At 47.8% G+C, this 71241-nt stretch overlaps 5 protein-coding genes across 5 annotated transcripts; 3 read left to right on the top strand and 2 right to left on the bottom strand.

The window, feature by feature from the left end:
• Positions 1-3433: 3433 nt before the first annotated feature.
• Positions 3434-4381, bottom strand: LOC102456696 (olfactory receptor 52R1-like). The gene has a single exon (XM_025181699.2). It carries the CDS (start codon positions 4379-4381, stop codon positions 3434-3436), a length of 948 nt encoding a protein of 315 aa, XP_025037484.2.
• Positions 4382-15342: 10961 nt separating this feature from the next.
• On the bottom strand, positions 15343-16290 carry LOC102456448 (olfactory receptor 52M1-like). Its single transcript, XM_006117166.4, has one exon. It carries the CDS (start codon positions 16288-16290, stop codon positions 15343-15345), a length of 948 nt encoding a protein of 315 aa, XP_006117228.4.
• Positions 16291-35772: 19482 nt separating this feature from the next.
• LOC102456192 (olfactory receptor 52E2-like) lies at positions 35773-36720 on the top strand. Its single transcript, XM_014570510.1, has one exon. It carries the CDS (start codon positions 35773-35775, stop codon positions 36718-36720), a length of 948 nt encoding a protein of 315 aa, XP_014425996.1.
• Positions 36721-44130: 7410 nt separating this feature from the next.
• LOC142827760 (olfactory receptor 52E4-like) lies at positions 44131-45078 on the top strand. Its single transcript, XM_075923426.1, has one exon. The coding sequence runs from the start codon at positions 44131-44133 to the stop codon at positions 45076-45078; it is 948 nt and encodes a 315-aa protein (XP_075779541.1).
• A 12902-nt stretch (positions 45079-57980) lies between these two features.
• Positions 57981-58928, top strand: LOC102455946 (olfactory receptor 52M1-like). The gene has a single exon (XM_006117164.1). It carries the CDS (start codon positions 57981-57983, stop codon positions 58926-58928), a length of 948 nt encoding a protein of 315 aa, XP_006117226.1.
• Positions 58929-71241: the final 12313 nt, after the last annotated feature.

Here is a 71241-nt window from a genome sequence, read left to right as displayed (position 1 = left end):
TGCCCTGGTCAGGGCCCTCTGCCTCAGGGTCGATGACCACCTGGGGAGCCTGGACCATCTGCCCCCCCAGGATGTGGTCCAGGGCATCATAATGGGGCAGCTCCTGTTTGGGAGCTGTCCCCTGTGGCCCTGGCATAGGCCTGCTGTGGCTCCTTTATCTTCATGCGCACCTGCTCCTTGGTGCGCATGTGGTCTTTGGTGGCCAGGCTGGCAGCCATCCGCCTGTAGACGGGCGCGTTCCTGCATCTAGTGCAGAGATCATGGACATTGGAGGCTTCCCCCCAAACCTCCATCAGGTCCATGATCTCTGCACTGGACCAGGAAGGTGCCTGCCTTTTGCAGCCCTTGGCCGGCTCCTGGGAGCTGCCAGCCTGCTCCTGGGAAGCAGTGGAAGTCTGGGTGCCAGTGGGTTGCTGGCTCATGGTGGACCAGGGGCAGCGACTGCTGGCTCAGTTCTGGCAGCCTTGCAGCTGGCACAGGCACTGTGGCCAGAGTCTACCCCTTTAAGGGCTCCAGAACTGGGGGGGAGCAGAAGAGTTTTCCTGGTTTGGCCCACTAGGGCACCCTGGGAAGGGCTGGAGGCCCCCTATTTCGAAATAAGCATTTACACAGCACTTAATTCAATTTAGCTATTTTGAATTTGGCGTTATTCCTCGTGGAATGAGGTTTACCAAATTTGAAATAAGCCCTCCACTATTTCAAATTAGTTTCAAAATAGCGGTTTGGCTGTGTAGACTCTGGTAAAGTTATTTCGAAATAACTTTGCTGTGTAGACAAACCCATAGGCTACGTCTAAACTGGCATGATTTTCCGGAAATGCTTTTAACAGAAAAGTTTTCCATTAAAAGCATTTTCAGAACAGAGCGTCTAGATTAGCATGGATACTTTTCCGCAAAACCACTTTTTGCGGAAAAGCATCTGTGCCAATCTAGACGCGCTTTTCCGCAAAAAAGCCCCGATCGCCATTTTCGCGATCGGAGCTTTTTTGCGGAAAACAAATCTGAGCTGTCTACACTGGCCCTTTTGCGCAAAACTTTTGCGCAAAAGGATTTTTGCCTGAACGGGAGTAGCATAGTATTTCCGCAAGAACACTGACAATCTTACATGAGATCGTCAGTGCTTTTCCGGAAATTCAAGCGGCCAGTGTAGATAGCTGGCAAGTTTTTCCAGAAAAGTGGCTGATTTTCCGGAAAAACTGGCCAGTCTAGACACAGCCATAGAGTTTATGTTCCTTTCTATATTTCTCACTGGGATTTGCCTTCCACTTTTTAAACAGTGCCTTTTTATCTGCCACTGCTTCTTTAATTGGTTGTTAAGCCACGGTGACATTTTTTGGTTTCCTTACAGTGTGTTCTTTAATGTGGGGTGCACATTTAAGTGGGGCTTCTATTATGATGTCTTTGGGAAGTTTTCTTGCAGCTTGCAGAGATTTTACTTTTGTCACTGTTCCTTTTAATTTCTGTTTAACTAATCTCGTTTTTGTGTAGTTCCCCTTTCTGAAATGAAATGCCAGAGTGAAAGTTGTGAGTCAGACAATGGACTCTTCTCTGATGGCTGAGAAATGGGGCCTATGAGCCGCACAATGCACATCCTCACCAGCCTACCTGACACCCTCCTTCCCACCCTCAGCTTCATGGATGTGGCTTCTTAACATCCTCCTGGGGAGTCCACTGCTGGCTCCATTCTCCCCCAGCACTTTCACCTCTGACGTGCAGTAACAGCCCAGGGGCTGTTGTTACCCTTCAAAGGTGGAAGCATCCTTATCAATTAATCAAATAGTCAATGCAAACTATTCGATTAATCAACTAATTGAAATTTTACATCCCTAGTTTAGATGTCTCTCTTAGGGTGTGTCTTCACCACCGCACTATTTCGAACTGGCTTAATTCGAAATAGTTCATTCGAATTAAGCTAATTCGAAATAACACATCTATAACAAAAATTATTTCAAAATAGCATTTTGCTATTTTGAAATAGCGTGTCCACACTGAGTGGACCCTGAACCAAAGTTAAGGCTGGCCGGAACCAGTGCTGGCAGGGCATCAGGTTAGGACTTAGTGTGTGGGTCTGCTGCCTGAGACTAACTGAGCTCTGTGCTTAAAGGGACCCGACTCCCACCCCAGACAGACAGTTCTCAGGGTTCCCCGCTTGCTTGTCTACCTCAATGCGGGACAACAAAGCAGTCCTGGCTTGGAGTGCCCTGAGTGCTCACACTCAGGACACCACAGCACTCATCCACATGGAGCCAGAGCTGCCCCTGGGCTCACCGGTGCATCTCGTGGGGTGGTTGCCATCAGCTCAGCTGCACTTGCTGCAGGCTGCCATCCAGGGGGTCCATCGGGGGGCTGTCAGGATCCAGGAGGCCCTGAGGGAGAGCGTCCACCACGAGGAGCCCTCAAAGTCTCCCCGGTCCTCCCCACTGGGGGCTCATACCCCATTCCTCCCTCACGTCCTTCCACTTACCCCTCCCTAGCCCCCCTTCTTGATGTCAAATAAAGGACACGTATGTTCAAAAATAGAAACTGGGTTGATTGAACAAAACTGGGGGGAATGGACCTCTGGAGAGACTGGGAATAGGAGGTGGGAGAGGGGAAGAGAGGGGAGGGGGAAACCTGGGAGGAGGGAACTGGAAGGGGGAAGCAAGTGGAAGAAGGGGGAGGGGAAGCTCAGGGCTCAGGGTTGGGGGTCTCGCTGGACCAACCTGACTTTCATGCAAACCCACTCCTGGGTTCTCATGTGGCCTTTGGTGGCCAGGCTGGCAGCTATCCTACCATAGACGGCCGTGTTCCTCCGTCTAGGGCTCAGATCATGGAAGTTGGGGGCATCCCCCCCAAACCTGAATAAGGTCCATGATCTCCAACCGGGACCAGGAAGGCGTCCACCTTCTCCAGCCCCTGTCATGCTCCTGGGAGCTGGCAGACTGCTCCGGGGGAGCGGTGGAGGGCTGGCTGCCAGTGGCTTGCTGGCTCACGTTTTGGGGCCACTGGGTCAGGGGCCTCAGTGGCCACTGCTGGCTCTGGGCTGGCAGGCTTGGAGCTGGCACATGCACTGTGGCCAGGGTCTACCCCTTTAATGGCTCTGGGGCTAGGGGAGAGGAGAGTAAGTTTTTCTGGTTGTGCCCAGAGTGGCCACCAGGGCTCCCTGGGAAGGGCTGTCAGCCTCCTATTTTGACTTAAGTGTCTACACAACACTTAATTCGAAATAACTATTTCCAATTTGGCATTACTCCTCATAGAATGAGGTTTACCAATTCAAAATAAGGGCTCCACTATTTCTAATTTATTTCGAAATAGCGGTTTGGCTGTGTAGACGCTATTAAAGGTAATTCAGAATAAATGCTGTTATTTCGAATTAACTTTGTAGTGTAGACATACTTTTACTGTCCAGTAAATGACTCAAGCTCCTTATCCCCAGCCATCACTGGAAGAAAACCTTAGGTTCTTTTAGGAATAAGGAGTCGGAACAGCCTGCCCTGGATTTGCTTGCTCCTCACCCCATAGATGATGGGGTTTAGCATGGGGGGCACTAGGAGATACATGTTGGCAAAGAGAATGTGGAAAGACAAAGCCACATTGTGGCCAAACCGATGCATGAGGGAGGTGAAAATCATTGGGATGTAAAATGTTAGGATGGCGCAGAGATGGGAGCTGCAGGTCCCAAAAGTCTTGAGTCGGGCGTCCTTTGTGGGGAGTCTGAAGATGGCTTTGAGGATCTGGGTATAGGACATGGCGATCAAAATCACATCCAGACCATGGACACTGAATAACACAGAGAGGCCGTAGTAATTACTGATAGTGATGTCAGCGCAGGCCAACTTCACCACGGCCATGTGCTCACAGTATACATGGGAGATGATGTTGGTTCTGCAATAAGGCCGCAGACTTGCGAGGATGGGATAGGGCATTACGAGCACGCTTCCACGAAGCATCATGGCCAGGCCAGTCTTGACCACAAAGGAGTTTGTCAGGATGGTGGAATGTCTCAGGGGATCGCAGATGGCCACGTAGAGATCATAAGCCATGGCCACGAAGATCCCAGACTCCATGACTTTGAAGGAGTCAATGAAGTACATCTGGGTGAGGCAGGCTCTGAAATTGATCTGCCTGGAATTGAACCAGAAGATGCTCAACATTTTGGGCAGGGTGGAGGTGGACAGGACCAGGTCAGTGACCGCCAGCATGCAGAGGAAATAGTACATGGGCTCATGGAGGCTCGGCTCCGTCTTCACGATGAAGAGGATGGCGAAGTTTCCCAAGAGGGCTATGGCGTAGATGGCAGAGAAGGGGATGGAGATCCATATATGGGCCGCCTCCAGTCCAGGAATGCCCTGCAGGATGAAGGTGGAGGGGTTGGTGAAGATGGTTGTGTTGGATTCTGACATAGAGGTGAGATTGGATCTAACCCTGAAGCAGAGTGATGTCTCTTGCATGTACAGTATGCGCCTGTATCTTCCTGTATTTGACTAGTGTCTTGGCTGATGGTCCCAGTAGAATATGCCTGCATGGAAAGACAATGTTAATAGCAGACACTACATGCTGTTCTCATTGGTGAAGCAGATTGATTACGCCTCACACCCTTAAAACTGAAATTTTCACTATTCACAAAAAATGAATCATGAAAAAATGGAGCCTACTAATATCATATTTGATAGTGCTCCATCAGCAAAGAACTCCTGTATTTCTTAGTGTGGGAAATAGGCATAGGTACCAGTAGGAAAAATTAACGTGGATACCGGTTATGCCTCGTTGTTCCTTTATACCATGTAAGTCAGGCATTCTCTAGAGAGTTCCCCACTTGCTTGGTGGCTTAAAATGAAAGGGTGTGTCTAAACTACATGGCTCTGTCGACGGATCCATGTAAACTAATTTACCCGACATAGTCAAAGAAGTGGGGATTTAAATTATCCCCACTTCATTAAAATAAAAATGGCCACCACGCGGTGCCGACAATCAGCTGATCCGGCACAGCGCGGCAGTCTAGACGCAGCACGGTCGACAAGGGAAGCCTTTATCGACCACTCCTGTAAACCCCGCTTCTTTGACTCTGTTGGGTAAACTAGTTTATATGGCTCTGTTGATGGAGCCATGTAGTCTAGACACACCCAAAGTGAGAGAAGATACCAAACCTTTATCAAGACAAGAGCTGGGGGAAAACATCCCACCTAGAACAGACCTCAGCAGAAAAATCGGGGCATCATTGTAAACAGCTCCCAGGAAATACCTGGTCATTGAACACCAAGACACATAAAGAGACGGAGAACAACCCCATCTGGATAAAGGATACAGGAAATAGAAAATGGAGCTGTGGGAGAGCCCATGACTAGAGTATTGGGGCTACCATAGGTGAAGAGGCTGCAAAGACTGGGAAGAGACAAATAAGGGGGCCCATGATAGAGGAGAGTCAAACAAAGAATGAAGCGGATGACACACAAATTGTCAATGAGAGAACAGTCACCAACGAGGAATATCTACAGTCACTAGGTGTTCAAAAGGCTAATTCCCAAAGGCCAAAACAAATTGTCAGCAAAATGAATTGGGAGGATAAATTCAAGTGCAATCAACTTTGTTATCTCTGTTTTTATATACGTCTTCCGTTACCAAACCAAATGTCTCAAACCATTCTCCATCCAATGGACTAAACATTGTCCATCTGATAGATGTCAGAAAGCCATTGTGGATGGGCCACTCTCAGGGAATGGGGTTGTCTCTAGAAGGGTTCCGCAGGTCTCAGTTCTAGGCCTGCTGCTCTTCAGAACTGTCATAAGTAATCTGGGAGGAAAGTAACTCACGGCAGATAAACTTTCTGAACAACCCAAAGTTACCGTGCCCAGTTTCAGCTCCTCATTTCAAAAAAGAGAGTTGGAGGTGGTACAGAAAAGAGTAAAAAAAAGGGGCTTCATCTATGTACCCTACCCAAAGGATGACCAAGCAGCAATTTCCATGGGCAGGAAACTGTAGATAAGAATGGGCTCTTATCTACCAAGGCAAGGCAGAGCAAGGCGTAATGGCTGGACACTGAATTCAGGCAAATTCTAGCCGGAAATAAGGACCAGATGTTTAGCCCTGAGGGTGATGAGCCATTGGAATCCACTGCAAAGGGACTTAGTGTCTACAGAGACATGGAGACATTACTGGAAGATCTGCTTGACAGCCTCTGGCGATGATGTGGGGATTGTGTTTACTTTGTTATGTTGCCTGTGCATTCCACTGTCCTGTTGTAACCGGGTGTGGGTGTGTGCCTCAGTTTCCCAAGACATTGCACTAATAACTAGAGGGTGAAGAGGATTTCTGGTGTGTGTCTCACTTAGGCAGGCAATCCCAGTCACAGCATGTGTATAATGGTCACCCCTTATAACATGAGCCTAGGAGGGTGTGCTACAAGGTGACAATTTAACCAGGGCAGGAGAACAAAGCACAGAGGAGGGGCTTGGGCTAGGCCATTAGATGCGGAAATCACTCTTAGATGGTTTGGGGTACAGGAGAGGACAGGGCTCTGAGCTCCCTCTCCGTAAGATGGACGGTACTGACTGCTTCTGCCGTCTGTGCTGACAAGTCTGGCCTATGTTGTATCCCTGTCAACCAATAGACCTTCTGTTCTACTTGCTGGCTGAAAGCCATATGTAGCTCCAAAAGAGGGCGCAGGGCCCGGTGACTCTCTCGATCAAACGGTTCTAGCTAATTGGATGGAACAATTCTTTGCTGACCTCATGCTGTCAACACTGGGTTACTCTGACACAGCTACAACTCCCGGGGATGGAGGAGGTGAATATTTTTGCTACTGAAAGAAAAGCAAATGCTGCTTAGGGTTTCATTAACAGAGGCACAGCGTGGAAGTCACAAGAGGTGACAGTGTTCCGCTGCTCAGCGCATTCAGCTGGAGAACGGTCTCCGGTTTGGGTCACCTGCTAATAGGGCCCTTACAAGAGGTCTGGAAGTGATCCAAGGCCTAAAGACAAAGATGATCCAAGTGCTGGAATACAAAGACTATGAACAGATTGAAGGGAGTGAGACTATGACATTTGGAAATGGAGAGACGGCGGGGGCACTTGACACTCTTCTTCAGCTACTTTTAAAGGTACCGTGAAAAAAAAAAGATGGAGAAAAGTTGTTCTCTCCTGCCGTAAGAGTAGGGCAAGTGTTAATGGGCTGAAACAACAGCACAGCCGATTTAGAAGAAATCTGCCCCCAAAAATTGCTACCTGTAAGAACAGGAGGACAAAGGAAGAGATACCTGGGGAGGATTCCTGAAGAAGGATGAATAGTCACCTGTCCTGCATGGTACAGACAGCAAATCATGGTCTTTCTTCCCCTGTGGTTCTATGGTTCTATGCTGTAAAATCCTAGTGTGAACCAGGCCTTACTCACACAAGGCAATGGCCTCAACAGAGGTGAATTGCAAGGGCCTGTGTTATAGAGGGGGCCTGCCCAGGTGACTTAGTGACCCCTTCTGACCTTAAGCTCTGTGAACCTGTTGCTAAAGAAAGCAGATCAGACGTTTATACTCGCCCTGTCTCGTAGCACGTGCACAAGGGAACATGCAGTTACTTTGCAAGTCTGGATGTAGAAAATTGATAACAAACCCCTGTTCACCTAACCCATCTGTGGCCTGTGCGCTGCCTTCCCATGGACATTACGAGAGGGAAGAGCTTAGCCGAGTGGGATTCAGAACTGGTGTGGCTATTGCACGTGGTGCTGGGGGCATCACTCTCTGTTAATGCTGAATGAAATTGTGACTACTGGCGAGCAATTGCTGATCATTTTGCAAAACTCTGCCCGTCTCACCTCAATGGCCCCACTCTTTGGGTATGTCTACACTAGATGACTCTGTCAACTGAGCCATGTAGATTACCTTTGTAGACATAGGAAAATGAAGCGGCGATTTAAATAATCACCACTTCATTTAAATTAAAATGGCTGCCGCGCTGTGCCGATCAGCTGTTTGTCGGCACAGTGCGCTAGTCTGGACGCTCCACAGTCGACATCAAAGGCATTTGTCAAACTCCCCGGTAAACCTCATCCCACGAGGCATACCGGGGCGGTCGACAAATGCTTTTGATGTCAACCGTGGAGCATCCAGACTACAGCACTGTGCCGACAAACAGCAGATCGGCACAACTCGGCAGCCATTTTAATTTAAATTTTCCTATGTCTACAAAGGTAATCTACATGGCTCCTTCGACGGAGCCATGTAGCATAGACATACCCTTCATGTCTGCTTCTGGCTGAACAATTTTTTTTTAGACATCAGGCTTGGCAGTGCAGACACTTTATGACCAAGTTTGGGGTGCCTTGCCCACGTTGAAAAGTTCTTACAATTGTCCAGTAAGGGGCCTTAAAACCTCCATGCATCCAAGAAGGTTACAGGCCATTAAACAGACAAAGCTGTGAAATTTAGAAGGAGGAGGTGACCGTCTCTGTGCATGAACACACAGCTGGCTCCTGAGGTCTTTCCCCCGGGCCCTATTTCAAAGGCAGTTTTACCTCAGAGATGGTGAGAAAACTACAGGTTGCAGCCTGAGAATTTGGCCTTGTTCTGTACATCGACAAACACCCTTTATCCAGAAGGATCCCCCGTGCTACTGAAATGCAGCCACGTTAGGCCTGGCGCCCGTCCGCTTGGGCAGGAGGGGTGCATAAAAAAGAGTTACATTTCGGTTACTGACGTTTGAGGATTCTGAACAGTTCCTGAAAGGGCCCTGGGACATTTAATGGCTGAACAGAGCAGAAAGAGCCACAGACGAACTATCTATCCCATCACACCTACATAGCGCTGGGTTTGCGGAGCCGTTCAGCGCCTCAGCTAAAGATGGTACCTGTGAATTCTGAGATGGAATTGACTTGCCTGGGCGCCTCCCTCAGGTAGCCATGTCCCGCGTCTTTCTCAGCCCAGCATCTGCGGCAGCACCGCCCAGTGAGAAGTCACACAAGAGTGCATACATTTTATAGCATGTCTCTGTGCAGTCCCTGAGGGGTTTGCTTGCTCTCAGGCATAGCGGTATTTGGATCCAAAGAGGGCGGAGAGAAATCTCATCTGTGCTAATTATCCAGCTTTAGGAGTAAACAGCAATTAAGGGACCTTCCCAAAGGGAGCGGAGCACCCGGGGGTTCTGAGTTGATTCACAGAGAAGTTGGCTGCTCTCTGTTTTTGTGAATGTTTAATCATTATAGTTGCTCATTAAGAAAACCGGGGATGATGTCGAGGTCTCCACCACGTCTGCTACCTAGTGAATGCTCATGACGGATGGCTAGGGAGGAGACAGATCCGGAGACAGACATGAGCATTTTCTGAGGAGAAGAATAATTCTCATCACTTGCCAAGTAGCAGAGGGGTCGCCGTATTAGTCTGAATCTGCAAAAGCGGCGAGGAGTCCTGTGGCACCTTATAGACTAACTGAAGTGTAGGAGCATAAGCTTTCATGCATGCATCTGACAATGTGGGTCTTTGCCCACGAAAGCTTATGCTCCCACACTTCAGTTAGTCTATAAGGCTGTGTCTAGACTACATGCCTCTGTCGGAAGAGGCATGTAGATTAGACACATAGGCAAAGGCAAATGGAGCCACAATTTAAATGATCGCGGCTTCATTTACATTTACATGGCTGCCGCGCTGAGCCGACAAACAGCTGATCAGCTGTTTGTCGGCTCGCGCGCTAGTCTGGATGTTCCCCCTGTCGACATCAAAGCCCTTTGTCGGCAGCCCCGTTATTCCTCGTGGGATGAGGTTTACCAGGGCTGCCGACAAAGGGCTTTGATGTCGACAGGGGGAACGTCCAGACTAGCGCGCGAGCCGACAAACAGCTGATCAGCTGTTTGTCGGCTCAGCGCAGCAGCCATGTAAATGTAAATGAAACTGCGATCATTTAAATCGCGGCTTCATTTGCCTTTGCTGAACAAACAAATCTACATGCCTCTGCCGACAGAGGCATGTAGTTTAGACGTACCCGAAGATGCCACAGGATTCCCCGCTGCTCTCATCACTTGGGACAATCATATTGTGCAGCTCCATTCGTGGCAAGATCCTCAATTCCCCTAGCAAGACAAAGATTCTATGAACATATCCCTATTATACAGTGAGGTAAACTGACGCTTACATCACACAGAGAATAATTAGAACATGACAAAGCTCAAGAGTTGCCATTTCTCTGCCATAAAAATCCGTTATCTAGTTTTTATACTTGGTATTCTTTGTGATAAGCTGCTCAGGTTGATTCTACATGATGGCTACGTCTACACTGGCATGATTTTCCGGAAATGCTTTTAACGGAAAAATTTTCCGTTAAAAACATTTTTGGAAAAGCACGTCTAGATTGGCAGGATGCTTTTCCGCAAAAGCACTTTTTGCGGAAAAGCGTCCGTGGCCAATCTAGACGCGGTTTTCCGCAAAAAAGCCCCGATCGCCATTTTCGCGCTCGGGGCTTTTTTGAGGAAAACAGTACTATGCTGTCTACACTGGTCCTTTTGCGCAAAAGTCTTTCAGAAAAAGACTTTTGCCCAAACGGGAGCAGCATAGTATTTCTGGAAAAGCACTGATGATTTTACAGGAGATCGTCAGTGCTTTTCCAGAAATTCAAGCGGCCAGTGTAGACAGCTGGCAAGGTTTTCCACAAAATCAGATGATTTTGCAGAAAAACTTACCAGTCTAGACACAGCCGATGTGTGTAAATTATCAGATTTTTGCTTTGGCAGTATCCATAGGCTGGACTCTGGCCCCTCTAGATTGATGTGAAAATGTGTCAGCATATTTCACACCGCCGGCCCTGCGCCCTCTCATTTCTTTCTATCCAGCAACTCCAACAGGAGTAGGATGGGTAGGAGAATGGACATGAGCCATATAGCTTCCAGAACAACACATACCATAGCCAGGTTACACTTTCCTCTTCTTTGAGTACTTGCTCATGTCAGTTCCAATAGAGGTGAGGCAGGACCCTCCTTAGGATTTACGGGCCGACAGTGTGATTAGATTGATGCCCCTATGCCCGATGGGAGACAGGGTGGGTGGCAATTTTTGAGAGATGCGATTGTATAGTGTTCAGTAACGCACCAATGAAATATTTTCAAAGCAAACTTTAAACTAAGGCCCTGTCGACTCCCCCACTATGTTCAGAAACTGACTTTTATATCCCTGGGGTTGGCAAATGCCTGTTGAATGGCTTCATTGGTATCAAAGAAATAATGAGGCTAGAAGAGACCTCAGGAGTCATTGAGTCCAGCCCCCTGCCTAAACCAGGACCAACCCAACTCAATCATCCCAGCCAGGGCTTTGTCAAGCCAGGACTTAAAAGCCCCCAGGGATGACGATTCCACCCCTCCCTAGGGAACCCAGCCCAGTGCTTCCCCACCCGCCTAGAGAAATAGTTTTTCCTGATATCCAAGCTAAACCTCCTACACTGCAACTTGAGACCATTGGTCCTCATTCTGCCATGTGTCACCACTGAGAACAGCCTCTCTCCATCCTCTTTGGAACCTCCCTTCAGGAAGTTGAAGGCTGCTCTCAAATCCCCCCTCACTCTTCTCTTCTGCAGACTAAACAAGCCCAAATCCCTCAGCCTCTCCTCACAGGTCATGCACTTCAGCCCCCTCATCATTTTTGTTGCCTTCCATTGGATCTTCTCCAATGTGTCCACATCCTTTCAAAAGTGAGGGGCCCAGAACTGGACGCAGTACTCCAGATGTAGTCTCACCATTGCCACATAAAGGGGAATAATCACTTCTCTAGATCTGCTGTTAATACTCCCCACAATGTACCTTAATATTCTACCATTCACAGGTACTTCTGTTATATATATCTTGGGTTTTCTTACTTCCACTCTAAGGGTACGGCTACACTAGTCCCCTAGATCGATCTAGGGAGGCTAATGAGGGCGACCGAAAGTGAAATCAAGCCTGGGATTTAAATCTCCCACGCTTGATTTGCTTGTTCCCTTCCGGTCACCATTTTAAAAATTGACTAGCCCGAAGTAACCACCCGTGTCTACAAGCGGCAGTGAAACAGGATTCTGATTTAAAGCCCTAACTTGAATTAGCTGGTATTCCTCCTGCAGTGAGTTTTACCAGCTAATTTGATTTAGGGGCTTTAAATCGGAATCCCGTTTCACTGCCGCATGTAGACGCGGGCAGTTACTTCAGGCTAGTCAATTGCAGGAACATGCAAATCAAGAGCTGGATATTTAAATCCCGGGGTTGATTTGCAATTTCGGTTGCTCTCATTAGCCTCCCTAGATCGATCATGGGGCTAGTGTAGACGTACCCTAACTCATACTAATGACCCTATCTATTTTTGTTATTCTCTAAGGTGCCTCAGGACTTCGTGTTGTTTTTAAAGGTACAGACTAACATAGCTACGCCTCTGAAACATGGTCTGATCATTACTGATCTGGGTGTGGGCAGGTGTCAGTTCATTAGCAGTCGGAAGCAGAGATTCCCCTCGGCCATGGTTTTCCACTTTCTGTCTCTCTGATGGGACGTTCTTGCCCCGCTCTGGGCAACAGACATTTTGCCCTGCTCTGAGGGCTCACAAAAGGGTCATGACAAGGTATTGGCAAGTAGCTGAAGCAAAATGCAGGACAATGTAGCACTTTAAAGACTAACAAGATGGTTTATTAGATGATGAGCTTTCGTGGGCCAGACCCACTTCCTCAGATACCGGGCAGAAGAAATTATACCGCTTCAACCGAATGGTCTTCGGCCTCCATAGGATCCCAGCAATCTCTCTGCACCTGATGGACAGCCTTCTAAGTCCCCACATGGAGAATGCTGTAGCCTGCTTAGATAACATACTAATGGACAGCCACCACTGGGGGGGTCATTGATGCCAGGTAGCTGCTGTCATCAAGATGCGGAGATCACTGCCAACCCAAAGTGATGTTAGATTAGGTGGGAGGAAGCCATGCGCCTGGGATAGCCGGTGGGGTGAGGTCTCGCGGGCCACTCATATGGAGAGTCCAAGCTCTGCAGGCCTGACCAGTTCCTACCGTGAGGGGAGAGGTGTGACCAGTTCTGGGCTTACCTGGCACAGCCCATGGCCGGCAGGCTGGTTAGGGAGTGTGAAGACAGATTCCAAGCTCTGCAGCAAGCCTTCATTGGGAACCCTGCTCTTCAGCCACCCTGTCTGTGACCGTGGGAAGTTTTTAAAACAGAAACCTCTAGAGGCAAGGGATTTTCCGGTCTGCACTCAAAGTACCAGAGTGGGGAACAACCTTGATAGACCGTATGGCATGTGTAGCATTCCAGACAGCGTGTGGTGCCAAGAAAGACAATGACCATCATTTTTAGTTGTCTCTTTAATAAGTCCCTCCTGTTTCTGAAGGACTGCAGCTCCACGGATGATGAAACACAGTAATCCACGCTGGCTGTGTCTACACTGGGCCACTTATTCCGGAAAATCAGCCGCTTTTCCGGAATAAGCTGCGAGCTGTCTACACTGGCCCTTGAATTTCCGGAAAAGCAACGATGCTCTACTGTACAAAATCAGCCGCTATTCCGGAAAAACTATTCTGCTCCTGCTCGGGCATAAGTCCTTATTCCAGAACACTGTTCCGGAAAAGGGCCAGTGTAGACAGCCCAGTAGTCTTTTCCGGAAAAAAGCCCCGATCGCGAAAATGGCGATCGGGGCTCTTTTCCGGAAAAGCGCGTCTACATTGGCCACAGACGCTTTTCCGGAAAAAGGGCTTTTCCGGAAAAGCAGCCTGCCAATGTAGACGCTCCTTTTCCGGAAAAACTGAAAACGGAATAGTATTCCATTTTAAGCATTTCCAGAAATTCATGCCAGTGTAGACACAGCCGCTGTGTCTACTACAAGCCAGAAGAGCAATGACAGTTCATGATCAGAGCATTGGTTCCGGGGTGGGGTGGGGAGGGTTAAGACTGCCAGTGTCTCATCTCATTTCTGCCACCAACTCATTGGGTGGCTTTGGGTAGCACTGTACCACTGCGTGGCTCAGTCTGCCTATGAATGGGACATAACACAACCTAAAAACCTGGTTAAAGAGCATCTAGAAGTAGTGACAGATGCATTGCATGTATTAGACTCAGCTTCACTCTTCAGCTTCACACCTGGGCATTGGGGGCAATTGTTTCTCTCATTCCCTGTGCGCTACTAAGGCCCATCTGGTCTCTGACCAGCATCCCATCTTCCCTGATAAGCAAGGGCCTATCGGTCCACCTCTCTGAGCTGTTGTTCACCTTCCATCAAATTGGCCCCTTTCCCTGCACCCGAGCCCTGGCTCAGGGCAGAGGGCTCCCAGCCCACACCTAGTGTGGGGACCCTGCCTGCTACAGGCCACAGCATGAAGGAACGAGAGAGACGTGAAAGTTACAAAAAGTGAGCTGCACAATAACTCTGCCCTCATGACTCTGTGGCTCAGTTGTAGGGCCTACAAGCTATAGGATGTACAGCCTCGCCTGCCTGCCTCACACCCTGCTCCCCACCCTCAGCTTTGTTTATATGGCTTCCTGACGTCCTCTCCACCTCAGCAGAAATATTTGTGGATTCCTGGCTTCCTTCTCCATTCCTGAAGGGCCTGTCAGCACCACAGGGCCTGTCCTCCCTGCCCTCACTGCAGGCTCCTCGTTGGGCTGCAGCAGCTCCCAGAGGGAGCCCAGCAGTTGTGGGAGGGAGGTGGAGATGAACCAGTGAGCGACAAGGAAGGGGAGGAGAGGAGCGGAGTAAACCTTGGGGGATGGGCTTTAGCAGAATTGAATGACAGGGCAGGGCATTGAGAGAACAGGTAGAGCAAGGGATGGGGCCAAAGGGGCCTGTTACTAGCAGTAAAAAAAGGTGGAAACCTTCTATATTACTGAGCTGTACAGAGACCAGTTCCCCAGTTTGTCCTGCTGACATAGCACAGTAAGTTGGGGAACGTGTTTCGATGTCTCTCGGACTGTCCAGTAAATGACTCAGTGAGCAGAGCCAAGCTCCATGTCCTCAGCCAGCTCTTCCCAAAGCTAGGACTGGGTATGTCTACACTAGCCCCCTAGTTCAAACTAGGGTGGCTAATGTAGTGATTCAAACTTACAAACGAAGCCCAGGATTAAAATATCCCGGGCTTCATTTGCATGTTCCCGGGTGGGTGCCATTTTTAAATCCTCTTAGTTCGAACTGACTGCCCAAGGCTACACGCGGCAGTCAGAAATTAATCCAAACTAAGTCCTTAGTTCGAATTAACTGATACTCCTCCTACAATGAGGTGATCCCTTCTGACCTTTTGCCCGGGAACATGCAAATGAAGCCTAGGATATTTAAATCCTTGGCTTCAATTGCAAGTTCAAATGTCTACATTAGCCACCCTAGTTTGAACTAGGGGGCTAGTGTAGACATACCCTCTGAGAGCACCAGGAGAAAACTTTAGGTCCTTTTAGGAGTAAAGACATGCAGCATCCTGTCCCGGATTTGCTTGGTTCTCACCCCGTAGATGACGGGGTTTAGCATGGGTGGCACCAAGAGGTAAATATTGGCAATGAGAATGTGGAAAGGCAGGGCCACGCTGTGACCGAACCGGTGCATGATGGAAGTGAAGACCATTGGGACATAAAATGTTAGGATGGCGCAGAGATGGGAGCTGCAGGTCCCAAAAGTCTTGAGTCGGGCGTCCTTGGTGGGGAGCCTGAAGATGGCCCTGAGGATCTGGTTATAGGAAATGACAATAAAAATCACATCCAGTCCATGGACACTGAATAACACAGAGAGGCCGTAGTAATTACTGATGGTAATGTCAGCGCAGGCCAACTTCACCACGGCCATGTGCTCGCAGTATACATGGGAGATTATATTGGTTCTGCAATATGGCCGCAGACTTGCGAAGATGGGATAGGGCATTACAAGCACGCTGCCACGAAGCACCATGGCCAGGCCAGTCTTGACCACCATGGTGTTTGTCAGGATGGTGGAATGTCTCAGGGGATCACAGATGGCCACGTAGCGATCATAAGCCATGGCCACGAAGATCCCAGACTCCATCACTGTGAAGCAGTGAATGAAGTACATCTGGGTGAGGCAAGCACTGAAATTAATCTCCCTGGAATTGAACCAGAAAATGCTGAGCATTTTGGGCAGGGTGGTTGTAGACAGGACGAGGTCGGTGACGGCCAGCATGCAGAGGAAATAGTACATGGGCTCATGGAGGCTCTGTTCCTTCTTCACAATGAAGAGGATGGTGAAGTTCCCCAAGACGGCGATGGCGTAGATGCCCGAGAATGGGATGGAGATCCAGACATGGGCCACCTCCAAGCCAGGAATGCCCAGCAGGATGAAGGTGGAGGGGTTGGTGAAGACAGTTTTGTTGAAATCTGACATGGAGGAAGTGAGACCAGATCCAACTCTGAGGCAGAACGATATCTCCTTCATGTACCTTGTGTCTCTAGCACTTAGGGTGATGATCCCAGTAGAAATGCCTGGATGGAAAGAGAATGTTAATAGAAGACACTCTACGCTGTTCTCACAAGCGAAGCAGATTGACTGTCACTTTAAACTGACATTTTCAGTATTTACAAAAAATTAATCAAGAAAAACTGACCCGACAAATCCCATGTTCGATAGTGCTCCAGGAACCAATAACATCTTTGTGTTGCATGTGGGAAACATTCGTACTGTGGACATTGGTTATGCCTCATTGTTCCTTCATGTCAGGAGAGTCAGGTTAGAGCCACCACCCTGTAGAGCAGGGGTGGGGAACCTAAGGCTCAGGGGCCAAATTTGGACACTGGTTTGCCTGGATCCTGCCCCGGGGGCTCTGGGCTCCTCCCCCTCCCACCCCTGCTACCTCCCGCCCAGCTGATTTTTCCAAAGTGGCCCCTGACCCAAAAAAGGTTCCCCACCCCTGGTATAGAAATTCACTTGGTGGCTTAAAAACAGAGCGAGCCAAGACCCCAAACTTTTGCCAACACATAGGCTGCGGAAAAACTCCCACCTAGATGAGACCCGAGAGGAATAATCGTGAACAGCTGCCAGGAAATATCCCCTCATTGCGGCAGTGGTGAAAACCAGGACAAGGAAGGGGATGGAGAACAGGCTGCCCTGGGCATGCGCTCAGTTTTAGTCCCAGGACACAGGAAATCTAAAATGGAGCTGTGAGACAGACCATGACAAGAGGAGGGGGGCTGCCATAGGTGTGAAGTCTGCGAAGGATATTTAGATAAAGAAATCACTCTACGTAATGGACTCAAAACTGACCAAGCGACAGATCTCAGAAAGCCATCGTCAAAGGTGCCACTGTCGGGGAACGGGGCTGTTTCTAGGGGGCGTTCTGCAGGGCTCAGTTCCAGGTCTGATGCCCTTTGATATTGTCCTAAATGATCTGAGAGGATGTAACTCACTGCAGATCAAATCTCTGGAAGACCCAAAGATTGGCAGAGTGTCTGTGTCCAGGCCCAGGCTCCACATTTGAAAAAAACTGTGCGGTAAAGTTGAAGATGGTGCAGAGAAGAGTGAGAAAAATGATCGGAAGCTGCAAACAATGCCTGACGGAGAGAAACATTTAAAGCGCTTCATCTATTTCTCTTAGAAGGACAATCAAGCAGAGATTTCCATGGGGAGGAAACCATGGATAACAATGGGCTCAAATGTAGCAGGGCCAGTCAGAGCATGGTCTAATGGCTGGACACTGGATTCAGACAAATTCCAAGCAGAAATAAGGGACAGATGTTTAGCCCTGAGGGTGATCGACCTTTGGAATCCACTGCAAAGGGACCTGGTGAATTCTCCAATTCCATGTGTATTCACTTTGTTGTGTTGCGTGTGTGATCCACGGTCCTCTAGTAACCCCGTATGTGCCTCAGTTTCCCAGGGCACTGCATTAATGCCTAGCTGGTGAAGGGGATTTCGGGTGTAAGTCTCACTGACTGATGCGACCCCACACCCTTTGTAACCTGAGCCCAGGAGGGTGTGTGGCCGGATGACAGCTTTTGCCATGGAATGAGAACAAAGGCAGAAGAGAGGGTTGGGCTGGGGGTGCTAGGCTTTGAGGAACTGGGCTGCAGGAGGAGGCAGAGCACTGAGCTCCCTCTCCTCAAGAAAGGCCACAGAAAGGCGGACAAGGCTAAACAACAGCACAGCGGATTTAGAAGAAATCTCCCCCCAAAAATTGCCTCCTGTAAGAACAGTAGGACAAAGGAAGAGATGCCTGGGGACGGTTCCCAAAGAAGGATGAGTCATCACCAGTCCTGCATGGTACAGCCACAGCAAATTGTGGTTCTATGGTTCTATGACGTAAAATTCAAGCCTTAGTCACACACACAAGTCAATGGGCTCAACAGCGGTGTAACTAGGGCTACGTTTAGACTACAAAGAAAAGTCAGGAAAAGATACGCAAACCGCAATTTGTATCTTTTCCCGTTTTTCTTTTGAAAGTGTCTTTCCCAAATTTGGTGCATCTACCCAAAGACCCGTAGCGCTTGTGCCAGTACTTCTCCTGTCTCCTCCACCTGTGCCTGTATCCAGACAGAGAACCTGAGCATGGATGCCTCTACCCAGGTCCTGGTGTGGTCTTGCTGTATTTGTGGCTTGCAATTCCCACTGAGTGATCTCCAGGCTGGGGGAGACAACCGTTGTGAAAGGTGCCTGCTGGTGGAATCTCTCAGGCAGCAGGTGGGAGAGCTACAGGAGGAGGTGGCCAGGCTGAGGAGCATTCGAAGCCATGAGGAATTCCTGGACAGTATTCCTGTGGAGTCCACGGAGGTCACTGTCCTAGGATGTGGGACTGTTGACCAGCCACTTATGGTGGAGGCAGTAGTGCAGGGTGAGCACTGGCAGCTGGTTACTTCCGGCAGCAGGCAGTGTTCCACCCCTGCTCCTAACCCTCCCACTGTGTTGTTACATAACCGTTACTCTTTACTTTCAGCAGGAGACAAGGAGTCACCCCCCACAGTGGAGGAGACCAGGCCTTGCACCACCAAGGTTGAGCAGTCTCCTGCCACCACTGCGAGGAGGAAACGTAGAGTAGTGGTGGTTGGAGACTCTCTTCTGAGGGGAACGGAGGCACCCATCTGTCGCCCTGACAGCTCATCTCGAGAGGTATGCTGTCTGCCAGGGGCCCGTATCCGAGATGTTACGGAGGCATTGTCGAGGATTATCCGGCCCTCTGACTACTACCCCATGCTACTCATCCACGTGGGCACAAATGATACTGCCAGGTGTGACACTGAGCGGATCAAGTGTGACTACAGGGCTTTGGGAGTACGGGTGAAGGAGTTTGGAGCGCAGGTGGTATTCTCTTCTATCCTTCCTGTCAAAGGTAGGGGCCCGGGCAGAGAGAGGTGCATCCTGGAGGTGAATGCCTGGCTGCGACGATGGTGTCGCCAGGAGGGATTCGGCTTCCTTGATCACGGGGTGCTCTTCCAGGAAGGACTGCTTGGCGGAGATGGAGTTCACCTTTCCAGGAGCGGAAAGGCCTTGTTTGGACACAGACTGGCTAACCTTGTGAGGAGGGCTTTAAACTAGGTTTGTCGGGGGCAGGTGAGCAAAGCCCACAGGTAAGTGCTGAATGTGCGGGACTGGGAGATGGGTTGGAAATGGGGGGGACTACGGCCTATAATGGCAAGGAGAAAGGAGGGTCAGGGCACAACAGGGAGGCAAGATCAAATCAGTATCTTAGATGCCTGTATACAAATGCGAGAAGTATGGGTAATAAGCAGGAAGAACTGGAATTGCTAACCAATAAATACAACTATGATATCATTGGTATTACAGAAACCTGGTGGGATGGGACGCATGATTGGAATATTGGTATGGAAGGGTACGGCTTGCTCAGGAAGGACAGACAGGGAAAAAAGGGAGGAGGGGTTGCCTTGTATATTAAAAATGTACACACTTGGACTGAAGTGGAGATGAACGTAGGAGATAGCTGTGTAGAGAGTCTCTGGGTTAAGCTAAAAGGGGTAAAAAACGAGGGTGATATCATGCTAGGAGTCTACTACAGGCCACCTAGCCAGGTGGAAGAGGTGGATGAGGCCTTTTTTAAACAATTAACAAAACTAGCCAAAGCCCAAGATTTGGTGGTGATGGGGGACTTCAACTATCCAGACATATGTTGGGAAACTAACACAGCGAGGCACAGGCTATCCAATAAGTTTCTGGACTGCATTGGAGACAACTTTCTGTTTCAGAAGGTTGAAAAAGCTACCAGAGGAGAAGCTGTTCTGGATTTGGTTTTAACAAATAGGGAGGAACTAGTTGAGAACTTGAAAGTGGAAGACAGTATAGGGGACAGTGATCACGAAATAATAGAGTTCATGATCATAAGGAAAGGTAGAAGGGAGACCACCACAATTGAGGTTATGGATTTCAGGAAGGCAGATTTTGATAAGCTCAGAGAACTTGTAGGTAAGGTCCCATGGGAAGCAAGACTGAAGGGAAAAACAACTGAGGAGAGTTGGAAGTATTTCAAAGGGACGTTGTTAAGGGCCCAAAAGCAAACAATTCCGCTGTGTAGGAAAGATAGAAAATATGGCAAAAGACCAGCTTGGCTTAACAAGGAGATCTTGCATGATCTCAAAATAAAAAAGGAGTCATATAAAAAATGGAAACTAGGACAACTAACAAAGGATGAATATAGGCAAGCAACACGGGAATGCAGGGGCAAGATTAGAAAGGCAAAGGCACAAAATGAGATCAAACTAGCTACAGGCATAAAGGGAAACAAGAAGACCTTTTATAAATACATTAAAAGCAAGAGGAAGACCAAGGACAGGGTAGGCCCACTGCTTAGCGAGGAGGGAGAAGCAGTAACAGGGAACTTGGAAATGGCGGAGATGCTCAATGACTTCTTTGTTTCGGTCTTCACCGAGAAGTCTGGAGGTGTGCCTAACGTAGTGAATACAAGCAGAGAGAGGGTAAGTTTAGAAGATAGGATACACAAAGAACAAGTTAAAAATCACTTAGGAAAGTTAGATGTCAGCAAGTCACCAGGACCTGATGAAATGCATCCCAGGATACTCAAGGAGCTGATAGAGGAGGTATCTGAGCCTTTAGCTATGATCTTTGAAAAATCATGGCAGACAGGGGAGATTCCAGAAGACTGGAAAAAGGCAAATATTGTGCCCATCTATAAAAAGGGGAATAAGAACAACCCAGGAAATTATAGACCGGTCAGTTTAACGTCTGTCCCAGGGAAGATAATGGAGCAGGTAATTAAGGAAATCGTATGCAAACACTTGGAAAGTAATAAAGTGATAGGGAATAGCCAGCATGGGTTTGTGAAGAACAAGTCATGCCAAACTAATCTGATAGCTTTCTTTGAAAAGATAACGAGCCTTGTGGATAAGGGAGAAGCGGTGGATGTCATATACCTAGACTTTAGTAAGGCATTTGATACGGTCTCGCATGATATTCTTATTGATAAACTAGGCAAATATAACTTAGATAGGGCCACGATAAGGTGGGTGCATAATTGGCTGGATAACCGTAGTCAGAGAGTTGTTGTTAACGGTTCTAAATCCTGCTGGAAAGGGATAACAAGTGGAGTTCCTCAAGGGTCTGTTTTGGGACCCGTACTATTCAATATCTTCATCAATGATGTAGATATTGGGATAGAGAGTACTCTTATTAAGTTTGCAGATGATACCAAACTGGGTGGGGTTGCGACTTCTTTGGAGGATAGGGACATAATTCAAAATGACCTTAGCAAGTTAGAGAAATGGTCAGAGGTAAACAGGATGAGGTTTAATAAAGAGAAATGCAAAGTGCTCCACTTAGGAAGGAACAATCAGTTCCATACATACAAGATGGGAAGCGACTGTCTAGGAAGGAGCATGGCGGAAAGGGATCTAGGGGTCATAGTGGACCACAAGTTGAATATGAGTCAACAGTGTGATGCTGTTGCCAAAAAAGCAAATATGATTCTAGGTTGTATCAACAGGTGTGTTGTAAGCAAAACTCGTGAAGTCATTCTGCCGCTCTATTCTGCACTAGTTAGGCCTCAGCTGGAGTACTGTGTCCAGTTCTGGGCGCCACATTTCAAGAAAGATGTGGAGAAATTGGAAAGGGTACAGAGAAGAGCGACAAGAATGATTAAAGGTTTAGAGAACATGACCTATGAAGCCAGGCTTCATGAACTGGGCTTGTTTAGTTTGGAAAAAAGAAGATTAAGGGGGGACATGATAGCGGTTTTCAAATATCTAAAAGGGTGTCACAAGGAGGAAGGCGAAAATTTGTTCCTCTTGGTTTCTGAGGACAGGACAAGGAGTAATGGGCTTAAAGTGCAGCAGGGGAGGTTTAGATTGGACATTAGGAAAAAATTCCTAACTGTCAGGGTGGTCAAATATTGGAATCAATTGCCAAGGGAAGTGGTGGAGTCTCCCTCTCTGGAGATATTTAAGAACAGGTTAGATAGACATCTGTCAGGGATGGTGTAGACGGAGCTTGATCCTGCCTTGAGGGCGGGGGGCTGGACTCGATGACCTCTCGAGGTCCCTTCCAGTCCTATTATTCTATGATTCTATGATTCTACCCAGCGCCAAATTTTGGAAAAACCCACTCTTTTGAGCGATCCCTTCTTCCTCGTGCAATGATGTTTATGGGGATAGTGAAAGAACATGTCCACTTTTCTGAATATTTTTTCGGCAAAGCAGACACGTTTCTTGGACCCGGCTTTGCTTTTCAGGGAAACCTTCGGTAGCCCGGAAAAGCGTTGCAGTCTAGACATAGCCTTGATGAAATGTAAGGGCCTGTGTTATAGAAGAGGCCTGCCTGTGTGATTTAATGATTCCTTCTGACCTTAAGCTCTGTGAATCGATTGCTAAAGACAGCAGACCCAACGTTTATTTTTGCCCATGTCTCACAGCATGTGCACAAGGGAACATTCAATTACACCGAAAGTCTGGCTGTGCAAAATAGATTAAAAAAAAACCGTTCACATAACCCATCTGTGGCCTGTGCCCTACCTTCGCACGGACATTACGGAAGGGAAGAGCTTAGCCGAGTGGGATTCAGAACTGGAGTAGCTATTGCAGGTGGTGCTGGGGGCATCACTGTCCATTAACGCTGTGTGACCCCAGCGGTTGTGAGTCCTGGCACGTAGATGACGATAATTTTGCCAAACTTTCACCGCCTGTCTTCAAATGTCCCACACTGCTCATCTGCTTCTGGCTACACAGATTTTTAAAAGCCTCAGGCCTGACAGTGCGAACACCTCACCAATGAAGCTGGGAGAGACGATTTCTTATTTCTTGCTTATGTTGAGAAGTCCTTGAGGCTGTTTCGTGAGGGGCCTTAAAACCTCCCTGCTTCCAAGCAGGTTAAAGTCAGGTAACAGAACCCCCAAATTAGCAGCCAATACCCTGAAATGCAAGGAGAGGAAGGGACAGTCTCTGCATTAACACACGACTAGCTCCTGAGGTCTTTCCTTGGGTCTTACTCCAAAGGAAGTTTTGCCTCGGGGGTTGTGCGCAAACTACGGACCACATCCTCCAAATTTGACTTTGCATTGTACATCTACTAATGACTTTGTATTGTACAGCTACTATCCTTGCATCCAGAGGGATTTCCTGTGCCACTGAAAGGCAGCCACCTTAGGAGTGGAGGGCATCAATTGGTGCTGGAGGTGGGGCACTCAAAAGAGTAACATTTCTTTTAGTGACACTTGAACACATTTATCAGCAGTGGCAGAGGACCTGGGGACTGTGTCTAGTCTGGCATGATTTTACGGAAATGCTTTTAACGGAAAAGTTTTCCATTAAAAGCATTTTCAGAACAGAGCGTCTAGATTGGCACGGACGCTTTTCCGCGAAAGCAATCTAGACGCGCTTTTCCCCAAAAAAGCCCCGATTGCCATTTTCGTGATCAGGGCTTTTTTGCAGAAAACAAATCTGAGCTGTCTACAATGGCCCTTTTGCACAAAAGTTTTGCGCAAAAGGACTTTTGCCCGAACAGGAGCAGCACAGTATTTCCGCAAGAACACTGACAATCTTACATGAGATCGTCAGCGCTTTTGCGGAAATTCAAGCGGCCAGTGTAGACAGCTGGCAAGCTTTTCCGGAAAAGTGGCTGATTTTCCGGAAAAACTGGACAGTCTAGACACAGCCGTCATGTTTTATGGCCATGCAGAGCTGAAAGAACCCCAGACATACTGTATCTCCCATCACGCCTACGTAGCACTGGATTTGTCAAGCAGGGGAGCTCCTCAACAAGAGACAGGTACCTGTGAATACTGAGATGTATGTTTGTTCCCTGGGAATCCCCCTCAGGCAGCCACGTCCCGCACCTCTCTCAGCCCGGCGTCTGCAGCAGCGTCCCGCGCCGAAAGCCGACACAGGGGTGTGCACTCTTTATAATATATCTCTGTGCAGTCCTTGAGGGTTTGCTCAGTGTCAGGGGGAGGAGTATCTAGATACAAAGAGGCTGGAGATAAGCTTGTCTGGGCTTCTGGGCTATTTATCCAGCTTTAGGAGTAAACAGCAATTAAGGCCCTTCCCAAAGGGAGCGGAGCACCCTGGGGCTCTGAGCGATTCACAGAGAAGTTGGCTGCTCTCTGTTTCTGTGAATGTTTAATCATTATAGTTGCTCATTAAGAAAACCAGGGATAATGCCGAGCTCTGCACAGGGTCTGCTACCTTGTGAATGCCCATGATGGATGGCAGATCTGGAGATGGATGACTGAGGGGAGACATGAGCACTTTCTGCAGGCAAGTGGAGCTGTCACACTGGGACCACCAATCAGTAATTCTCACCAGTGGCTACCATCATATTGTGCAGCTCCTGGAAGGATCCTCAAAACCCCTAGCAAGGGAAAGATTCTATGGACAAATCCCCATTATACAGAGAAGTCAGCTGTGGTCTAATCCAAACAGAGAATAACCGGCCTATGACCAAGCCCAAGAGTTGCCACGTCCCTGCCATAAAACCCATTACCTACCTTTCATAATTGGTACACTTGGAGATAAGATGCTCAGGTTGACTCCACTCGATGCGTGTGATATGTCTACACTGCAAAATTAATTTGAAATAACAGTCGTTACTTCGAATTCACTTTAATAGCGTCTATACATGCAAACTGCTATTTCAAAATAGGTTTTGTGTGTACATGCGTTAATTCGAATTAGCTTAATTTGAATTTATTTCGAATTAAGTTAACTCGAATGAACACTGTAGTGTAGAAGTACCCTCAGTTATCAGAGATTTTTGCCTTGGCAGTGTTAGGCCCTAGAAAAAATAGGCCTAGTGCAGTTATGCTAAAGCAAATGTAACAAAGGTTTCTGGGTAGTCCCTGGACAGAACTGGAGATAGGTTCAAGCAGGGACGCACCCTACACGCTTGCTCAAGTTGGCAAAATAAGATAAGCAAGAAGCTGCATTTTTGTACCTGCTGTGATGAGGAACAGTTTGTTTTGAGAACTGATAAGAAGACTCCCTGTTTCTGCTCTCCCCGTTTGTTCCAAACTCCCTGTTTATGTTCTCCTTTGGCCATAACAAACTGTCTCCTTATTGCCCAGTACCTGTCTTTTGGGCTGATACGAAATTGCTGATGCATTATGAATTGCTTAAGGCCATGATGTATAGTTGGCCAGGTGTCCATGGATACTAAAAGTTTCTAACCGATAAAGGAGGGTGGGTTGCTTGGGCAAATAGTCTATGACACGACGGAACTGTCTATATAAGCCTACCTGTTAATGAAATCGTGGCTGGTTCACTTTGGAGACGGGCCGCTCTCTATTGTAAGTGCGCACTATTCAATAAAGAGCTTGTGATTGGATCTTGCTGGTGTTGCCTGTCTCTTTGCGGTCAGACAACGAACAGAGGCTGTCCGGGTTCGAGTCCCCAACAAATTTGGCGACCCAGATGGGACCCGTCTGACTCTCCAGTGCAGAGGATCGGACTCCGAAGCAACGCAGCGCGCATCCTCCGGTTTGAGGAGCCTTGCCAGTGGCCTGATCTCTGCTCCGGCGATAAGGCGTGTCCTGTGAACCAGCTGAGGCCCGCAGAAATCCAGCAACATCACCTACCCGTTGTGTAGGATCCAGGTCCTCGGGGTTAAAGTCCCTGGAGTCCTCGGGGTTAAAGTCCCTGGAGTGTTCGGGGTTAAAGTCCCTGGAGAGGTAAGCGAGCGCTCGGTATTGAGAAATTGGGTTAAGGATCCTTTGGCTGGTAAAGATGGGACAGGGTGGCAGTAAGTGCCCGGGGGACGCCCCGTTGACCCTGATCCTAAGGGATTGGAAGGACATTTCTGGAACGGCATGGTTCCAGCCCAAGACGCCTCGCTCCCAGACCCTGCCCCTAACCAGGTGTTCGTCTCCGCCTCCCTTCCTTTGTCTCTCCCCTGAGAAAGAGCCTTGTTATGAGATGAGGCTGGTCCTAGTGTCTGGGCCAATCCACATGTGGTGAGACAATGGGAATCACACAGCACAGCGCAGGGGGAGCTCGGGTTACAACGCAGACAGCCCCCCACTACGTCACACCAGAGTCCTGCTTGAGGCCTCCTTGCCAGCTCACAGCAGTAATGGATGCAGGCTGTGACTCAAGAGGAAATTCTCTGAGCGGACACTGAGTGACCTTTCATCCTATCTGCCACCACAATGAACCACAGCTGACTTGCAAACCAGATGAGTTGTAGCAATGGGAAAGGCCAGCTGCCCTCCTGGGCTACGTCTAGACTGCAAGCCTCTTTCGAAAGAGGCTTTTTCAAAAGATACTTTCGAAAAAGCAAGCCGCTTTTTCGAAAGAAAGCACCGAGGCAGTCTGGATGCTCTCTTTCGAAAAAGCCCTGTTTGCATTCAAGAATGCCTTTTTTCGAAAGAGCACTTTCGAAAAAAGGCGTTCTGCCTCGTGAAATGAGGTTTTCCGCCGTCGAAAGAAAAGCCGCGTTCTTTCGATTTAATTTCGAAAGAACGCGGCTGTAGTCTAGACGCAGGTGAAGTTTTTTAGAAAAAAGGCTACTTTTTTCGAAAAAACCCTTGAGTCTCAACACAGCCCTGATGTGCAGAGGGTGAAATTAGGAAGAGTTTGTCCCGGCTGGGATGACACTTGTGAAACTCCTTGGAGCAGGGACGCTGGGTGTGGCCACAGCTGGACATTATCCTCAGAACATGCCATATAAGGTGGCTCCAAAGTCAGCACCTGATGTCAGAGACCCTGTGGGCAGACCTTACTGCACCCAGGAAAGATCCTTCCAAGACAAGAGAAAGGAACAGGAACCCAGAGGCTCAAAATGGGGACTCCAAGTGGCTGTCGCTTTCCTTCTGTGTTATTTGATCGCAGACGCTTTCACAACTGTGTCACTTGCCCTGCACATGTGATTCCCCCAAAGCACTTCAGCTAATGGCTGTGTCAATTTCTTGCTTGAGTTTTATGTCATGGTGAGGCACAGAAGCTGTCGTGGGCCAGACCAATTATCACCTTTAATACCATTAACTCACAAACATCCCACTCTCCCTACCTCTAATATCATCAATTCACAGACACTTACCTTCCTTCCCCCCCCCCCCCCGCATTCCCCTCCTGTTCTGCAATGTGATTTGTCCTTTTCATATTTGTTCATTTTTTTTTAATTGTATCCTTTGGTATATATGGTTGTGACTATTTTCTTCCACTATTTGATCTGAGGAAGTGGGTCTGGCCCACGAAAGCTCATCATCTAATAAACCATCTTGTTAGTCTTTAAAGTGCTACATAGTCCTGCATTTTGCTTCAGCTACCCCAGACTAACACGGCTACATTTCTATCACTCTTTCGAAAGAGGCTTGCAGTCTAGACGTAGCCGCAGGGGCTGGAGTGGCTGGAGAGCTAGAGGGCCTGAGAGTCACACTCAGGGGCCGGAAGCCACACCCTGGGAGTCACACACTCAGGGGCCGGGAGTCACATCCTGGGAGTCACACACTCAGGGGCCAGGAGTCACACCCTGGGAGTCACACACTCAGGGACTGGGGGGCACACTCTGGGGTTGGAGGGGCTGGGAGTCAGGGCCTGGGAGCCTCACAGGTGTTACAAATTATTAGAAACACAATACACATTATTCCAAAAAACAAGTGGAATGTAGTATTTTACCAAACAGTTTCACCCGAACTTAAATTAATGGGAGAGTTGAGCTTGCGTTTGCTTTGCTGACTGTTGTATCCTCGGAATTGTTGTGGCAAGTGCGCATTGAAGATCATCTTCTACATTTCATTTATTTCGATATTTGTTCTTAACTGTAAGCAAATGTGAGAAGCCTGATTCACGCAAGAAAGTTCTTGGAAATGGAAGTAAAATTCTCAAAACAACTTCTGACAAAAGTGGGTAGTCCACTCTGCGTCTGATCCAGAACTGACTATTTGGCATAGCTGAGAACTCTGCTTTTATATCACTGCTGTTGATCATATTGATAAATTGTTCCTGGGTGCCTCCAGGTACATCACAGCCACACTGAAAGGATTTGTTGCAAGAGCAAACAACTTTTCATCTGTATCTGGAAAATATCGGAGCAGCTCATCACTTAAATGTCTCAAATTCTCCAGTATCGACAATCGCAAATCGTCGTTAATATTAATGTAATTTGTTCTTCCTTCAAGAGAGGTTGCGAGGGTTGGAAACACATAGGCTGCATCTAGACTGGCATGATTTTGCAGAAATTCTTTTAACGGAAAAGTTTTTCCGTTAAAAGTATTTCCGCAAAAGAGCATCTAGATTGGCACAGATGATTTGTGCAAAGAGTGCTTTTGCGCAAAAGCATCCGTGCCCAGTCTAGATGTGCTTTTGCGCAAGAAAGCACCGATGGCCATTTTAGCCATCGGACTTTCTTGCGCAAAAAATTAAGGTGCCTGTCTACACTGGCCCTCTTGTGTAAGTATTCTTGCGCAAGAGGTCTTATCCCTGAGCGGGAGCACCACAGTATTTGTGCAAGAAGCACTGAATTCTTACATTAGAACGTCAGTGCTCTTGCACAAATTCAAGTGGCCAGTGTAGACAGCTGGCAAGTTGTTGCACAAAAGTGGCCGCTTTTGCGCAAAATCTTGCCAGTCTAGACGCACCCATTTTATATCAGTTTTCATAATCCATAATTGGAGTTTCATTCTGAAGGATTTTATTTTCTCCGATAAGCCGATAATTGTAGAATTTGGTCCTTGAAGTGACACATTTAAATCATTTAGTAGGCAAAAATGTCCGCTAGGTGTGCTATTTTATACAAACTCTTGTTTTCTGCAAGCAAATATTCAAACTCAGTTTTGTTCACCGAAATGGTATTCAATTCAATTGATTGGTTTAACTACCTGAAGGATGAATGACTGCTGGGGAGACACTTGGCAACCCTTTTGAAATGCAATGGTGACCCATATTTGGGTCGCGACCCATAGGTTGGGAAACTCTGTTCTAAATACTGATCAGTCTTTTACTTTTATAACCCTACAATCTCATCTGAATTACTATAGAGTGAATAGATGTAACATCACATTCATTGGTCAGACCATCACACAATGGCTACGTCTAGATTCCATCCCTTTTTTGTAAAAGATATGCAAATTAGTCATATCGCAATTGCTAATGAGCGGGGATTTAAATCTCCCCCGCTTCATTAGCATAAAAATGGCTGCCGTGCCGAGAAAAAGCGGCAGCCATTTTTATGCTAATGAAGCAGGGGAGATTTAAATCCCCACTTTATTAGCAATTGCGATATGTCTAATTTGCATCCCTTTTATGAAAAAGGGATGGAATCTAGACCTAGCCAATATGTATACAATGTAGTGGGTTGTTCTCACGCTTCCTCTCCCAGCCTTTAATCTGCAGCCCACCCACCAGGCAATCCCTGCCAGAGCGGGACTCCCTTTTTCTCTTGGCGTGACAAAGGGACAATTGCTCTTCTTTGGCACCCGTTTTCCAAACAAACATGTGTGTATTTTAGTCACTCCTGGCCCTATGTTCTGTTAGTGACCCCCATCGCCACTGCCTGAAGTGTGTTGGGGGAATCACACATGCAGGACAAGTGTTGCTGCTGTCAGTGCTTCCATCGCACAGCCCAGACTCAGAGCAACATCCACCTGGCGACAGTTTTGCAATGATCCCCTAGATCACAGGTGGAACCTTCTCCAGCCCTTCCAGTCTCCCTGGGTGTGTCTAGACTACATGCCTCCATCGACGGAGGCATGTAGATTAGACAGATCGGCAGAGGGAAATGAAGCTGCGATTAAAATAATCGCGGCTTCATTTAAATTTAAATGGCTGCCCCGCTCTGCCGATCAGCTGTTTGTCGGCAGATCGGGGCAGTCTGGACGCGCCGCATCGACAAAGAAGCCTTTCTTGATCGGCACAGGTAAACCTGGTTTCACGAGGCATACCTGTGCCGATCAAGAAAGGCTTCTTTGTCGACGCGGCGCGTCCAGATTGCCCCGATCTACCGACAAACAGCTGATCGGCAGAGCGGGGCAGCCATTTAAATTTAAATGAAGCCGCAATTATTTTAATCGCAGCTTCATTTCCCTCTGCCGATCTGTCTAATCTACATGCCTCCGTCGACGGAGGCATGTAGTTTAGACGTACCCCCTGAGTGCTGCAACATGAGTATTATAGCAGTCCAAGTCTCTGGAGCCGGGGTCTGTTCTTCTCCCACCTTTGCGCACCACCTATGTCCATGAGGGTGTGGACATCCCCTGCACTCCTGGAGTATTTTCTTCTCGCTTGTTTGTCGACTGCGGTAGTATGATGTGCCAGCTGCGCTAGTCTCCTCTCCTTTGGGAAAGCCCCTTGATTGCTGTTTACTCCTAAAGCAATTAGCACTGAAACAGAACTTCACATCTCCGTGCTTGCTCCCGCCCAAGAGGCTGAGCCCACTTGGCTAATACCAAGCTGCACTATAAAAGGTGCTCACCCTTCTGCCAGCTGCCGCTGTGGGATAATGCTACAGCAGCTGGGCTAAGAGAAGTGTCGCACACAGTCTCGTTTACCAGAGGGGGACACCCAGGGTAGACACTTCACCTCCGAATTCACAGGTACCATCTCTTCTAAGGAGCTCCCCTGCTCGGCCACGCCCGTGCACCGTGGGTGAGATGAGCTAGAGGATAAGTCTGTTTCCCTTTGTGCTCTGCACAGACATTCCACATCCCCGAGCTCTTGCCACAGGGCACGAGTTTCTGTTTTTCTCTTCCTGTCCCAGCTGACGGGCTCCAGCTCAGAGGGAGCACCATGCCAGAGGCACGGTGGATGCAAGATGTTATGAGATGTGAACAAGAAGGCCACATTCAGAAGCTCTTGCACATACTTTCCCCGGGAAACACAGAAGCAAAGCTCCCTTTGGGGTAAGAACTGAGGAAAGCGCGCAGGAGCCAGCTGTGTGTATATGCACAGACACAGTCACCTCCTCCTCTCGCATCTCAGGGCTCTGGCTGCTAACGGGATGGGGGCTGCATTCTGCAGGACAGTGCCCTAGTCTGTGGGTCTGCATTCCCTCTTCCAGAGGACAGCTTTCCATTTGACTGTGTTAACACACGGCAGCTGCTCTTCCCGTCTTTGGGTCACCCACAGATTTTATCCGGAGAATTTTTTTCTCTGCGTCTGGATCATTGATGCTGATATTAAACAGCTTTGGGCCTAACACAGTCTCCTGCAGAATACCACTGGGAAGACATGCAACCGCTGCCAGTGGTCCACAGAGATCTGCTCTCTGAGACCCCGGCACTTTGCCAGTTCCTAGTGCATTGAACGCGGGCTCTTCTCATATTGCAGAATGCTCATGTTTTAACCTGAACATGTTCCCCTAGGAAATCAAATTCCTTTGATCCACCACAAATACTTTCCTTGAAGCATAAAACTGGTTTTGTGTGACAAGACCCGTTTTCCAAAATGCATGTCGCGGAACAGGCATTAATGATATCACTAGACTTTTTGTAGCTAATCCTATACCAGGTTTTCCATTCTTCCCTCCATAGAATCATAGCACTGGAAGGGACCTCAAGAGGTCATCGAGTCCAGCCCCCCGCCCTCAAGGCAGGACCAAGCTCCGTCTACACCATCCCTGACAGATGTCTATCTAACCTGTTCTTAAATATCTCCAGAGAGGGAGATTCCACCACCTCCCTTGGCAATTTATTCCAATATTTGACCACCCTGACAGTTAGGAATTTTTTCCTAATGTCCAATCTAAACCTCCCCTGCTGCACTTTAAGCCCATTACTTCTTGTCCTGTCCTCAGAAACCAAGAGGAACAAATTTTCTCCTTCCTCCTTGTGACACCCTTTTAGATATTTGAAAACCGCTATCATGTCCCCCCTTAATCTTCTTTTTTCCAAATTAAACAAGCCCAGTTCGTGAAGCCTGGCTTCATAGGTCATGTTCTCTAGACCTTTAATCATTCTTGTCGCTCTTCTCTGTACCCTTTCCAATTTCTCCACATCTTTCTTGAAATGTGGCACCCAGAACTGGACACAGTACTCCAGCTGAGGCCTAACTAGTGCAGAGTAGAGCGGCAGAATGACTTCATGAGTTTTGCTTACAACACACCTGTTGATACAACCTAGAATCATACTTGCTTTTTTTGCAACAGCATCACACTGTTGACTCATATTCAACTTGTGGTCCACTATGACCCCTAGATCCCTTTCCGCCATGCTCCTTCCTAGACAGTCGCTTCCCATCTTGTATGTATGGAACTGATTGTTCCTTCCTAAGTGGAGCACTTTGCATTTCTCTTTATTAAACCTCATCCTGTTTACCTCTGACCATTTCCCTAACTTGCTAAGGTCATTTTGAATTATGTCCCTATCCTCCAAAGAAGTTGCAACTCCACCCAGTTTGGTATCATCTGCAAACTTAATAAGCGTACTCTCTATCCCAAAATCTAAATCATTGATGAAGATATTGAACAGTACGGGTCCCAAAACAGACCCTTGGGGAACTCCACTTGTTATCCCTTTCCAGCAGGATTTAGCACCGTTAACAACAACTCTCTGACTATGGTTATCCAGCCAATTATGCACCCACCTTATCGTGGCCCTATCTAAGTTATATTTGCCTAGTTTATCAATAAGAATATCATGTGAGACCGTATCAAATGCCTTACTAAAGTCTAGGTATATGACATCCACCGCTTCTCTCTTATCCACAAGGCTCGTTATCCTATCAAAGAAAGCTATCAGATTAGTTTGACATGACTTGTTCTTCACAAACCCATGCTGGCTATTCCCTATCACTTTATTACCTTCCAAGTGTTTGCATATGATTTCCTTAATTACCTGCTCCATTATCTTCCCTGGGACAGACGTTAAACTGACCGGTCTGTAGTTTCCTGGGTTGTTCTTATTCCCCTTTTTATAGATGGGTACAATATTTGCCCTTTTCCAGTCTTCTGGAATCTCCCCTGTCTGCCATGATTTTTCAAAAATCATAGCTAAAGGCTCAGATACCTCCTCTATCCGCTCCTTGAGTATCCTGGGATGCATTTCATCAGGACCTGGTGACTTGCTGACATCTAACTTTCCTAAGTGATTTTTAACTTGTTCTTTGTGTATCCTATCTTCTAAACTTACCTTTTCTCTGCTTGTATTCAGTATGTTATGCACACCTTTTTTTATTTTGAGATCATGCAAGATCTCCTTGTTAAGCCAAGCTGGTCTTTTGCCATATTTTCTATCTTTCCTCCACAGCGGATTTGTTTGCTTTTGGGCCCTTAACAACGTCCCTTTGAAATACTTCCAACTCTCCTCAGTTGTTTTTCCCTTCAGTCTTGCTTCCCATGGGACCTTACCCACAAGTTCTCTGAGCTTATCAAAATCTGCCTTCCTGAAATCCATTACCTCAATTATGCTGGTCTCCCTTCTACCTTTCCTTAAGATCATGAACTCTATTATTTCATGATCACTGTCCCCTATACTGTCTTCCACTTTCAAGTTCTCAACTAGTTCCTCCCTATTTGTTAAAACCAAATCCAGAACAGCTTCTCCTCTGGTAGCGTTTTCAACCTTCTTCCTTCCATCTGTGAAATCTTTTACCTAAACTTTCCCTTTATTTTTAATAGCGTGTCTTTAAGACAAAACTGTCCAGAATTTAGGTTTTTTGTTTGTTTCTGTTGTTTTTGCTCTACTCAGTTAGTAAATCTGGGGTTTGTAGATCTAAGGTTCAACTGGAGATGCCCTTGAGTACTAACCGACTGGAAAGTGTTGCATCGCCTTAAGTGATATGAGTACACCAGGTTGCTTCTCTCCAAATGTGAAATAAAGATGTTTCTTGGGAACATCTATGTTTTCTGTAGCTTCAGGGGGTAGCCGAGTTAGTCTGTTACAGAAGAAAACAGCAAGCAAATGGCCTGGTAGCACTTTATAGACTAACAAAACATGTATCATGAGCTTTCAAGGGCACACCGGTCATCTGAAGAAGTGATATGTTTTCTGTAACATTCACAATGTTCCTTTCTCCCTCTAGGACTGGACAGAAACCTTTGCTTGGATTTTGTTCATCATTAATACACTTAATAACCTTTTTTCTGTGGTCCTGAGCTCTGCCAAACATGGAATTGCCCCAATGTCTTTAATCTCCAGTCGGACTTTTCCTAACTTAGCAATTGTGTAGCTATCTCTTCCCTTTCTCCCGTGTGTTGTATATTGCTGGTTTTGCCCCACCTCCAGCACCTGCCTTCTTGTTGCCAGCAAACTGGGTCTTTGCCTCAAGTTAATTTTAGCTATCTAATAGTTTCTTTTTAAGGGACTCTCATTTTCCGGTCCATCTTTTACCTTCCAATGAGTTCTGCTGATAATTTGTCTCAGCTTTGGGGAGTTAGCTCCTCTGAAGTGTTAGGTGTCTACACCTCCCCCATTCTCACAGCCTTGCTGGGAATTCATATTTGTATCTCCTCGGTCCAGTATAGAGACTGGGTACCAAAACCGAGGACGTGCCGAGAGCAGGACAATTTCCACCCCGTGTCTTAGGCATTGTCTTTGGCCACTCCTGCTGAATGGAGCTACAATAATGACCAGGTATTTTTTCGGAGATGTATTCTGGTTGGGATGTTTCCACCTGGCACGTGTCTTAGCAAAAGGTCAGATTTTCCCTATCTCACATTTTGAGCAAGTGGGTGATGAGGAAGCTCCCTATGGCATGCACTCACTGCTAGAATCTCATTGCGAAAAGAAACCATGAGGGATAAGGGATATCCACATGTGTGTTTCCTGCTGGTTCGTGTTAAGGTCTCCCAAACCACAAGGTGTAGGAATTCTTCACTCATGGGGCACCATCACATATGGAACCTGCATGATTCACGGCAGGTCAGAGCTGCTTTTTCTGAATAATAAAAATGTCATTTAAAGTGTTTGAAAAGTCACCAATCTGCTTCCTCCATGAGTACGTCTAGACTATATACCTCTCCCGGCAGAGGCATGTAAATTAGACTACCCGACATAGTCAATGAAGCGGGGATTTAAATCAGTCAAGACGGCAGTCAAGACGTAGATCGGTTGGCAAGGAAAAGCCTTTGCTGACCGATCCTGTAAACCTCGTTTCACAAGGCATAAGGGATCGGTCGGCAAAGGTTTTCCTCATCGACTGATCTGCATCTTGATTGCTGCGCTGTGCCAATGATCAGCTGAGCCGGCACAGCGTGGTGGCCGTTTTTATGTTAATGAAGCTGAAGATATTTAAATCCCCTCTTCATTGACTATGTCAGGTAGTCTAATTTACATGCCTCTGCGGGCAGAGGCATGAAGTCTACACATACCCCACGAGACCAGCCTCCAGTACCAAATATATTGTCTCATATAAATATTGTATCTGCATCCAGGTATCTCTACTACAGCCACCACCCTGGTCTCTGGACAGATTAGGAACTCAAAATACTTTACGGTTCTTACAGGAGACGCCGTTCTGCCTCACGTTTGGACACCTTCCTCCCTACTCCATGTCAGATTTCAACACAACCAAATTCACCAACCCCTCCACCCTCATCCTGCTGGGCATCCCTGGCCTGGAGGTGGCCCATGTCTGGCTTTCCATCCCCTTCTGTGCGATGTACGCCATAGCCCTCTTGGGGAACTTCGCCATCCTACTCATTGTGAAGAAAGAGCCAACCCTCCATGAGCCCATGTACTATTTCCTCTGTATGCTGGCCGCCACTGACCTGGTCCTGTCCACGTCCACCCTGCCGAAAACACTGAGCATCTTCTGGTTCAATTCCAGGGAGATCGATTTCAGAGCCTGCCTCACCCAGATGTTCTTCATTCACTGCTTTTTTGGGGTGGAGTCTGGGATCTTCGTGGCCATGGCGTTGGATCGCTACGTGGCCATCTGCCATCCCCTGAGACATTCCACCATCCTCACAAACCGGGTGGTGGCTATAATTGGCCTGGCCGTATTGCTGCGCAGCAGCATGATTGTGCTGCCTCATCCCTTCCTAGCAAGGCTGTTGCCTTATTGCGGAAACAACATTTTCCCCCATTCATACTGCGAGTTCTTCGGCGTGGTGAAGCTGGCCTGTGGCGACATCCGGGTCAGTAGCTACTATGGCCTCTTTGTAACACTAACAAGGAACAGTCTAGATATGCTTTGTATCGCTGTGTCCTACACTCAAATCCTCAGGGCCATCTTCCGTCTCCCCACCAAGAACGCCCGGCTCAAGACTTTTGGGACCTGCAGCGCCCACCTCTGCGCCTTTTTAGTCTTTTACATCCCAGCTCTCTTCTCTACCCTCACACACCAGTTTGGCAAGAATGTGCCCCTGCATTTCCATATTCTGTTTGCCAACATGTGCCTCCTGGTGCCCCCCACGTTAAACCCCATCATCTATGGGGTGAGGACCAAACAGATCTGGGACAGAATGCTCTGGCTATTTACTCAAAAGAGAACCTAAAGTTTACTCCTTGTTCTCCTGCTCTCAGACGGAGCTGTGTGCCGACTGCCTGGTGACAGGGTGCCGGGCCCTCTTCCCTGCATCACTGACTAATCAGTCAACAAGACATTAAATCAGCCCTTGACACTACAACTCTAGGCGATGTTGGGGTGTGTAAGAGTTAAATAAGGAGTCTGCATAATCACTGACATAGTGATGGGGGTCCAGCATGGGCAGGCAATGTCCCTATGGATTTATTGACATGATTTACTGCCCGTTTTCCCTCCTGTAATACTTGTTTGGGATCGATAAGCACATAGTTGTGCCAAGGATGTAACTTCTAAGGAATATTCTTGGTCTGGAACTGTATATTATCTTCCTCCCCTCCCTCCGTCCCAAACACTCTGAAGCATAGATAGGGTCACAGCTCCTGCTTTTGACCCTTGTCAGGTGCTGATTCAAGACATTTGTAATGTGGAACTGCTTGCTTCAGTTCAAATGCTGTAACCAGTAAACTGAGGGGGAGGTGTATAATTATATTAATCGCATGATTATTTCTGCGCATTAGATGGGTGCTCACAGATTAAAGTAGGGCTGAAAGGGTGATGTAACAGATAAGTATATTTACATACTATAATAAAAAGCTGTACCCGTGGTTAATGTGTTGCTCACTCGGACCAAGCTTTGGGCAGTTAGGGTACGTCTAGACTACAGGCTTTTGTCGACAGAAGTTTTGTCGACAGTATCTGTCGACAAAACTTCTGTCGACAAAGAGCGTCTAGACACATTCAGTTCTGACGACAAAGCAAGCTGCTTTGTTGACAAAACCCTGTAGTCTAGACACAACCCTACATGCAATAACACCTTCTGTCGACAGAACTCTGTCGAAAAAAGGCGTTATGCCTCGTAAAATGAGGTTTACCAGTGTCGACAAAACTGCTGAGTTCTGTCGACGTTATGTCGACAGAACTCAGCGGTAGTGTAGACGCAGGTATAGTTTTGTCGACAAAAGTCCACTTTTGTCGACAAAACTCTGTAGTCTAGACACACCCTTAGAGACGGAACAAATATCTCCAGTAGAGATGCCCATTTACTCCTTCCGTCTGTGGATCACCTGTTCTTTTCTAGCAGGAGGATCCATCTTCGTACCACTCACCGGTTTGCCGCCTTTCTGCTAACTGGCCCTCCGACATCCCACACTCTGCCCCACTCTTCTTCCCAGACCCTTCCCTTGACTCACCTAGTTTAACAATGGGCAGAGTCCTTCACCTCTTTCACCATATCCACCCTCTCTCCTCTCCTACTTCTGTCACTCACTGGAGTGTCTCCATCTCCCTCCCTATTCCTGCTTCCTCCCTTCTTCTCCGGGGCTGGGACAGGAGCTGCTGTAACCTGACAGGGGTCCGGCCTAGTGCTGGGAGACAGTCCTGCTTTGCTGGACTGTTCAGTTGGATGGCTCAGCAGTGAACACAATGGGCCATGGAATAAACTTATTCCTACCTGTCGGACTTTCCCGGCAACGGGTGTTAATGGCCCAGCACCTGCTCCCCTCTGCAGTAACAGGATACTCACGAGTCCCCTTTTTGCCTGGATGTTCCACAACAACACCAGGTCCCTAGCAAACCTAGATGGTATCCAGACACAGACACCAAAAACCAGACTGTGTGGGGAAACCCACACAGGTGGAAACACAATTGCCTCACACTTTATTGTACACACCAGTGGGGTCCTTTCCTCTGGGCTTTTTCTGCACTCCTTCCTCATGCTTCTTCTGCTCAGGAGGAGGAGGCTGGGTCGAAGCGTCTCTCTATGACTAGGCTGTCATTAAAGACGAGGAGCAGCTAAGGAGATCTTGCTCAGATCAAGGATGGAAATAACAGCATTGTAGATCAAATCAGTTTTCTCTAATGCCTCTGCAGAGAGTGGGTGTAGAAGTAACGGCACCCCCACAAGAGGGAACAGAGGGAAAAGATATTAGTCCAGCATTTAAAATGACTGAAAATAGACAAGTCAGAAGAAGCTGGGGAAGGAAAGAGGTTGCAGGGTTATGTTAGCAGCAGAAATTCTCTGGTTGGAGAAGCAAAAAGTTGCAGTTGGTGGCGCTTGGACTCCTTAGATAACTTTGACCTAATTCAAAACAATGCCACAGGGTGGTGAGGACACTGAGGCAGGGACTGGTGTGCAGATGTTTTGTAATCACCTTGCCCCGACCATATCTTGTGGTGTCTAAGGAGAGGAGTTGATTTAGCTGCCTCTTTTACAAGTGCAGGATGGAGCTAAATGGCAGTGTAAGGCAGCTACATGCAGGATTGTGGCTATGATGGGGCGGTCATCTCCCCCTTTCCTTTCCCCACACTCCCATTGCCACAGACCTTGCATGATATGAGACAGTGAGAAGAGGTTAATGGGGTGGGATTTTCAAGGGAACCTGTGCAGGGCATTGTCAAAAGCAGAAAACCACTGCACTGGCACAGCCCCCGTCTCTCAGCTGTGGAGCCAGATTACACAAAGAATCATTATGGCAGTGGACGTCCTTAGCTGCAGTGGGTGACCAGGACACCTTCCCTGCCGGGCCAGGCTCCCCGTCCCCACAGCATGTGGTGGAGCTGTCTCCATGGCCATGGCATCACCAATGGCTTTCCCCCACCTAGGCCACCAGAACAGTCTTGCCAGGCTACAGAAGGTACTTTCCCACTCGTGCTGAGCGCAAAAGACCAGTTGGCTACCAAACCTGGCTGCCAAAGTGGTTTCCTCAGGTACGTGCTCTAGCCTTGAAGGCCGAGGCCCATGCTTCTAAGAGACTAGGGAGGACTGTGCATTGCAGCTGTCTCACACCCATCCAGGAGCCTGTGTAACCACCCATCCTCAGTGCTGTTCATTTGATAGTTAAGCTCCTTTGGGCAGGTACTTCATCTCCTCTGCTTGTGAAGGGTCCAGCATGAGGCCCCCTGACATGAAGCAGAGCCTCTGTAGGCGTTCATAATAGAAATAAGGATCATAAATGATACACACAGTAGCCTAGCAAAGTCAAGGCCTAGCCCCAATTTTGTCTTAAGCCACAGGTGAAGGTGAAGACACCTTCCAGCCAGAACAGCCCTGGAAAGTCTGACTCCACTTGGGACATGAAATTCCAATTGCCCTGGCTAGCACTGGGAGGAAATGGAACAGCAGACCAAGCCAACCCGATGCAAACACCAACCCAGGTTCCTTCCCACCTGTAGGGCCCCCCTTCTTCCAAGGCAGCCACAGGAAAGTTGTGTTGATGTTGCTTTTTCAAAGTCTATTTCCCCCCAAGCGACGCCAGGGACCGGAATGTGTTTGCAGGTCTCTGAGTGGGAGGGGGAGTTTAGTCCCAGAGTTCACACCTCACAGGACTGGGCAGTTCACAAACTCCAGGGCTGTGTCTACACTGGCCACTTATTCTGGAAAATCAGCCGCTTTCCTGGAATAACTTGCTAGCTGTCTACACTGGCCCCTTGAATTTCCGGAAAAGCACTGACGATCTAATGTAAGAAATCAGCCGCTTTTCCAGAAATACTATGCTGTTCCTGTTCGGGCAAAAGTCCTTTTTCCAGAAAACTGTTCCGGAAAAGGGCCAGTGTAGACAGCACAGTACTGTTTTTCGCAGAAAAGCCCCGATCGCGAAAATGACGATCGGGGCTTTTTTCCAGAAAAGCGCGTCTACATTGGCCATGGACACTTTTCCGGAAAAAGTGCTTTTCCGGAAAAGCATCCTGCCAATGTAGACGCACTTTTTCCGGAAATACTTATAACGGAAAACTGTTCTGTTTTAAGCATTTCCGGAAAATCATGCCAGTGTAGACGTAGCCCAGCTGGCTCTGGAAACCTCAGATTCGCTTTGAGAGGATGGGGAAGGCTCCCTCTTCCCACCTTTCCTCTGTTCTCCACTCAATGAACAGGCGTTCCCTCAGCTTGGGTCTATTTCCCTCTCTGTGGGAAGGGCAGGCAATGGTAACGGCAGGGAAATCGGGATGCCTGGGTTCTGTCTGTTACTAAATCTGTGTTAGACCTTAGCCAGGAAACTTCTCCCTGGGGCTCAGTTTGCCTGTCGGTGGGGAGATGTTCATGGTGACTTCCCTTTGCTTGGCATTTTCAAGAGCGATTAATGAAAACTGATGCATGGTAAAATGGTCATTCTTGTGGTCATGACTAAGCGTTGGTCCTTTACAACAGCCCTGTGTGCCTGCAGACCGCACGGATGTGTCCCCTCAGCCATCTATCTACAGATATGCCTGTTTACTGTCCACCCATCCTGCCTGGGCATTTATGGAGTCCTAGGCTTTATCCTTAATTTTCTACCTAAATCAACCATAATTATTAAGTACACACAAATGCACAGAGCAGCCCATTCTTCTCCGACTCACCCCAGAGCCCAGGAGTTCTCCTCTCCCTTTGGGAAAGTCCCTTAATTGCTGTTTACCCCTCAAGCCTGTTAATTAGCACAGGAGCACAAAGATGCTTATTTCCAGCCAGTTTACATCACGAGGATTGCCCCTGCCCTGGAGGCCGAGCCTACATCTCATGGGCCACACGAAGCTGTGCTATAAATGAAGTTCAGCTGTCTGCCTTCTCCCAGGGTGAGATGCTGCTGCAGAAGCTGGGCTGAGAGATGTGTGGGTCACGGCTCCCAGTTACCAGATGGGAGACAATTCAGCTCCGAATTCACAGGTACTATCTCTTGCTGAGGAGCTCCCCTGCTGGCCCACCTCAGTGCACTGTGAGTGAGATGAGGTAGAGGATACGTCTGTTTCCCTTTGCGCTCTGCACAGACATTCCACATCCCGGAGCTCTTGTCTCAGGGCACGATTTTCCGTTTTTCTCTTCCCATCCCAGCTGACGGACTCCAGCCCAGAGGTGGTATCATGCCAGAGGATGTGAAATAGAACGACACACCCGGAGGCTCTTGCATGTACTTTCCTTGGGTCCAAGAGAGGCAAAGCTCCCTTTGGAGTCAGAACTGAGTAAATATCCAAGTAGCCAGCGGTGTGTGAAGGCGCAGACACTGTCACCTCCTCCCCTCGCATCTCAGCGCTCTGGCTGTTAATGGGGTTGGGGCTGTATTCTGTAGGTCAGTGCCCTAGTCTATGGGTCAGGCCTCCATTCCCTATTCCAAGAGGAGAACTGTCCACGTGCTGGTCTTAACACATTTTGTTTGCATTGACCTAGCTCAGAAAATGCCCCAGATTATTCAGTACCGTTGCTTGGCCCCCCTCCATTGCATCTGCTCTTCCTGTCTTTGGGTCACTCACAAATCTTATCTGGAGACTTTATGGCTACGTCTACACTGGCATGATTTTCCAGAAATGCTTTTAATGGAAAAGTTTTCTTTTAAAAGCATTTTCGGAAAAGCACATCTAGATTGGCAGGATGCTTTTCCGCAAAAGCACTTTTTGCGGAAAAGCGTCCGTGGCCAATCTAGACGCGGTTTTCCGCAAAAAAGCCCCAATCGCCATTTTCGCAATTGGGGCTTTTTGCGGAAAACAGAACTATATTGTCTACACTGGCACTTTCGGGCAACAGTCTTTTGGAAAAAGACTTTTGCCCAAACGGGAGCAGCATCGTTTTTCCAGAAAAGCACTGATGATTTTACATTCGATCGTCAGTGCTTTTCCGGAAATTCAAGCGGCCAGTGTAGACAGCTGGCAAGTTTTTCTGGAAAATCAGATGATTTTCCAGAAAAACTTGCCAGTGTAGACACAGCTTATGTGTTTGCTCCCAGATCATTGATGCTAATTTGAAATAGCTTTGGGCCTAACACAGAGTACTGCAGAATACTGCTTGGAAGACATGCAATCGCTGGCACTGAGATCTGCTCTCTGAGCCCTGTAACTTTGCCAGTTTCTAGTCCATTGAACGTGAGCTCTACTGATATTGCAGAAAACTCATGTTTTAACCTGATTGTTTTCCCCTAGGAAATCAAATGCCTCAGAATCATCAAGGTTCAGAGTCTCTGGCTGATTCTCTTGATCCCCCATAAATACTTCCATTAAAGGGTGAAACCTGTTTGGTTTGACAAGACGTGTTTCCCATAAACCATGTTGTTGACTGGCATGAATGATATTGCTTGACTTTTTGCGACTAATTCCATACCAGGTTTTCCATTTATTTCCTAAGTCTGTCTTTTTTGTTGTCGTTGTGCTTTCACTTTATTTTGAATAGTTTACCTTTAACATGGAACTGTCTGCCATTATGGTTTTGGTTGTGTTGTTTTTTCTCCGCTGTTGCCTGATTACACTGTTCTGGTTCGGAATGAGATGTGTGGCTGCTCGTTCACCTAGCAACTCTGGGGTTTGTAGGGCTAAGGTTCAACTGGAGATTCCCTGTAACACATTCCATGAGTGCTAGCGGACTGGAAAGTGTTGCATCCCCATAGATGATGTGAGTATGTTTTGCTGCTTCTTTCCAAACATGAAATAAAGACATTTCTTGGACATAGATACATTTTCTGTAACCTTCACAAATTTCCTTTCTCCCTCTAGGAATGCTCGTAGCCTTTTCTAGGATTTCTTTCACACTTAATAACCTTCTTTCTCTGGTCCTTAGCTTTGAGGGTACGTCTAGACTACAGGGTTTTGTCAATAGAGGTTTTGTCGACAGATACTGTTGACAAAGCCTCTGTCAACAAAGAGTGTCTAGACTACATCCATTTCTGTCGACAAAGCATGCCGCTTTGTCAACATGACAGTATAGATGCAAAGGACAGAGTAGATGCAATAATGCCTTCTGTCAACATAACTCTGTCGACAAAAGTCGTTATTCCTTGTAAAATGAGGTTTACAGCCGTCGACAAAACTGCTGAGTTCTGTCGATGTTATGTCAACAGAACTCAGTGGCAGTGTAGACACAGGTATAGTTTTGTCGACAAAAGTTCACTTTTGTCGACAAAACCCTGTAGTCTAGCCACACCCTGAGATGTGTTCTAGTTGGGATGTTTCCACTGGGCATGAAGGTTCACATTTTCCCAATCTCACATTTTGAGCACTTGGGTGAAGAAAAAGCTCTGTACAGCATGTACTCGCCAGCTAGAAGTTCATACTTTTAGTGCATGAAGGAACCATGAGGGATAAGGAGTATCCTCACACGTGTTTCCTGTTGACTCCTATTAAGGCTTCCCAAACCACAGGGTGTAGGAATTCTTCCTTCCTGGGACACTATCACATATATATGGCATTATTTGCTCCAGGTCATAATTAATTTATCAGAAACATGAAAATGTCATCCATTCAGTGTTCATCCATAACACTGTGCAGTACTGAATGTAATGTCTCATATGAACAATGTGTCTCTCTCCAGGCATTTTTACTAAAAACATCTCCCTGGACCTTGGGTGCATTCGGAAGCCTAAGGATACTTTGGTACATGCATGAGACATCGTTCTTCATAAGATTTGGTTGCTTTCTACTCTACTCCATGTCAGTTTCCAACACAACAGACTTCACCAACCCCTCCACCTTCATCCTGCTGGGAATTCCTGGCCTGGAGACGGCCCATGTCTGGATCTCCATCCCCTTCTGCATCATGTACATCATAGCCATCTTGGGGAACTTCATCATCCTCTTCATTGTGAAGAGAGAGCGTAGCCTCCATGAGCCCATGTACTATTTCCTCTGCATGCTGGCCATCATCGATGTGGTCCTGTCCACATCCACGCTACCTAAAACACTGAGCATCTTCTGGTTCAATTCCAGGGGTATCAATTTCAATGCCTGCCTCACCCAGATGTTCTTCATTCACTGTTTTTTAGCGGTGGAGTCTGGGATCTTCGTGGCCATGGCTTTGGATCGCTATGTGGCCATCTGCAATCCTCTGAGACATTCCACCATCCTGACAAGCCACGTTGTGGCCAATATTGGGCTGGCCGTGTTGCTGCGTGGCTGCATCCTCCTGCTGCCTCATCCCTTCCTAGCAAGGCAGTTGCCTTATTGCAGAACCAACATAATCCCCCATTTATTCTGCGAGTACATTGCTGTGGTGAAGCTGGCCTGTGGCGACATCCGCATCAGTAGTTACTACGGCCTCTTTGTTGCATTATCGAGGAACGGTCTGGATCTGTTTTTTATCACCATGTCCTACACCCAGATCCTCAGGTCCATCTTCCGTCTCCCCGCCAAGGACGCCCGGCTCAAGACTTTTGGGACTTGCACCTCCCACCTCTGTGTCATTTTAGTCTTTTACATCCCAGCTCTCTTCTCTGCCCTTGCACAGCGGTTTGGCCAGAATATACCCCTTCATTTCCACATTCTGTTTGCCAACATGTGTCTCCTGGTGCCCCCCACACTAAACCCCATCATCTATGGTGTGAAGACCAAACCAATCCGGGACAGAATGCTCTGGCTGTTTACTCATAAAAGAACCTAAAATTTTCTCCGGGGCCTCCTGCTCTCAGATGGAGCTGTGTGCAAACTGCCTGTGGCAGGGTGCTGGGCCCTCTTCTCTGCATCACTGACTGGTGAGTCATCTTCCTCCCCTCCCTTCTTCCTCCTCCGTCTCCCCGCTCTGAAACAGTCCGGGTCACAGCTCCTGCTTTTCCCCTTTGTAAGATGCTGATTCAAGAAGTTTGTAATGTAGAACTGCTTGCTTCAGCTCAAACACTGTAACCAGTAACCAGTTGCGGATATAATTACATTCAACACATGGGGTGTGTCTAGACTACATGCCTCCGTCGACGGAGGCATGTAGATTAGGCAGATCGGCAGAGGGAAATGAAGCCGCGATTAAAATAATCGCGGCTTCATTTAAATTTAAATGGCTGCCCCGCTCTGCCGATCAGCTGTTTGTCGGCAGATCGGGGCAGTCTGGACGCGACGTGCCGACAAAGAAGCCTTTCTTGATCGGCACAGGTATGCCTCGTGAAACCAGGTTTACCTGTGCCGATCAAGAAAGGCTTCTTTGTCGATGCGGAGCATCCAGACTGCCCCGATCTGCCGACAAACAGCTGGTGATTTCTATGCATTATATGGGTGCTCATGTTAAAAAATTAGGGCTGGAAGAGTGATGTAGTGGATACGTGTATTTACATACTAACTACAATAAAAAGCTGTATCTATGGTTAATGTGTTGCTCATTTGGACCAAGCTTTTGGGGGTTTGAGGCAGAACAAGTGTCGGAAGTAAAGAAGCCCATTTACTCCATTGCCTCTGGTTCACCTGTTCTTTTCTAACAGGGGATCCATCTACGCACCCATCACAGGTTTGCCCCTTTCTTATTTCTGGAGACTTGGCCCCTGAGATCCCACACTCTGCCCCTCTCTTCTTTCCAGGCTCCTTCCCCTGATTCACTTAGGGTGCATCTATACTGCAGCCTCAACTCAAAATAAGCTATGAAATTTGCACTGTGCTAATTGTGTATCTTTTCTAGCAGGAGGATCCATCTTTGTACCACTCACCGGTTTGCCGCCTTTCTGCTAACTGGCCCTCCGACATCCCACACTCTGCCCCACTCTTCTTCCCAGACCCTTCCCTTGACTCACCTAGTTTAACAATGGGCAGAGTCCTTCACCTCTTTCACCATATCCACCCTCTCTCCTCTCCTACCTCTGTCACTCACTGGAGTGTCTCCATCTCCCTCCCTATTCCTGCTTCCTCCCTTCTTCTCCGGGGCTGGGACAGGAGCTGCTGTAACCTGACAGGGGTCCGGCCTAGTGCTGGGAGACAGTCCTGCTTTGCTGGACTGTTCAGTTGGATGGCTCAGCAGTGAACACAATGGGCCATGGAATAAACTTATTCCTACCTGTCGGACTTTCCCGGCAACGGGTGTTAATGGCCGAGCACCTGCTCTCCTCTGCAGTAACAGGATACTCACGAGTCCCCTTTTTGCCTGGATGTTCCACAACAACACCAGGTCCCTAGCAAACCTAGATGGTATCCAGACACAGACACCAAAAACCAGACGGTGTGGGGAAACCCACACAGGTGGAAACACAATTGCCTCACACTTTATTGTACACACCAGTGGGGTCCTTTCCTCTGGGCTTTTTCTGCACTCCTTCCTCGTGCTTCTTCTGCTCAGGAGGAGGAGGCTGGGTCGAAGCACCTGTCTATGACAAGGCTGTCATTAAAGACGAGGAGCAGCTAAGGAGATCTTGCTCAGATCAAGGATGGAAATAACAGCAATGTAGATCAAATCAGTTTTCTCCAATGCCTCAGCAGAGAGTGGGTGTAGAAGTAACGGCACCCCCACAAGAGGGAACAGAGGGAAAAGATATTAGTCCAGCATTTAAAATGACTGAAAATAGACAAGTCAGAAGAAGCTGGGGAAGGAAAGAGGTTGCAGGGTTATGGTAGCAGCAGAAATTCTCTGGTTGGAGAAGCAAAAAGTTGCAGTTGGTGGCGCTTGGACTCCTTAGATAACTTTGACCTAATTCAAAACAATGCCACAGGGTGGTGAGGACACTGAGGCAGGGACTGGTGTGCAGATGTTTTGTAATCACCTTGCCCCGACCATATCTTGTGGTGTCTAAGGAGAGGAGTTGATTTAGCTGCCTCTTTTACAAGTGCAGGATGGAGCTAAATGGCAGTGTAAGGCAGCTACATGCAGGATTGTGGCTATGATGGGGCGGTCATCTCCCCCTTTCCTTTCCCCACACTCCCATTGCCACAGACCTTGCATGATATGAGACAGTGAGAAGAGGTTAATGGGGTGGGATTTTCAAGGGAACCTGTGCAGGGCATTGTCAAAAGCAGAAAACCACTGCACTGGCACAGCCCCCGTCTCTCAGCTGTGGAGCCAGATTACACAAAGAATCATTATGGCAGTGGACGTCCTTAGCTGCAGTGGGTGACCAGGACACCTTCCCTGCCGGGCCAGGCTCCCCGTCCCCACAGCATGTGGTGGAGCTGTCTCCATGGCCATGGCATCACCAATGGCTTTCCCCCACCTAGGCCACCAGAACAGTCTTGCCAGGCTACAGAAGGTACTTTCCCACTCGTGCTGAGCGCAAAAGACCAGTTGGCTACCAAACCTGGCTGCCAAAGTGGTTTCCTCAGGTACGTGCTCTAGCCTTGAAGGCCGAGGCCCATGCTTCTAAGAGACTAGGGAGGACTGTGCATTGCAGCTGTCTCACACCCATCCAGGAGCCTGTGTAACCACCCATCCTCAGTGCTGTTCATTTGATAGTTAAGCTCCTTTGGGCAGGTACTTCATCTCCTCTGCTTGTGAAGGGTCCAGCATGAGGCCCCCTGACATGAAGCAGAGCCTCTGTAGGCGTTCATAATAGAAATAAGGATCATAAATGATACACACAGTAGCCTAGCAAAGTCAAGGCCTAGCCCCAATTTTGTCTTAAGCCACAGGTGAAGGTGAAGACACCTTCCAGCCAGAACAGCCCTGGAAAGTCTGACTCCACTTGGGACATGAAATTCCAATTGCCCTGGCTAGCACTGGGAGGAAATGGAACAGCAGACCAAGCCAACCCGATGCAAACACCAACCCAGGTTCCTTCCCACCTGTAGGGCCCCCCTTCTTCCAAGGCAGCCACAGGAAAGTTGTGTTGATGTTGCTTTTTCAAAGTCTATTTCCCCCCAAGCGACGCCAGGGACCGGAATGTGTTTGCAGGTCTCTGAGTGGGAGGGGGAGTTTAGTCCCAGAGTTCACACCTCACAGGACTGGGCAGTTCACAAACTCCAGGGCTGTGTCTACACTGGCCACTTATTCCGGAAAATCAGCCGCTTTCCTGGAATAACTTGCTAGCTGTCTACACTGGCCCCTTGAATTTCCGGAAAAGCACTGACGATCTAATGTAAGAAATCAGCCGCTTTTCCGGAAATACTATGCTGCTCCCGTTCGGGCAAAAGTCCTTTTTCCAGAAAACTGTTCCGGAAAAGGGCCAGTGTAGACAGCACAGTAGTGTTTTTCGCAAAAAAGCCCCGATCGCGAAAATGACTATCGGGGCTTTTTTCCAGAAAAGCGCATCTACATTGGCCATGGACACTTTTCCGGAAAAAGTGCTTTTCTGGAAAAGCATCCTGCCAATGTAGACGCGCTTTTTCCGTAAATACTTATAACGGAAAACTGTTCTGTTTTAAGCATTTCCGGAAAATCATGCCAGTGTAGATGTAGCCCAGCTGGCTCTGGAAACCTCAGATTCGCTTTGAGAGGATGGGTAAGGCTCCCTCTTCCCACCTTTCCTCTGCTCTCCACTCAATGAACAGGCCTTCCCTCAGCTTGGGTCTATTTCCCTCCTTGTGGGAAGGGCAGGCAATGGTAACGGCAGGGAAATCGGGACGCCTGGGTTCTGTCTGTTACTAAATCTGTGTGAGACCTTAGCCAGGAAACGTTTCCCGGGGCTCAGTTTGCCTGTCTGTGGGGAGATAGAATCAAAGAATCATAGAATAATAGGACTGGAAGGGACCTCAAGAGGTCATCGAGTCCAGCCCCCCGCCCTCAAGGCAGGACCAAGCTCCACCTACACCATCCCTGACAGATGTCTATCTAACCTGTTCTTAAATATCTCCAGAGAGGGAGATTCCACCACCTCCCTTGGCAATTTATTCCAATATTTGACCACCCTGACAGTTAGGAATTTTTTCCTAATGTCCAGTCTAAACCTCCCCTGCTGCACTTTAAGCCCATTGCTTCTTGTCCTGTCCTCAGAAACCAAGAGGAACAAATTTTCGCCTTCCTCCTTGTGACACCCTTTTAGATATTTGAAAACCGCTATCATGTCCCCCCTTAATCTTCTTTTTTCCAAACTAAACAAGCCCAGTTCATGAAGCCTGGCTTCATAGGTCATGTTCTCTAGACCTTTAATCATTCTTGTCGCTCTTCTCTGTACCCTTTCCAATTTCTCCACATCTTTCTTGAAATGTGGCGCCCAGAACTGGACACAGTACTCCAGCTGAGGCCTAACTAGTGCAGAGTAGAACACCAGATGTTCATGGTGACTTCCCTTTGCTTGGCATTTTCAAGAGCGATTAGTGAAAACTGATGCATGGTAAAATGGTCATTCTTGTGGTCATGACTAAGCATTGGTCCTTTACAACAGCCCTGTGTGCCTGCAGACCGCACGGATGTGTCCCCTCAGCCATCTATCTACAGATATGCCTGTTTACTGTCCACCCATCCTGCCTGGGCATTTATGGAGACCTAGGCTTTATCCTTAATTTTCTACCTAAATCAACCATAATTATTAAGTACACACAAATGCACAGAGCAGCCCATTCTTCTCCGACTCACCCCAGAGCCCAGGAGTTCTCCTCTCCCTTTGGGAAAGTCCCTTAATTGCTGTTTACCCCTCAAGCCTGTTAATTAGCACAGGAGCACAAAGATGCTTATTTCCAGCCAGTTTACATCACGAGGATTGCCCCTGCCCTGGAGGCCGAGCCTACATCTCATGGGCCACACGAAGCTGTGCTATAAATGAAGTTCAGCTGTCTGCCTTCTCCCAGGGTGAGATGCTGCTGCAGAAGCTGGGCTGAGAGATGTGTGGGTCACGGCTCCCAGTTACCAGATGGAAGACAATTCAGCTCCGAATTCACAGGTACTATCTCTTGCTGAGGAACTCCCCTGCTGGCCCACCTCAGTGCACTGTGAGTGAGATGAGGTAGAGGATACGTCTGTTTCCCTTTGCGCTCTGCACAGACATTCCACATCCCGGAGCTCTTGCCACAGGGCACGATTTTCCATTTTTCTCTTCCCATCCCAGCTGACGGACTCCAGCCCAGAGGTGGTATCATGCCAGAGGATGTGAAATAGAACGACACACCCGGAGGCTCTTGCATGTACTTTCCTTGGGTCCAAGAGAGGCAAAGCTCCCTTTGGAGTCAGAACTGAGTAAATATCCAAGTAGCCAGCGGTGTGTGAAGGCGCAGACACTGTCACCTCCTCCCCTCGCATCTCAGCGCTCTGGCTGTTAATGGGGTGGGGGCTGTATTCTGTAGGTCAGTGCCCTAGTCTATGGGTCAGGCCTCCATTCCCTATTCCAAGAGGAGAACTGTCCACGTGCTGGTCTTAACACATTTTGTTTGCATTGACCCAGCTCAGAAAATGCCCCAGATTATTCAGTACCGTTGCTTGGCCCCCCTCCGTTGCATCTGCTCTTCCTGTCTTTGGGTCACTCACAAATCTTATCTGGAGACTTTATGGCTACGTCTACACTGGCATGATTTTCTGGAAATGCTTAAAGCGGAAAAGTTTTCCGTTAAAAGCATTTTCGGAAAAATGCGTCTAGATTGGCAGGACACTTTTCCGGAAAAGCACTTTTTGCGGAAAAGCCTCCATGGCCAATCTAGACACGCTTTTCCGCAAAAAAGCACCCATCGCCATTTTTGCGATTGGGGCTTTTTTGTGGAAAACAGAACTATGCTGTCTACACTGGCCCTTTTGGGACTTTTGCTCGAATGGGAGCAGCATAGTTTTTCCAGAAAAGCACTGATGATTTTACATGAGATCATCAGTGCTTTTGTGGAAATTCAAGCAGCCAGTGTAGACAGCTGGCAAGTTTTTCCGGAGAAGCAGCTGATTTTCTGGAAACACTTGCCAGTGTAGACACAGCCTATGTGTTTGCTAATTTGAAATTCCCAGATCAGTGATGCTAATTTGAAATAGCTTTGGGCCTAACACAGTGTCCTGCAGAATACCGCTTGGAAGACATGCAATCGCTGGCAACGGTCCACTGAGATCTGCTCTCTGAGCCTGTAACTTTGCCAGTTTCTAGTCCATTGAACGTGGACTCTACTGATATTGCAGAAAACTCATGTTTTAACCTGAATGTTTTCCCTAGGAAATCAAATGCCTCAGAATCGTCAAGGTCCAGAGTCTCAGGCTTATTCCCTTGATCCCCCATAAATACTTCCATTAAAGGGTGAAACCGGTTTGGTTTGACAAGACGTATTTCCCATAAACCATATTGTTGACTGGCATGAATTATATTGCTTGACTTTTTGCAACTAATTCCATACCATTTATTTCCTAAGTCTGTCTTTTTTGTTGTCGTTGTGCTTTCACTTTATTTTGAATAGTTTATCTTTAACATGGAACTGTCTGTCATTATGGTTTTGGTTGTGTTGTTTTTTCTCTGCTGTTGCCTGATTGCACAGTTCTGGTTCGGAATGAGATGTGAGGCTGCTCGGTCACCTAGTAACTATGGGGTTTGTAGAGCTAAGGTTCAACTGGAGATTCCCTGTAACACATTCCATGAGTGCTAACGGACTGGAAAGTGTTGCATCCCCATAGCTGATGTGAGTATGTCTTGCTGCTTCTTTCCAAACATGAAATAAAGACATTTCTTGGACATAGCTACATTTTCTGTAACCTTCACAAATTTCCTTTCTCCCTCTAGGAATGCTCGTAGCCTTTTCTAGGATTTCTTTCACACTTAATAACCTTCTTTCTGTGGTTCTTAGCTCTGAGGGTACGTCTAGACTACAGGGTTTTGTCGACAGAAATTTTGTCGACTGTTAGGTTGTGTCTAGACTACATGCCTCTGTCGTCAGAGGCATGTAGATTAGACACATGGGCAAAGGCAAATGAAGCCGCGATTTAAATGATCGCGGCTTCATTTACATTTACATGGCTGCTACGCTCATAGACTCATAGACTCATAGACTTTAAGGTCAGAAGGGACCATTATGATCATCTAGTCTGACCCCCTGCACAGTGCAGGCCACAGAATCTCGCCCACCCCTCTTAGAATAATCCTCTCACCTATGTCTCAGATATTGAAGCCTTCCAATACTTTGAAGGCCCCAACATGCAGAGAGTCCTTCAGCTGTGATCTGTGCCCAATGCTACAGAGGAAGGCGAAAAACCTCCAGGGCCTCTGCCAATCTACCCTGGAGGAAAATTCCTTCCTGACCCCAAATATGGCGATCAGCTAAACCCTGAGCATGTGGGCAAGACTCACCAGCCAGACACCCAGAAAGTTCCCTATAGCAACTCCTATCATCCCTCCATTGACCCATTTCCAACTGGAAATGAATGGTCAATTAGTTACCAAGATCATGTTATTTCATCCAACCATCCCCTTATCATAGAATCAGAACTGGAAGAGACCTCAGAAGGTCGTCAAGTCCAGCCCTCCGCTCTAGGCAGGACCAATCCCATCTAAATCAACCCGGCCAGGGCTTTGTCAAGCCGAGACTTAAACACCTCTAGGGATGGAGACTCCACTACTTCCCTAGGTAACCCATTCCAATGCTTCACTACCCTCCTAGTAAAATAGTTTTTCCTAATATCCAATCTGGACCTCTCCCACCACAACTTGAGACCATTGCTCCTTGTTCTGCCATCTGTCACTACTGAGAACAGCCTCTCTCCATCCTCTTTGGAACCTCCCTTCAGGAAGTTGAAGGCTGCTATCAAGTCCCCCCTCACTCTTCGCTTCTGCAGACTAAACAGACCCAAGTCCCTCAGCCTCTCCTCATAGGTCATATGCTCCAGCCCCCTAATCATTTTGGTTGCCCTCCGCTGGACCCTCTCCAATGCGTCCGCATCCTTTTTGTAGTGGGGGGCCCAGAACTGGACACAGTACTCCAGATGTGGCCTCACCAAAGCCGAATAAAGGGGGATAATGACATCTCTGGATCTGCTGGCAATGCTCCTCTTAATGCATCCTAATATGCCATTAGCCTTCTTGGCTACAAGGGCACACTGTTGACTCATATCTAGCTTCTCATCCACTGTAACCCCCAGGTCCTTTTCTGCAGAACTACTACTTAACTGGTTGGTCCCCAGCCTGTAACTATGCTTGGGATTCTTCCGTCCCAAGTGCAGGACTCTACACTTGTCTTTGTTGAATCTCATGAGATTTCTAGTGGCCCAATCCTCCAATTTGTCTAAGTCACTCTGGACCCTATCTCTGCCCTTAAGCGTATCTACCTCTCCCCCTAGCTTAGTGTCATCTGCAAACTTGCTGAGGGTGCAATCTATCCCCTCATCCAGGTCATTAATAAAGATATTGAACAAAACCGGTCCTAGAACAGAACCTTGGGGCACTCCACTAGAAACCGACCGCCATCCTGACATCGAACCGTTGATCACTACCCGCTGGGCCCGGCCTTCTAGCCATCTTTCTATCCATCTTACCGTCCATTTATCCAATCCGCATTCCCTTAACTTGCTGGCAAGAATATCGTGGGAGACCGTATCAAAAGCCTTGCTAAAGTCAAGGTACACAACATCCACTGACTTTCCCATGTCCACTGAGCCAGTTACCTCATCATAGAAGCTAATCAGATTGGTCAAGCACGACTTGCCCTTTGTGAATCCATGCTGACTATTCCTGATCACTTTCCTCTCATTCAAGTGTCTCAAAATGGATTCCTTTAGGATCCCTTCCATGATTTTTCCAGGAACCGAGGTAAGACTGACCGGCCTATAGTTCCCTGGATCGTCCTTCTTCCCTTTTTTGAAGATGGGCACTACATTTGCCCTTTTCCAATCATCCGGGATTTCGCCCGATCTCCACGACTTTTCAAAGATAATGGCCAAAGGCTCCTCAATGACATTTGCCAACTCCTTCAGTACCCTTGGGTGCATTAAGTCTGGACCCATGGATTTGTGTACGTTTAGTTTTTCTAAATAGTTCCTAACCTGTTCTTTACCCACCAAGGGCTGTCCATCTTCTTCCCATCTTGCGTCGCTTAGCACAGAAGTCCAGGAGCCGACCTTGTCCGTGAATACAGAGGCAAAGAAAGCATTGAGTACTTCAGCTTTCCCTACATCCTCTGTCACTAGGTTACCTCCTTCATCCATTAGGGACTGCACACCCTCTCTGATCACCTTTTTGTTGACATGCCTGTAGAAACCTTTCTTGTTATCCTTCACATCCTTAGCTAGTCGCAACTCCATTTGCGCTTTCGCCTTCCTGATAACCCCCCGGCATTCTCGAACTATACATTTAAGCTCCTCCCTAGTCATTTGTCCAAGTTTCCACTTTCTGTAAGCTTCCTTTTTGTGCTTAAGTACACCAAGGATTTCCCCTGTAAGCCAATCCGGTCTCCTACCAGGTTTGCCTCTCTTGCTACGTGTCGGGATGGTTTCTTTCTGTGCCTTCAATAAGGCTTCTTTAAAATACTGCCAGCTGTCCTGGACTCCTTTCCCCTTCATGTTAACATCCCAGGGGATTCTTTCCATCAGATCTCTGAGGGAGTCAAAATCTGCTTTTTTGAAGTCCAAGGTGTGTATTTTACTACTCTCTTTCCTTCCTTTGGTCAGGATCCTGAAATCTACCATCTCATGATCACTGCTTCCCAGGTTGTCACCCACCTCTACGTCCCCTATTAGTTCCTCCCTGTTTGTGAGGAGAAGGTCAAGCTGTGCACGGCCCCTGGTCGGATCCTTCAGCACTTGTACCAAGAAGTTATCCCCAACATTCTCCAAAAACTTCCTGGATTGCCTGTGTACTGCTGTATTGGTTTCCCAACAGATGTCAGGGTGATTAAAGTCCCCCATGAGAACCAGGGCCTGCGATCTGGAAGCTTCGCTCAGTTGTTCGAAGAAAGCCTCATCTACCTCATCCACCTGGTTCGGTGGCCTGTAGCAGACACCAACCACAACATCACTGCTGTTTGCTCCTTTAAACCTGACCCATAGACTTTCAACAAGTTTTTCTCCCTCTTTATACTGGAGTTCAGAGCAATCATAGTGCTCTCTTACATATAGTGCAACTCCTCCTCCTTTTCTCCCCTGCCTATTCTTCCTGAACAATCTATACCCTTCCATGACAGCGCTCCAGTCATGCGAGTCATCCCACCAAGTCTCTGTTATCCCAATTAAATCATATTTCTTGGCCTGGGCCAGGGCCTCCAGTTCTTCCTGTTTGTTGCCCAGGCTTCTCGCATTAGTGTACAAACACTTCAGGTAACCAGTTGATTGCACTATCTTCTCCATTCGAAACTGGGGTCCTCCTTTCTCGCTCCTTGCTCTCTGCATTTCTTCCCGGTATCTGACTTTCCCACTCCCCTCAGGGTTTTGGTCACCGTCCCCCGACGAACCTAGTTTAAAGCCCTCCTCACTAGGTTCGCAAGCCTGCCCGCGAAGATGCTCCTTCCTCTCTTGGTTAGGTGGATCCCATCTCTTCCTAACAATCCTTCCGCCCGGAACAGAGTCCCATGGTCGAAGAAACCAAAGCCCTCTCTGCGACACCACCTGCGCAACCACGAACTTACTTCCTCAATTCGACGATCCCTGCCCAGTCCTTTCCCTTCAACAGGGAGGATGGACGAGAACACCACTTGCGCTCCAAAGTCTTGGATCCTTCTTCCCAGTGCTACATAATCCGCAGCAACCCGCTCAAGGTCATTCTTGGCCGTATCATTCGTTCCTACATGGAGAAGCAGGAAGGGGTAGCGATCTGAAGGTTTGATCAGCTTGCTAAGCCTCTCAGTGACATCCCGAATGCGAGCTCCCGGTAAGCAGCACACCTCTCGAGATTCCAGGTCTGGACGGCAGAGGGATGGCTCAGTCCCTCTTAGGAGGGAGTCCCCGACCACCACCACCCGTCGTTTCCTTTTGGGGGTGGTGGCTGTGGAACCCCCATCCCTAGGACTACGCATCCCATGCCTTTCAGTAGATGGTGCTCCCTTCTGGTTTCTACCTTGTGAGGTCCCTTCCAGAGCATTCAGCACTGCAGAGTCTGTGGAGAGAGCCTGAAAGCGATTGCTTACCTCTATAGCATCGGGGGAATCCCGTGCTGGCCTTTTTCCCCTTCTAGAAGTTACATGCTGCCAGTTCTCCTCTTGGTCGCGTACTGCCCTCACTGGCTCCTCTGCCTGCCGTGCTTGAAGGATCAATTGCTGCCTTCTATCGAGGAAGTCTTCATCCTCTCTGATCAAGCGTAAGGTCGACACTTGGGCCTCTAGTCCTCTAATTTTTTCTTCCAAAATCTCGACCAGCTTGCACTTGGTGCAGATGAAATCCGTTCTTTCTTCCGGGAGGAAGACAAACATGGCACACGCCGTGCAGGTAACAACAGCAGCAGACGCATCATCAACCATCTCTGCTGTCCTGGAGAAGGGATTTAAAAAGAAAGGCAAGAGAACCTCCCGCCCTTCCCTCTCCCCTTCAGAACTCCCTCTCAAAACTCCCTGTTAGCAATCACCTGTTCGCAAGCTCCTTGGTCGCTTGCCCACTGCCTTATAAAGCCCCTCCCCCTACCAAGGCTCAGCCAATCAGCAGAGGCTTCTACAATTCAAACTTTAATTAGAAGCCAACAGTTTCCACCTGCCAGTTTCCACCTGCCTGATTAGCTGTTTGTCCGCTCAGCATGCTAGTCTGGACGCTCCCCTGCCGACATCAAAGCCCTTTGTCGGCAGCCCCGGTAAACCGCATCCCACGAGGAATAACAGGGCTGCCGACAAAGGGCTTAGATGTTGGCAGGGGAGTGTCCAGACTAGCGCGCTGAGCGGACAAACAGCTGATCAGCTGTTTGTCAGCTCAGCACGGCAGCCATGTAAATGTAAATGAAGCCGCGATCATTTAAATCACGGCTTCATTTGCCTTTGCCTATGTGTCTAATCTCCATGCCTCTGATGAAAGAGGCATGTAGTCTAGACACACCCATACTGTTGACAAAGCTTCTGTCAACAAAGAGCATCTAGACTACATCCAGTTCTGTCGACAAAGCAAGCCACTTTGTCGACATGACAGTATAGATGCAAAGGACAGTGTAGATGCAATAATGCCTTCTGTCGACAGAACTCTGTCAACAAAAGGCGTTATTCCTTGTAGAATGAGGTTTACAGCTGTCGACAAAAGTGCTGAGTTCTGTCAATGTTATGTCAACAGAACTCAGTGGTAGTGTAGACACAGGTAGTCTAGACACACCCTGAGATGTGTTCTAGTTGGGATGTTTCTACCGGGCACGAAGGTTCACATTTTCCCAATCTCACATTTTGAGCACTTGGGTGAAGAGGAAGCTCTGAACGACATGTACTCGCCAGCTAAAAGTTCATACTTTTAGTGCATAAAGGAACCATGAGGGATAAGGAGTATCCTCACACGTGTTTCCTGCTGACTCCTATTTAAGTTTCCCAAAACACAGGGTGTAGGAATTCTTCCTTCCTGGGACACTATCACATTCCTATGGCATTATTTGCTCCAGGTCATAATTAATTTATCAGAAACATGAAAATGTCATCCATTCAGTGTTCATCCATAACACTGTGCAGTACTGAATGTAATGTCTCGTATGAACAATGTGTCTCTCTCCAGGCATTTTTACTAAAAACATCTCCCTGGACGCATTTGGAAGCCAAAGGATGCTTTGGTACATGCATGAGACATCGTTCTTCATAAGATTTGATTGCGTTCTACACTACTCCATGTCAGTTTCCAACACAACAGATTTCACCAACCCCTCCACCTTCATCCTGCTGGGAATTCCTGGCCTGGAGACGGCCCATGTCTGGCTCTCCATCCCCTTCTGCACTATGTACATCATAGCCATCTTGGGAAACATCACCATCCTGTTCATTGTGAAGAGAGAGCGTAGCCTCCATGAGCCCATGTACTATTTCCTCTGCATGCTGGCCATCACCGATGTGGTCCTGTCCACATCCACGCTACCTAAAACACTGAGCATCTTCTGGTTCAATTCCAGGGGTATCAATTTCAATGCCTGCCTCACCCAGATGTTCTTCATTCACTGTTTTTTAGCGGTGGAGTCTGGGATCTTCGTGGCCATGGCTTTTGATCGCTATGTGGCCATCTGCAATCCTCTGAGACATTCCACCATCCTGACAAGCCACGTTGTGGCCAGTATTGGGCTGGCCGTGTTGCTGCGTGGCTGTATCCTCCTGCTGCCTCATCCCTTCCTAGCAAGGCAGTTGCCTTATTGCAGAACCAACGTCATCCCCCTTTTATATTGCGAGTTCATCGCCGTGGTAAAGCTGTCCTGTGGCGACATCCGCATCAGTAGTTACTATGGCCTCTTTGTTTCATTATTGAAGAACTGTCTGGATCTGTTTTTTATCACCATGTCCTACACCCAGATCCTCAGGGCCATCTTCCGTCTCCCCACCAAGGACGCCCGGCTCAAGACTTTTGGGACTTGCACCTCCCACCTCTGTGTCATTTTAGTCTTTTACATCCCAGCTCTCTTCTCTGCCCTTGCACAGCGGTTTGGCCAGAATATACCCTTTCATTTCCACATTCTGTTTGCCAACATGTGTCTCCTGGTGCCCCCCACATTAAACCCCATCATCTATGGTGTGAAGACCAAACCAATCCGGGACAGAATGCTCTGGCTGTTTACTCATAAAAGAACCTAAAATTTTCTCCGGGGCCTCCTGCTCTCAGATGGAGCTGTGTGCAAACTGCCTGTGACAGGGTGCTGGGCCCTCTTCTCTGCATCACTGACTGGTGAGTTATCTTCCTCCCCTCCCTTCTTCCTCCTCCGTTTCCCCTCTCTGAAACAGTCTGGGTCACAGCTCCTGCTTTTCCCCTTTGTAAGATGCTGATTCAAGAAGTTTGTAATGTAGAACTGCTTGCTTCAGCTCAAACACTGTAACCAGTAACCAGTTGCGGATATAATTACATTCAACACATGGTGATTTCTATGCATTTTATGGGTGCTCATGTTAAAAAATTAGGGCTGGAAGAGTGATGTAGTGGATACGTGTATTTACATACTAACTACAATAAAAAGCTGTATCTATGGTTAATGTGTTGCTCACTTGGACCAAGCTTTTGGGGGTTTGAGGCAGAACAAGTGTCGGAAGTAAAGAAGCCCATTTACTCCATTGCCTCTGGTTCACCTGTTCTTTTCTAACCGGGGATCCATCTACGCACCCATCACAGGTTTGCCCCTTTCTTATTTCTGGAGACTTGGCCCCTGAGATCCCACGCTCTGCCCCTCTCTTCTTTCCAGGCTCCTTCCCCCGATTCACTTAGGGTGCATCTATACTGCAGCCTCAACTCAAAATAAGCTATGAAATTTGCACTGTGCTAATTGTGTATCTTATTTCAATTCTATTTTGAAATAGCTTATTTTGAAATTTGGTGCTATTCTGAAATGTCCCTTACTCCTCGTGCAATGAGGTTTACAGGGACCTCGGAATAGTGAACCCAAAATAACACGCTTTCTGTGTAGACGCGGAATAGCTGGTGTCCAGAAATAGCGTTGCAGTGTAGACGTACCCTCAGTTTACTAATGTCCCGGGTTCTTCTTCACCTCTTTCACCAGGACCCCCCTCACTCAGCTCCTCTCTTTGCCCTTTCCCTCACTGGTTTCTCACCACTTCCCTCCCTATCCCTGCTTCATCCTGCTACTGCTACTGGGACAGGAGCTGCCATACCCTGACAGTCATGACTGAGCAAGGGCTGACGTGTGTTAATGTCCCGGTGCCTACTCCAACTGGACAGAGACATGTCCCCTTTTTGATTGGATGACCCACTCCGAGTGCAGAAGGTGGGAGCCTGCAAGAGACCTTAAAGGCTCTTCTTAAGAAACTCTCCAAGGTTCCAGAGTTCCTGCCCTTAGGAGATGGGCTGCCACCATCAAGTGTCCAACTCCTACTTTTAAAACCCAGGAAGAATCATCTGGACTTCTTCCAGAGGAGTACCCCAAGCTCTTTTACGACAAGAGAGCTTGAAAAGAGACGGGAAAACCACAGAAAATAAACTTGAATCTGTAGTAACTGACCTCTCAGCCTAGGCAGGCACACACACAGACCTGTTACCGTCCAGGACACAAGGGTTAACAAACAAAAACCACTTGGTAAAGCATACTTGGTTGCTAGGTATTAGAGAACAACTGAGAAAAGAACCAATCAAATGACAGAGCAAAATGGTATCACTGGCACAGCTTAGGTATAGGGAATGTGAGGAGGGAGGCACATGGATTTCACACAGAGATGTTTAACCTAACAATAAAACAAAGAAAAAAACCCTGGCTGTGTCTAATCATACATTCCTCTATCTACTCATGCTCTGTACTGAGCCGTACTGCAAGGCCTACTCCATTCCCATGCCCCATATTCCTTGTTGGCATTGTTATTCTGTCTGATTACTTCATCTTGCTTCCTCCAGCTCCTTACTTAGAATTCCCACACAAAGAGAAGTGGCAGCAGGTTTATATTTACAGTTTAAATTTCAGCAGAGTATCCCATTGGTTCTTCTGGCTGCCTGACAACACCCTTAACTAGCTGAGTTTAACCCTTTAGTCACCGAGTGGTAAACTGACATCATGATAGATAGTGATAGAACCCTCATCGACAAGGCAATAAGTAATGTCAGAAGGTGGCATCCAGATACATCAGGAGTGATGTGTAAGTTGTTTGTACCTAAGTATAAAAATGTGCCCTACGGGAATTGGTTTTGTCCAGTCAAGGGGGCAATAAATAAATTAATGGAGATTGCCTATCTCCTAGAAATGGAAGGGACTTTGAAAGGTCATTGAGTCCAGGCCCCTGCCTTCACAACAGGGCCAAGTACCATCCCTGACAAATTTTTGCCCCAAATCCCTAAATGGCCTCTGTCTACACCATCCCTGACAGATGTCTATCTAACCTGTTCTTAAATATCTCCAGAGAGGGAGATTCCACCACCTCCCTTGGCAATTGATTCCAATATTTGACCACCCTGACAGTTAGGAATTTTTTCCTAATGTCCAATCTAAACCTCCCCTGCTGCACTTTAAGCCCATTACTCCTTGTCCTGTCCTCAGAAACCAAGAGGAACAAATTTTCTCCTTCCTCCTTGTGACACCCTTTTAGATATTTGAAAACCGCTATCATGTCCCCCCCTTAATCTTCTTTTTTCCAAACTAAACAAGCCCAGTTCATGAAGCCTGGCTTCATAGGTCATGTTCTCTAGACCTTTAATCATTCTTGTCGCTCTTCTCTGCACCCTTTCCAATTTCTCCACATCTTTCTTGAAATGTGGCACCCAGAACTGGACACAGTCCTCCAGCTGAGGCCTAACTAGTGCAGAGTAGAGCGGCAGAATGACTTCACGAGTTTTGCTTACAATACACCTGTTGATACAACCTAGAATCATATTTGCTTTTTTTGCAACAGCATCACACTGTTGACTCATATTCAACTTGTGGTCCACTATGACCCCTAGATCCCTTTCCGCCATGCTCCTTCCTAGACAGTCGCTTCCCATCTTGTATGTATGGAACTGATTGTTCCTTCCTAAGTGGAGCACTTTGCATTTCTCTTTATTAAACCTCATCCTGTTTACCTCTGACCATTTCTCTAACTTGCTAAGGTCATTTTGAATTATGTCCCTATCCTCCAAAGAAGTTGCAACCCCACCCAGTTTGGTATCATCTGCAAACTTAATAAGCGTACTCTCTATCCCAATATCTACATCATTGATGAAGATATTGAACAGTACAGGTCCCAAAACAGACCCTTGCGGAACTCCACTTGTTATCCCTTTCCAGCAGGATTTAGCACCGTTAACAACAACTCTCTGACTATGGTTATCCAGCCAATTATGCACCCACCTTATCGTGGCCCTATCTAAGTTATATTTGCCTAGTTTATCAATAAGAATATCATGCGAGACCGTCTCAAATGCCTTACTAAAGTCTAGGTATATGACATCCACCGCTTCTCCCTTATCCCAAAGGCTCGTTATCCTATCAAAGAAAGCTATCAGATTAGTTTGGCATGACTTGTTCTTCACAAACCCATGCTGGCTATTCCCTATCACTTTATTACCTTCCAAGTGTTTGCATATGATTTCCTTAATTACCTGTTCCATTATCTTCCCTGGGACAGACGTTAAACTGACCGGACTGTAGTTTCCTGGGTTGTCCTTATTCCCCTTTTTATTCCAGTCTTCTGGAATCTCCCCTGTCTTCCATGATTTTCTTCCCCAAGCGGCTGCTCATGTTGATTCCAGTCGAGGTGTTCAGTCATTAGAGATTGGTGCCTTAGGTTCCATAGGTTTTTCAGTGGCACCCACAGTTGTGTGAACTGTAAGCACTTCTGGCCTTATGACGTATTACTGACCCCCAGAGACACTGCCAGAGGAGCACTGGGGACTCACATGTGCGGGGCATCCGTTAGAACTTCCATCCCAGAACTCAGAGAGCAGCATCCAACTGGCCACAATTTTGTCATTTCCTCCTAGGTCACGGGTGGAACCTACTCCAGGCAATCTAGTCTCCCTCAGTGATACACCATCAGTATGGGTATGTCTACACTACAAAGTTAGTTCGAACTAACGGACGTTAGTTCGAACTAACTTTCCTAGGCGCTACACTAGCGCTCCGTTAGTTCGAACTTAATTCGAACTAACGGAGCGCTTAGTTCGAACTAGGTAAACCTCATCTTACGAGGATTAAGCCTAGTTCGAACTAGCTAGTTCTAACTAAGGGCTATGTAGCTAGTTCTAACTAAGGGCTAGTTCGAACTAGTGGGAGGCCAGCCCTTCCCAGGTTCCCCCTGGTGGCCTCTCTGGGCACAACCAGGAAAACTCTTCTCCTCTCCCCCAGCCCCGGGCCCTTAAAGGGGTAGACTCTGGCGAGACGGCACTAGAGTCAGCCAGCCCTGCCAGCAGTCTCTGCCCCTGAGCCAGTGGCCCCACGATGAGCCAGGCAGCCAGTGCCAGTGAGACGTCCCCTGCCCAGTCCCCCAGCACCCAGGGGCCAGCCAGGGGCTGTAGACAGCGCACGGCCTCCTGGTCTAGTGCGGAGGTCATGGACCTCATTGAGGTTTGGGGGCAGGCCCCCAATGTCCATGATCTCCGCACTAGGAGGAGGAATGCGGCCTCTCTCCAATAGCGACCAGCAACTGCCTCTTGTGCAGTAAGACCTGCAGCTCCAAATTCAGGAGGGTCACCCAGCTACAGATCCACAAATAGGAGGGTGTCAGGAAGACGTCCTACTTGTTATCGAGTGACCACTGAGAGAGAGCGATTGTGCGATGGTATGATTAATCATTATATTATACCACATAGTCTCACTGATGTTGCAGGGTTGAATGATGGACAAAGCTGGGTGGAATGGTAAGAGGCGATTTATTCCATTACTGCATCCAGACCGCTTGCTCCCCTCCGCCTCGCGACCAATGAAGTGAGCCCTGAGTGATGCATACAACATATTATATCCCTACCCTTCTCTTGGTACCCGCCCTGTCCCTTTTTTTCTGAATCATCCTTTCATTTCCTAATATGGTGAGGATTACCCCTTCCTAGACCTTACCTCTTTGCTTCCTACTATGGAGAGGCTACCTTTCCCCGGACCCTACCTATTGATTCCTTATATGGTGCATTTTGAAGCCTTATTTTACTGGCAGCGGATTGGGTAACTGGATGGCCTAACTTATAGTAAGACACAAATTAGGAACTTTGTGGCTTAATTTACGAGAGGACGCTACTTCTAAGGCACTCCTTGTATTGCCCTTTTTCCTGTGACACAGGGCCCCCCCATGTAGCTGAGGGTCATCTTGTTTCCACACTGGATTTCTGCAGAGAGTTATGAAGGTAGGCTGTTATGCCTGGATCCTTCCTTCAGCTCCCTGTAGTCCAGATCCAGCGCTGAGATCTCCTTTATTTTCACACCCACAACTGGATTACACTGTGGGGCTATGGAAGCATAGGACAGATCAGTATTTCGAGGAACCAAGCGCTAGACATGAGTGACAGAAGCTGTATCTCAAGAACCTCAGGGTTGAGGCTGCAAGACATTAGTTTAGCTCCTTTAGGCCTTGGAGACAAGAAACGATGACATACATGATTGAAAAGTAACCCAATACCCTACGATATAGGAAAAGTGGAGCTAAGTGATAATATTGCCGAAAATTACCATGAAGGTCAATATTAGATCATAAGATAATCATGAAAGTGCATCAGTCTCAGAGATATGTCTTTCCTCTAGGACACAGGCAGCGCATCACTACTCATGAGAATAAAGGCAACTTAACCAGCCAAGAGAACATTCACGTTTTGTGAGTTTCCAGGGAGCACAGACCAGTAAAAGTGGCAGATACTGGTGTCTGAGACCTCAAGCATCATTGGGTTTGGGGTGCAACTGTTCAATTCAACATCTGCCTGCCTACACGAAAGGCCAGACTCTATCACCAAGAAGCAGAACACAAAGTACATCTGGGTGAGGCAGGCACTCAAATTGATCTCCTGGAACTAAACCAGAAGATACTCAGCATTTTGGACACAATGGACACAATCACATCGGTGATGGCCAGCATGCAGAGGAAATAGTACATGGGTTCATGGAGGCTCGACTCCATCTTCATGATGAATAGGATGACGAAGTTCCCCAAGAGGGCGATGACGTACATGGCACAGAAGAGGATGGAGATCCAGCGGGATGAAGGTGGAGGGGTTGGTGAAGTTGGTTGTATTCAAGTCTGACATGGAGAACGTGTCTCGTGCTCAGGCAGAATGGTGTCTCCTTCATGTAGCATATGTTCCCTCTGACTTTCTGTGCATGCCCAGGCTCTAGGGTAAGTATTGCAGTAGAAATGCCTGGATGGAGAGACAATGTTAATGTCAGACAGGACATCCACCAGTGGAGACTGTTCTCAGGGGTGAAGCAGATGGGTCACTCTTCACACACTCTGAAGTGACGTTGTCAGAAGTGAGGTAAATGAATTTGAACAACTGACCTTATTAATGACAATTCTGTATTTTATGGCAGGTGCTAATGATATCTACATTTCAAGGTGTGGGGAAGCTTAATGGGCAGTAGCAGGAAACACGAGTGTCGACACTGGTTCTCCCGCTTTGATGTTTAACACAATGAATCCCCGACTGGAGAGTCCACGCTGTAGGGAGTTCCCCATTCCCCTGGGTGGTCAAAATCTGAGAGTGGAAAAAACCCCACAAATCGTGGCCACGACACGTGCTGGTAGCAATGCCCCAGCTAGAGCAGACCTCACAGAAACGCCCCGGCTGTCATGGACCACAGCTCATTCTCCTGCTCATGCGCAGTAGGGGCCAAACAAAGACCCTGTTCAGACACCCAGTGGAAGCTACACAGCCAAGGTCCCCCACTGAAGAAACAACTTCAGACAAAAGCCTCGTAACATGGTGTGACGTAGTGGGGGCCATATTCACTGTTTGCTTTGTTGTGCTGTGTGTGATTCACACTGTCCTGTGCTGCTCTGTAGTGACTCTGTGTGTGTGCTGTGCCAAGCGGGGGCGGGGATCTTTGGGGGAAAACTGAGGGTAGGCACATAGGGAATAGCCCCGGCAAGCCTGTCAGCTGATCCTAGGGGGAAAATACAACCAGTGATTGTCAGATCACACCTGGGGCCAGGGAAGCAGGATGAAAGAGGAGATGGGGCTTCCTAGAGGGCTGAGACCACTTGCTGTTTGTTATATTTTTGGCTGGCTTAGGGAGGGGAAGGTAGGTGGCTTAGGGGGATGGGCAGGAGTCCAGGGCCCTGGTTCTGGGGCTCCCTATCCCCATTGTACTGGCTGCTCCAGGTTACTGTAACAACGGGTATGTCTACACCAGCCCCCTAGTTCGATCTAGGGAGGCTAATGAGGGCGACCGAAATTGCAAATGAAGCGCAGGATTTAAATATCCCGCGCTTCATTAGCATGTTCCCGGCTGGTCGCCATTTTAGAAATTGACTAGCCCAAAGTAACTGCCCGTGTCTACACGTGGCAGTGAAACAGGATTCCGATTTAAAGCCCGAACTCGAATTGGCTGTTATTCCTCCTGCAATGAGGTTTACCAGCTAATTCGATCATGTTTGCTTTTTTTGCAACAGCATCAGACTGCTGACTCACATTCAGCTTGTGGTCCACTATAACTCCTAGATCCCTTTCTGCCGTACTCCTTCCTAGACAGTCACTTCCCATTCTGTGTGTGTGAAACTGACTGTTCCTTCCTAACAATGATGTGCACATCATTCATTGTGCACAACTTGATTTTGTAGCTTTTATTTCATTTCATCATAGCACTGGAAGGGAGCTCGAGATGTCACCAAGTCCCATCCCCTGTCGTCATGGCAGGGCCAAGCACTGTCTAGATGCCATGTTACACCCAGATGGGTCCAGCAGTTGTGGCTACAGTTTCAAGCTTAGCAGAGTGAGGGACACCTCTGCTACTTGCTCCAAATGTACAGTCTCTAGAAACACGGGCAGAGCAAGGCCAGCAACAGCACGTTGTTCTCTCAGGACGCGGTTGACAGTATTTCAGGTTTTATTAAAGTTACAATTGCAGTTATGATGGGCTAAGCATGTAGAAATTCCATACACACCCTGCGCCAGTTACAAACAGAGCTACATGACAGTGATAGGGTCTGATGGGTCTCCCCTGGCTTCATCATCAGGTGAGGGAGGGCTTCGGCTGGAGCGCTAAGAAGGAGCTGGATTTTCCCAATCTGGACACCTCAGACTGTGATTCTGTCTACACCTACATTGTATCCAAGTGCATAACAGTGTGGGCTGGGTAAGTTCTCTTTATCCTCGATAGCTTTGGTGCACAGCCTGCAGCCTGGGATTAACGTTGCTACGTGGGCTTCCCACATATCCAGTTTTGAACTAGAAAGGTATGCTGGATATGGCTGGATAGGGCATCAGGTCATTAACCCCTCACAATGACCTGCCGGGGCCACCATCTGCTTGCAGGCAGGATCCTAGTTTGGCTGCAGTAGATCCCATGCGTGTCCCAGAAGAGAGGGAGCCCAACTCGGGCAGGGGTAGTGGTGGAGAAGACATAACGAGTGATGGGGAGAGGAGAGGAAAGAAGCTAGGGACAAGTTGTGACATGGATAGTTCACCTCTCCAATCCTGACCTATTTCCTTTGAAGGTGAATGCTACAGCCTGCAATCCCGACTGAAGATTTGCAGAAAAGTCCATTTAGTGTAGTTGGCACCTTCCGTGCTCCATTGGCCATTGAATGTTTCTTGATGAACCAATTAACCTGAGTGGCCTTTCCCAGACACATTGACTAGGTACCGTACTCTCTGGGGGTTACTGCAGGAGCTAACGTTTGAGACACCAACACACAGCGAATGTTCCTATTTTCACATGCAAGGCTGAGCCATGCACTCAATTGCAGAATCAGAACCAGCCAAGCACAACTTTCCCAGCAACATCTCCCTTGACAGCACTGCCCTGGTACAAGGCCTATAGAAAATGTAGAACAGTAGTTGCAGCAAGAATCTATGAGGCCACATCACAAGCCAACAGAAGGGCAGGCGAATGATGGACGGATTGGACAAGGAGTCTAGGTCTCATTGGACTGTGTGATCCCTTCTGGGAAATGGGAGGGAAGGCAATGGGACCTTGCAGTTCAGTTGCTGTCAGTTGGAAAGGTGGCAGGTTTCTCAGTTAAAGAGTTGCACACACAGGGTATGTCTACACTACGGAGTTTTGTTGGAAAAAATGGCTGTTTTTCCGACAAAACTTGAGGAACGTCCACACTGCAGTTGTGTTCTTCTGCAAGAAAATGAAAAAAACAGAGGGGTTTTACCAGCATTGGTAATCCTCATTCTACAAGGAAGAAGCCTTTTTGAGAAAGAACTCCTTCGCAAAAAGTCGTGTGTGGATGGGAAACAGAAGTTCTTTCAGAAGACGAGGAAAGAGGAAAAAGCATTGGTGCCCTGGTGGCCATTCCATTCATAGCAATCACAGGGTCAGGGCCTTCTGGGAAAAGGCAGGGAAGGCAGTGGGACCTTGCAGTCCGGCTGCCAGCAGTTGGAAAGGTGGCAGGTTTCTCAGTTAAAGGGTTGTACTCAGACTGATTCCCCAGTTGTTCATGCTGATACAGCACGGTAGGGTCAGAAATGGAGGGAGCCCGGCACCATAGCTCCAGCTATCTCTGCCAAGAGCTCCATCAGATGCCCATTTTTGATGGTCTGAGCCAACACTTCCTCTCTCTGTTCATTTGAATTTGGAGGCTCCATTTCTTTCATGCCCACCCTTCCCCAGAACTCCAAGATAAAACTTTAGGTGCCTTTATGAGTGAAGAGCCGGAAGAGCCTTTTCTGGATCTGTTTGGTCCCCACCCCGTAGATGATGGAATTTAGCATGGAGGGCATCAAGAAGCATGTGTTAGTAACGAGAATGTGGACATGTAGAGGCATGTTCTGTGCAAAACGGAGCACGAGAGAGGAAAAGAGACCTGGCATGTAAAAGGTCAAGATAGAACAGAGGTGGGAGCTGCAAGTCCCAAAAACCTTGAGCCGGGCCTCTTTTGTAGGGAGTCTGAAGATGGCCCTAAGGATCTGGGTATATGAAATAGTGATAAAAATCACATCCAGACCATAAATACAGAACACCATAAAGAGGCCGTAGTAACTACTGACACGGGTGTCACTACAGGCCAGGCTCACCACAGTGATGTGCGCACAGAATGACTCAGGGACGATGTTGGTTCTGCAATATGGGTATCGGCTCGCCAAGCAAGGAAAGGGCAGTGTGAGAACGCTAGAACGCAGTACCACGGCTAAGGCGATCGTGACCACAATGGGGTTTGTGAGGATGGTGGAATGTCTCAGGGGGTGGCAGATGGCCACGTAGCGATCCAGCGCCATGGCCACAAAGATCCCCGACTCTATCACTGAGAAGCAGAGCACCATGTACATCTGGGTGAGGCAGGCATTGAAATCGATCTCCGTGGAATTGAACCAGAAGATGCTCAGCATTTTGGGCTGGATGGAGGTGGACAGCAACAGGTCATTGATGGCCAGCATGCAGAGGAAATAGTACATGGGCTCATGGAGGCTTGGCTCTTTCTTTACAACAAACAGGATGGTGAAGTTTCCCAAGAGGGCTATGACGTACATGGCACAGAAGTGGATGGAGATCAAGCCATGGGCTGCCTCCAGGCCAGGTATGCCCTGAAGGATAAAGGTGGAGGGGTTGGTGAAGTCGGTTGTATTAGAATCTAACATGCAATCGAGGAAAAGCTGTACAACTCTGAGGCAGAATGGTATCTCCTGCATGCAGGGTATGTTCCTCTTACTTCCAGTGTGTGCCCAGGGTCTAGGGTGAGGATCACAGTAGAAATGCCTGCATGTAGGTGCAGTGTTGGTATCAGACAGAACATCCGCCACCAACGTCTGTTCCCAGGGGTGAAGCAAACTGGAGACTCTTCACATTCTCTGTAATGACATTGTCAAAAACGAGGTAAATGAATTTGAACCACTGACCCTATCAGTGCCAATTCCGTATTTCATGGCAGGTGCCAATAATTCCTACATCTCGAGTTGTGGGAAAGCTTAATGGGCACTAGCAGGAAACACGAACGTCAACTCTGGTTCTCCCACTTTGATGTTTTATACAATGAACCCCCGGCTGGAGAGTCCCTTCTGTAGGGAGTTCCCCAATCTCCTGGGTGCTCAAAATCTGAGAGTGGGGGAAAACAACCCTAAATCTTTGCCACTACACATTCTGGCAGCAACATCCCAGCTAGAGCAGACCTCTCAGAAAAGCCCTGGCTGTCATGGATAGCAGCTCATTCTCCTACTCCTGCCCAGCAGTGGTCAAAAGAAAGACCATGTTCAGATACCCAATGGAAGCTAAACAGCCAAGGTCCCCCATTGAAGAAAGGGAACAACTTTAGACCAAAGCCTTGTAACGTGGCAATGGGAAGGCAGCATTTAAGAGGATAAACAACATGAAACAGACTTTGAAAAGGGAACGTGGACATCCAGCCAGGATATGCCCTTCAGTGTCTTGATGACCAACTTTAAACAATCTCTTTTGTCCTTTAAGTCTGGGGAAGTCACAGATTAATATGTGTCCACCCCAACTGGCCAGGTAACTTCCCATGCAAAAGTTGCTCCTCTGTGACCTCATCTCATCCCATTGGTGCAGCGAGCAGGGTCAATGCACACGGCTGGTTGCTCTGGGGGCTAGTAGTGATTTTAAGGGGGTTCTGAGTGTGGTTTTTGAAAGGAAGACAGAGGGGTTGCTGGTTTGTTATTTTATGTTTGCTTATTGTAGGGAAGGGAAACAGAGTCAGGAAAATGAGAGTGAGGTTCAGAAGAAACTGGAGCTGCACAGAATCCAATGAGAAGAGAAGGAGGAAGAACACAAGAGACAAATGGAGATGAAACGACTCGAGAGAGAAGCCCAAGGTGCCTGGGATCAATCCGTTCATGAGAGAGTTCATCAAAGAAGGTTGGAGTTAAACGAACTTGAAACAGAGAACAGGGAAATAGAGAGGCAGCACGAACTGGCCGTACTTGGAGAATAAACACCCCAATAAAGCAAGACCCTTCTCTCCAAAGATCCAAGGTCGGGACTGACTCCATCCTCCTTTTGATGAATCCAGGGATATCACTGAATATTTCCTCACCTTTGAGAGACTCGGCCCCATCCACCATCCACTCAATCCCTGAGGAACACAGAACTCCCATGCTGGTTGTAAAGTTGAAAGGGAAAGCCCTGGACATATTCAGTTAGATGTCTATTGCTGATGCTTCCGACGATGGGAAATTCAAATATTTGGTTTTAAGACAATTTCAGATCACACCTGAAACTTACAGGGTGAAATTTAGAACCCTTAAAAGGGGGGTTGGTCTAAGCAATGTGGCTTATGCAAACCAAATGAGGGATCTGTTAGACAAGTGGGAGAAAGACCCCAAGCTTTGAAGGCATGTGTGATCTGATCGTTAGGAGCAGATCCGGGATGTTAATACAAT

The sequence above is a fragment of the Pelodiscus sinensis genome, chromosome 1 (assembly GCF_049634645.1).
Source record: "Pelodiscus sinensis isolate JC-2024 chromosome 1, ASM4963464v1, whole genome shotgun sequence".
Taxonomy (NCBI): domain Eukaryota; kingdom Metazoa; phylum Chordata; order Testudines; family Trionychidae; genus Pelodiscus; species Pelodiscus sinensis.
Note: the sequence above shows the minus strand (reverse complement) of the source record. Positions and strands in the feature narration are given on the sequence as shown.

Bases quoted from the DNA above. Each gene is read 5' to 3' on its own strand.
- LOC102455946 (XM_006117164.1), top strand. From the start codon at position 57,981: ATGTCAGTTTCCAACACAACAGATTTCACCAACCCCTCCACCTTCATC.
- LOC102456696 (XM_025181699.2), bottom strand. From the start codon at position 4,381: ATGTCAGAATCCAACACAACCATCTTCACCAACCCCTCCACCTTCATC.
- LOC102456192 (XM_014570510.1), top strand. From the start codon at position 35,773: ATGTCAGATTTCAACACAACCAAATTCACCAACCCCTCCACCCTCATC.
- LOC102456448 (XM_006117166.4), bottom strand. From the start codon at position 16,290: ATGTCAGATTTCAACAAAACTGTCTTCACCAACCCCTCCACCTTCATC.
- LOC142827760 (XM_075923426.1), top strand. From the start codon at position 44,131: ATGTCAGTTTCCAACACAACAGACTTCACCAACCCCTCCACCTTCATC.